This window comes from Apium graveolens, chromosome 4 (genome assembly GCF_009905375.1).
Source record: "Apium graveolens cultivar Ventura chromosome 4, ASM990537v1, whole genome shotgun sequence".
In the NCBI taxonomy this organism is placed as follows: Eukaryota; Viridiplantae; Streptophyta; class Magnoliopsida; order Apiales; family Apiaceae; genus Apium; species Apium graveolens.
The window spans coordinates 222,511,026-222,583,114 of record NC_133650.1 but is presented as its reverse complement, the minus strand read 5'-3'; the positions used below and the strand labels follow the sequence as shown (position 1 = coordinate 222,583,114).

The window sequence follows — 72,089 nt, the reverse complement described above, 5'->3', positions numbered from 1 at the left end:
CCAGTCACAGCAGCCATCGCAGCAGGAGCAGATGTTGGAGTTTGTATGAGCATGGCGTAGTATAGGCGTTTAGCGAGGAGGATGGATGCGATGCATGATATCCATAGTCGGTTTGCACGTGATCTCGCCAAGGCATTAGGGACTGCATTCAGAGTCATAGGTATTGATATCCAGTGGCCAGTATTTGATGAGGACTCTGTGTATCCACCTCCAGACATGCCTGACACTCTACCTGCTGTGGGTGAGGATACTGATTCGGATTAGGTATGCCTGATTCCTTACTATTACCTTCACTAAGGACATTGAAAATTTTAATTTTGGGGGTAGTAGTTGAAGGAATATGTTTTGTGTGAGTCACATATAGTTTGCATATTCATGATAGTTTAGTGCATTTAGTTACATGTTTTCCATGTAGTAGTTTTTTTTGTAGTCTTTATGATAGTTTGTTCATATAGTTTCATGAATTTGCATAATAACATGATTCCGTAGATGATTTTTCCAACTGATTTATGATATTGATGCTAGTGTAGTGATGTCGTATTTAGTGATGTTAAGTCTTATCGAGTTGATTTGCATGCTAGAGATAATTGTATTTCATTAAGTCTTATAGGTTGCTTGGGTGCTAGATCATGGTCATGGTTTATTTATTTTTCGAGGTTTAATCATTTTTTTATATTTAAAATTTAGGATATTCTCTTAATAATAAAATAACATGAATTTTTTTTAAAAATGGAGAAAATTGGATTTCATTGCTAGTTGTTGTGGCTAGGTGTCAATTGGCTAGTAGTCGACTCATATTTGTATGAATAGTCTAGGGTTGAGCGAGATGGAGTGAAACGCACTCGTTCAGAAATTTGTGAAAAAAGAAAAAAAAAGAAAAAGAAAAAGAAAAAAATAATAAGTATTATGTATAATTGATCACGGGTGGGCTCTTTAGTACTCGAGTTATTAAGTTCTTAGGGGACTTTGTGCCTAGTGACCTAAAGCTTTTATAGTCTGGGATCCGCTAACCTAACGCTCGCTACATGGGTACTATTTTATAAGTCTTTTGTGGACCTCACTCATTGCACGGTCAAATAAGCATATCTGTGTTATTTTGTTGAGAATAAAAGTATGAATCCATATAAAACTCCAATATAAGAATTGAAGTATTATAAGTTATTTTGAGTCTAGCTTTTATTTTATCTATAACCTTGCAATTGCTTTGATGAGTAGTGAGTAATTATTATTGATCTAGTTGTGATGGTATATCTGTAAGCATTTGCACACACGCACGTCTCTGGTTTGTAGGTTGATTTGTAGGGTTTGATTGATCTTTATGCGAATAACTGCATTTGTTGAGATGTTGCTTGTTGATTGGTTTAGTTATTCTATGGGGATCGTTGCATTCATAAAGTTACATTCATGCATTTTTGTTTCTTGTTCTTTGAGTCTGTTTATGCTTGAGGACAAGCATCGATTCAAGTTTGGGGGTATGTTGAGTGGCATTTATGACACTTTATAACGCTCCATTAAGCTTTGAATTGGTGTGTTTGTACTCAAGTTATTGGTGTTTTAATGTGTTTTCTAGTGTTTTTGCATTTCAGGCATTAATCTGGAATTCGGGTGAATTAGCGTTGATTTGATGCTAATATGGTGTTAGGATGGTGTCCAAGGAATAAAGGCTCGTGAAGACCAACTCATTGTAGCAAGAAAAGATAACAAAAGAAGTTTCTCTGGAAGACCGGCGTGGCCGCGCTGTCATAGCGCGCGGCCGCGCCCGAGGAACAGAAACACAGCACGCCCACGCTGATCAAGGGCACGCCCGCACCATGACAGGAATTAAAATCCTGATTCTTGTGGACTTTTGATTGAATGGACTTCTACTTTACATGGGCTGCTATATATACATAAATAAAGGTCGTTTTTTATAAGGAGACGTACCAGAACTAAGGAGAAGGCGTAAGAAGACCGTATAGCACGATTCAACGAAGACGAAGAAGATCTAGTTTATACTCGTTATTCTTTGTTCTAAGTTGTAACTTTAGATGCTAGTTTTCTTATTCTTGAACCTTTACTTTTGTTTCGTACTTGGTTTTATTAAGTATAAAGACTACATTTAATATACCATGCTTTCATCGGAACCCACGTTGATGCTGAGTCCGATTATGGGCTAATCGTTATCGTGGGGTTCTAACGGAATTATTTATGGATTTCTTTAGTTAATTTGTTTCGATGCCTTAGTGTGTGGTGATTGTAAAATAACCTATTATTGGTTGTGCTTATTCGTCTTATGAGCGTCGCAAACTTATAAGATAGAGTGTTAATCTTTAATGAAGCGACGGTGAATTTAAGGATTTAGAACTTGCCATGCTAGCATAGATTCATGTGTTATTGTTATGCATGATTCGTAGGTAATTTTAACCATCTTACTTGCAATATTGTAATCACGATGGATAACTTGTGCATTAAGCCATTATGTTGTCAAATTCTATAGACATATAGGGTCTCAATATAATTGGTGTCTATACAGCTTTTATCTCTTCTGTGGATGTCCGGTAGTATGTTATTCGTGCAACGAAAGTTGGCGTTTAGCAGTATCGTGTTATCTGATTAGTGTCATCACCATTACATGCTAAGGTTAAAAACAATAAGGCTATTGAAAGAAGTATTTAATGAAGTTAGAATCCCATGTTTGTGTCATATATTATTCAACACTCTTTAATCTCTTAGTTAATGTTCTCTGGTATAATTCTCAATAGTTAATCGTAGTATAATTAAAACCCAAATTGTTATTCATCTTAGTATTGAATAATAGCCAGATCATTGTTGCATAAGTGCATAAATCACAAAGTTAATCTAGACCAGTCTCTGTGGGAATGAACTAGAAATAATTCTATATTACTTGTGATCGCGTATACTTGCGTGAATTTCTAGCGCGTGTTTAGCAACCAATAGCAATTGACGCGTTAACCGCAACCGTAAATGCGGTTGCTGATGACAATTTTCTAAAACCGCACTTCACGGTTTGGTTCGAATTTTACTCCAAGATCGATCCGATCCGAACCGCGTACACCCCTACCAAATACCATGCTGACAGAAGCATCCAAAAAATATAAAGCACGCCTTGTAGCAAAGGGGTATTCTCAACAGCATGTCAGTGATTACGAGAAAACATTCCCCCTATTACAAGATTTGATACTGTGAAAATGATAGAATCTAACAATTCTATAAACACATAAATCTCTAGAATAGAGATAAGGATCGTATTCATCATATCTAGTTATCGATATTAAACTGAAGGCGAAAGCGTACCTGAATCCATAAGACGATAATTATGACGATATCGAATCTGTATAATATTCATAATTATTGTCTTCCTCAACCAAGTACTCCTTAGGATTTCTCAGTAGCTCTCTCTCATGGGTAGAAAATAAGCCGTGTACCGTACTTGATATATTGGGGACTCTAACCCTTTTTATATACCACCTAATTAAGTCGCTCATTATAATTTAACTGGGCCCGGTATTTAATATCCACTTATTGGGTCCATACAATAAATTAAAATCTAATTGGGTTTCTTATTTGATCACTTAATTTAACCCAATAAAATAAATAGCTCATATAATTTATATATTTATATGTAGCCATAAATTAATTATTATTATTAAAATAATAATAACAATCTCCCACTTGGGCTTAATATGAATCCAGAATCAATTATACAAATCTTTAGTGCGCAATGTTATTTTATTTATCATGCTTAGATTTTACCAAAAAATAATTCGGTTCGTCTACTATATATGCATGAGATTCTGGCGGCATTCGTCACAAACTTTACGTTACTAAACCTGTCGTGGTCACCACACAAATATATTCAACGACATGGATAAGTGACATGGAATTTACATACAATGTGATATGTATAATGTCTATTTCCAGTTAGTCATTAGTCAATCTCCAATGAGATTGATTTCAATTTTCTCAACTCGATGTTAAACCATAATAAGAAAATTAAACAAAAGTAGAGTGACATTTAATATAATAAAATTTCATCAACTATATTCGGCAGAACATAAACAACTCAATGTTTATTACATAAAAACCAAAAATACAAACTCCCAATAAACCAAAGTATCACATAAAGTAACACCCATATTAGCAGTATTCTCGTGAAAAACCTAAGGTGTTAACGCCTTAGTGAGCGGATCCACAATCATGGAGTTAGTCCCAATGTGTTCTATCAAAAAATTTCCACTCTGATTCTTTTCTTTAACATTAAGGAACTTAATATCTATATGTTTTATTTCAGTAGTGCTCCCATTGTTATTACAATACTCCACTGCTGATTTATTATCACAAAATATCTTTAATGGTCTTTCAACGCCATAAATAATACGCAAACCAGTGACAAAGTTTTGCAGCCATAAAGCTTGATTGGATGCCACAAAATATGCTATATATTCCGCAGTCATAGTGGATAAAGCTATGAGCGTTTGTTTTGCAGACCTCTATGAAATCGCTCCACCAGCCAGTAGATAATCATTGCCCGAAGTAGTTTTTCTTTCATCTTAGCATCCTCCAAAGTCAGAATATAGAAATCCAATGATTTTTAGATGATTTGATTTCATGTATGTGAGTCTATGGTCTTTTGTTTTCTTCAAATACCGTAAGACTCGTTTCACTGCTTTTCATTGCTCAATTCCTGAATTACTCAAATATCTTCCCAACATTCCAACAATGAATGCTATGTCAGGATGAGTACAAACTTAAGCATACATTATACTTCCCACTGGTGATGCATATGGTATCCTCTGCATTTCCCTTGTCTCAAATTCATTCTTGGGATACTGTTTGAGATTAAACTTGTCTCCCTTAGACACGGGTGTATCCATTGGTCACAATCTTTCATGCCATACATTTCCAGGATCTTTTTGATATAGCTCTTTTGTGACAATCCAAGAATACCTCGAGAGTGATCTCGATGTATCTAAATTCCTAATATAAAAAAGGCGTTACCAAGGTCCTTCATCTCAAATTTACTGGTGAGAAATTTATTGGTATTGTGCAATAAGCATGTATTATTAGTAGCAAGTAAGATGTCATCAACGTATAAGAGATGAAAGATAAATTTGCTCCCACTGAACTTGTGATATACACAATATTCCACCAAGTTCACTTTGAAACCATATGATGTGATAACATGATGAAATTTATGATACCATTCACGAGAAGCCTGTCTGAGGCCATAGATGGACTTCTTTAATTTGCAAACCATAGTCTTTGGATCTCCAATGACAAAGTTTTCTAGTTGCACCATATAAATTGTCTCGCCAATATTTCCATTGAGAAATTCCGTCTTTACGTCCATTTGATGTAGCTCTAGATCATAATGAAACACAAGTGCCATAAAAATTCTAAATGAGTCTTTCGTGAAAACCAAAGAGAAAGTCTTCTTATAGTCGATACCTTTATTTTGAGTGAATCCTTTAGCGACTAGTTGAGCCTTATATCTTTCGATGTTACCACTTGAATCCCTTTTGGTTTTAAATACCCATTTGTAACCGATAGCTTTTGATCCTTTAGGAAACTCGACAAGATCCCAAATATCATTGTCTTTCATAGATTGCATCTTTTTTTTCATTTCATCAATCCACTTTTGAGAGTTAGGACTCTGCATGGATTATTGAAGATTTACAGGATCATCTTCCCCAATGCCAATTCTATCTTCATGTTCTTGTAGAAAAACAATATAATAATATGGAATTGCGCTCTTTCGCTCTCCAGTGGATCTCCTTAGTAGCATTTCTTGTGATTCATGAGGTTGTTGAGTTTCCTCAATTGGTTCCTCATGGGGAATTTCAGTGTTGTCTTGAACCGGAGGGCCTTGAATAATGATAGGTCTTATAATCTGATCATTGCTCTCGGCAGAGTCATAGATAAGATCATGACTATCTTTTTTAAAGATAATACTTTTACCTTTATCTTCCTCCCAAAATCAACATTCTCAAAAAATCTTGCATTATCAGTATCAAAGAAAAATCTAGTAGCGGGATCATAAAACTAAAATCCGCGAGTACGTTCCGGATACCCAACAAAATAACAACTAACCGTCCTAGAGTCCAGTTTCTTTTCATTTGGCCTATATGGACTTGCCTCGGCTGGACAACCCCAAAATGTAGATGCTTAATACTAAGTGTTTTTTAGTCCAAAGTTTGTAAGGGGTTTCAGCCACTGCTTTAGTTGGAACCCGGTTAAGGATATAAATTACAGTCTTTAGTGCTTCTCCCCAAAGTGATTCAGGCAAGGAAGAATGACTTATCATACTTCTCACCATATCTTTAAGAGTACGGTTTCGCCTCTCAGCAACATCATTCATATTTGGTTTTCTTGATATAGTGTACTAAGGGACAATTCCACACTCCTTTAAGAAGTTAGCAAAGGGTCCTAGACGTTGTTCACCTGATCCATCATATCTACCGTAGTACTCACCACCACAATCAGATCTGACAACTTTAATACTACTATTTAGCTGAAGTTCAACTTCAGCTTTATATTCTTTAAATACGTCCAGAGCTTGTGACTTCTCATGTATCAAGTATAGGTAACCATACCTAGAGTAATCATCTATGAACGTGATAAAATACTGTTGACCGTTCCAAGAGGCCGTAGGGAATGGTCCATATATATCGGTATGAGTCAGTACCAAAACACTTGTAGTTCTATCGGCACCCAACTTTCTCGAGTTTGCTTGTTTTTCCTTAATGCATTCTACACAGACTTGAAAGTTATTTAAATCTAAGGGATCAAGAATTAAATCATTCACAAGCCTTTGAATTCTCTATTTAGAGATATGACCTAATCGTTTGTGCCACAACATGACAGAATTCTCAGTTAACTTACGCTATGTACCTCTTGCACTTGAGTGCAAAATTTCATTATTAAAAGTAACAGAATCAAGCATATAAAGATTATCAATCAAAGAACCGGTGGCCACCACATTTGAATTTAAAGAGAAATACACTTTATTATTTCTAAAGGAACAAGTGTAGCCATATTCGTCCAAACAGGAAATAGAAATAAGATTCCGTTTAGACGGTGCAACGAATGTCTCAAAAAAATCCAAATATGTACCGGTTTTTTAATAATAATCTAAATTTTCCAATATCTTCAACGGAAACTTTATTATCGTCACCCACATAGATGAATCTTTCGGCATCAATTGGTGGTCGGCTCCACAGGCAATCCTGCATAGATAACACTTATGTGAGTAGTAGCACCGGAATCTACCCACCAAGTATCCTTAGGTACATAAGCCAAATTAACTTCATAATAAACAAAGACATAAGTTTTACCCTTCTTCACACACCAAACAACATCTTTAGAACACTATTTCTTCATGTGTCTAGCCTTCTTACAAAAGTAGAAGGTTGTTCCCTTATCATGCTTCTCTTGCAACTGATGCTTGGATTTTCCACTTGCAATATCCTTACCTCTCTTTCTTTTCTTATCATGAGAGACTGATTCCAAGTGAGCACTCTCAGTCTTCTCTCATAAAACCCTCTCTTTCTCTTGCACATAGTGTGAAATAAGCTCATTAAGAGTCCATTTTTCCTTTTGAGTATTGTAACTCACCATAAAATGTCCAAACTGAGGAGGTAGAGAAATAAGAACCAAATGAACAAGTAACTCATCCTAAAGTTCTAACTTGTGTTCCTTGAGTTTGCCATCAAGATTAGACATCCCAATGATGTATACCCTTATGTTCCCTTTTCCTTCATACTTCATGGTCACGAGTTTTGACAGAAGATTACTCGTTTCCGCTTTCTCATTCTTAGCAAAATATTGCTCAATCTTGGATATGAACTTTTTGGCACTTGTGCTCTCAGCAATAGAGCTCCGAAAGTCAGTTGTAATCGTTCGCTTCATAATCGCCAGACACATGCGATTAGAGTGTTCTTATTTCTCAATTTGATCTATTTTGGGATCATCCATAGTGGGAACCAGTTGCTCTTTCCTTAGCGCAAGGTCAAGATCCATACACCCAAGAAAGATTTCAACATTCTCTTTCCACGTGACATAGTTTGTCTCATTCAACATTGGAATCATGCTCAATTGAGCGAAAGCAGAATTAACAGAGGCAGTAACTGAAATAGAAAACAAGTATACAACATAATGCTCAAAAAATAGTATATTTAATCATGTGATAAATTTTAAATATTGGCAACACCATCACAAGATACGTAGCGCAATATTAAATTTTAGTCTTTGGACAGAAAATTTAATTTACAATTGGTACTGTCCACGCAGTAATCAAGTATTAACAATTAATTTCTATCAAACAATAGGCCTTTTTTTGACCGACTTATTATTCACATGTAAACCTTAATATTGCCACACACTTATTATTACAATAATATTTTAATTTTGGCCAAATATTACCTTCATTTGGGCCAATAAAATTTGCATAAAATTAAATATTCTATCGTCATAATAATATTTTTAAATTAATTAATCTACACAAAAGAGGTCACTTTGGCAATATATTACTTCAATCAATTAACCTAAAAAATAATAGTCCACTTATATAAATAAGTTAATATTTATTTGCCCATAATTAAATTTAACTCACAAATATATTATCTTCTTTATATGCAGCTTACTAACCAAATTATGTACCTTCTTAATTTTATATCTAAATCGCTGCAACTAACAAGAGAATAATATAACCTATTATGAATTAAGCTCAACAATAAAATGCACACAAATAGAAAGCATACTATACTATAAAAAAAATATCCAAAAGTCTTGACCCCACAGAAGGCCAGTGTCACACAAACAAGACTAGCACTTACAACAAAAAAAAAGTTAAAAAATATAATGGGCCATTGCACTAGTAAAATTCCATACATTGTTTAATCATCACTAAACTTAAGGAGGCAAAATAAGAACATGTCATACAAAGGACTTAAACTATAACACCAGAATTATAATATGCATATTATTATTTTCTGTATTCATGTCAAAAGAAGCACATCCTTATTGTGCAAATTAACTCACGCACGGTTCATCCTTATCGCAAAATTAATAACCAAATGTATTCAATCATATATAAAATAAATCGAATGAATCAATATCCGATAACTAAATATGAAGAGACTCTGATGCCAATTGATAGCATATAACAATTCTATAAACACATACATCTCTAGAATAGAGACAAGGATCGTAATCATCATATCTAGTTATCAAGATTAAACCGAAGGTGGAAGAGTACCTGAATCCATAAGGCGATAATTGTGACGATATCTGAATCTGTATAATATTCTTGATTCTTGTCTTCCTCAACCAAGTACTCCTTAGGGTTTCTCAATAGCTCTCTCTGATGGGTAGAAAATAAGTCATGTAACGTACATGATATATTGGGGACTATAACCCTTTTTATATATAGCCTAATTAAATCTCTCATTATAATGTAAATGGGCTTGGTATTGGGTATCCACTTTTTAGCTGCATACAATAAATTAAAATCTAATTGGGTTTCTTATTTGCTCACTTAATTTAACCCAATAAAATAAATAGCTAATATAATTGATATATTTATTGGTAGCCCATAAATTAATTATTATTATTAAAATAATAATAACAGAGAAGTCTTCTTGCTTTAGTTGCGCATAAGTCTCGGAATGTCTATCAATTTGATGTAAAATCAGCGGTGCCGAATGTGGATTTAAAGGAGGAAGTTTACGTTTGTCAGCCAGAAGGTTTTATAGTTAAAGGTGAAGAACATAAGGTGGATAGGCTCAGCAAATCTCTCTATGAATTAAAACAAGCCAACATAACCTGGTATGACGAGATCAATTCACATCTCCTTGCTACCGGATTCAACAGAAGCATGCATGAGCCAAACATTTACATTAAAAGGTGTGGCGACGATATTCTCCTGGTTTGTGTCTATGACAACTCGTGTCAAATCCTGAACCTTTTTCGAAAACCGAGTCAAGTCCCGATTAAGAGTCCGAAATAAGTCGAAACATACTGTCCCGAGTGCAGCCACCTTGGGTTACGACAAGCCCACCAAAGGCCCGAAAAGATCATGATTTGTTGGTGCACATTGTAATAGTACTTTGCCTTATAAACTAATCCTAAATCTCCTCAATGTAGGACTGGAGTGTTACAAACTCTCCCACTTAAACTCCTGACGTCCTCGTCAGGCCCTAATAGACAGCCCGTAAGACCAAGATCGTACCTCTCTAGCCATTGTGGGATAATACCGACTAGTTTCGCGTCCCCACCTCCGGACCTCTTACCATTATGGGATAATACCACGAGCCTTCATGTCCCCACCTCCGGCAATTTGACGCATCAATATTTCGAGAGTCGACTATGATACCATATATGACAACCCGAGTTAAATCCCGAGCCTTTTTCAAAAACCGAGTCAAGTCCCGATTACGAGTTCAAAATAAGCCGAAACATACTGTCCCGAGTGCAACCAACTTGGGTTACGACAAGCCCACCACAGGCCCCCAAAAGATCATGATTTGTTGGTGCACATAGTAGTAATACTTTGCCATATAAACTGAACAGAAGTCCCAAATCTCCTCGATGTGGGACTGGGGTGTTACAATGTATACGTATATGACATAGTTTACATGAGATCATCACCTTTACTCATCCGTGAATTCAAGGAAAACATGGAAAAGGAGTTTGAAATGTCTGATCTTGGTCTGCTGCATTCCTTTCTTGGTCTTTCCGCCAATCCTTCGAGGGACGACGGCCTGAAACAAACGAGGAATGAAATTTTTGTATGACAAAAGAAATATGCTATTGATCTGCTCAAGGTTCAACATGTTAAATTGCAAGATTGCAGCAACATCAATGAATACGGGTGAAAATTTACGAATTGAAGATACCATAGAGCCCACTAATGCTAACTATTTCCGAAGCTTAGTTGGTGGATTAATTTATTTAACACACACAAGGCCAGATATTTCCTTCTCCGTGGGAGTGTTAGGTCCCGAATTATCGTAGAAGGGAGGGTTGAATACGATAATCACTAAATTAAAAATTCTTTCGAATCTTTAGCGGATAAAATATTTAGTGCTCAGTTAGTGGTTTCGTGTTCTTGAGAGGAATAGTATTTGGAACGATAAAAACAAGGAACACAAGATATTCGGGGAAATATATATTCGTATATAAATTATCGAGGGTGTTGCTACACTCCGGTAATTAAATTACCCGGCTACAATCTAAAAACAACAAAGTTCCTAGCTACTACAAAGATTTACAAATCAAATCCTATACAATAATCTAGCTTTTATTTGTACTAGGATTTAATTACCGGGTAAAGATTATAATGCCCCTAAGAATATACAAGAGTTAAATCGGGCATTATAACGTTACTCCGGTGAGAAGTTAAACGGATAAACAAATAGCTTGAGCTTCTCTGTAAATCAATGCTGCCATTTTCACTTCTCTTTTGGGAGAGAAGATGAAAAGAAAATTGAATCCCCAAAAACAAACTGAATGGCTCACAGTCTACTGCTGCAAAGTGTAGACTTTTATCCAATAAAACTTGTGGCTGAGGTTGAGACAACTTCTTTGGCGACAAGAGTGTGTGGCGACAAGGGGCTCTGTGGCGACAGGGTTATTGATCTGTGGCGACTTAGTTTCTCTGGCGATTACATCTTACATTAGTATAAGTACTATAACATGTACTTGATTTACACACACCATCTAGTACACGTTTGTTTGTTTATTTTTTTTCTTTTTGTGTTTTGCTTTTTCATTTTCTTTTTGTTTTCTTTTCCTTTTCCTTTTTGTTTTCTTTTTCTTTTCTTTTTCCTTTTTTTTTCTTTTTCCTTTTTCTATTTTCTTCTTCTTTTTTTCTTTTTCTTTTTAAGTTTAAATTGTAATTAAATGAATTTATAAAATAAACTTAAATATAACTTATATAAATAAACTAATTAAGATTTGTAAAAAAACTTATTTAAAGTTTATAAGATAAATCATTTTAAGTTTATTAAATAAATTACATTAAATTCCATTAAATAATTTATTTAATTTAACAACTAAACTTTGAGCTTCGCCAATCCCCTGAGTTGTTTAGTTGTATACCCTGCGCACCTCTTCTCGTACTTTAACAGATAAACGTTTAATCCAAGTACGTTCCTCAACTTAACAATTCTTTTATAAATAATACCCAGATTCCTTTCACGAGCTGTTGACGCCTAGTGCAACTGGTCTGGTTCACAGACGACTAACCCTGATTCAGGTCTTCGTATTATAGCCTTGATTACATTGTTAAGCTTGCCTCAACTTTATTGCTTCAGGCACTAACTGACAATAAACAACTGTACTTTCACTGGAATCCTTTATGGTACTTCAGACAACGTCTTTATTAACCTCTGTCTATACCCTATCTTTAATTCTTCAGATTCCTATGCTTCGAACACTGTTTATCTTCAATCAATGCCAATATATTGAAATCTTCCAGTAGCACTTGTATACTGAATCTTCAACATTTTTGAAACCCTGAAAGTCTTTAACCTTTATTATTCACTGATGCATGATCATGTTAATGATCTTCTTTCAGTGACCTATAGACAGACTTCAGGCTTTCTTCTAATCTTCTGATTCTTCGTATTTGCCTTGTCTTCATTCTTCCTGATGTCTTGTGTAGACGTAGTATTATTAATATGTCATGTTCTAGTGTTGTTATCGTGTTGAGTTATCACATAACTGTTCATGCAGCTACGTAGTCTCACCAACAATTTCCCCCTATTTTATTGTTAAACCTAACAAACAAATTAAATAGAGAGGATAACTCAACTAACAACTAGAAAAAGTAAAGTACCGGGACTTGTAAATAATGCTACTGGTTTTCTGGATCAAATACTGCATTTCCAGATTTCTTGAGTAACTGAAATGAAAGATGCTTGTTCCTCTAGTACTGAACTGATCTTCAAGTAGTTTCATCTTCATTTCCTTGGTTCTTCAAATCTCTGTCAGATAATACTTCTCAGTCTTGAAGTAATCATCAGCAGCTTCTTTTGTACAACCACATTTCCTGTTGAGAAGTGCATATCTCTCTTGCTTCTCCCCCTATGAGAATCAACTGCTTAAAGGAGATCACCTTCATTTATCACCTCTCTCGTACAATAGGATGATAAAAACTAATGGTACTCCCCTTTTGGAAAACAGCTTCTCCCCTTATGAAGAATAGTGATGAACCAAACAACTTCTTTTGATCACTAGGAAATCACCTTGTGTTTACCACCTCTCCCGTACAATAGGATCCGTAGTTACAAACAACAATGGTGTGGTGTAGTTTACATGTGCTTTACCTTTTTCCTCCTCCCTGCTATTTCTTCCCCTTAGTTGTGGAATCCTCCAAACTATTATATAAGCTTTTATCTCCCCCTTAGAGAAGGAATGTATGTTGTTGTCTGAAGGAGTTCTCATATTTTACTTGGTTGGTAAAGAAATAACAAGTCAGAGTTTGATCAATCATGTCCCTTTAAATGCTGCAAGCATGACTTCACTATTGATCATCATATTCACCAATCTTTCCAACTCCTTATACCTCCCAAATGTGAGATCACCAATTGTTACCAATTGTTAGCTCCCAAGGGTCCCGAAGTATTCTAATCCAATCTGTAAATGTTAGGTCCCTAAGAGTTAGGTTTCAATCATAAACAGATTCGAGACCATAAGTATCAAGAACCATGTTTAGGGATACACTACTAGAAAATCAGCATTAGACATCGCACATTAGACATCAGTCAGAAAAGTCACTGATGTTAAAAGCCTTTTTTACATCACATAAAAAAAAGTGATATCTTTTTGGTATGTTTACATCAGCTTTTGAGTAAAGTGATGTCTAAGTTGTTCTTTTAAAAACTACGTCACATCAGTTAACATATAAACCGATGTCCAATTTCTTTTTAACATCGGTTGACATAATAACCGATGTCTAAGCTCAATTTTAAAAAATTAGAGCCCGCTGCTTCTCCCTTTTGCTCCCCGCCCTTAGCCAAATGTTTCCCCCCCCCTTAGTATATTTCCCCATCCCGCCTATTCACTCATTCACTTTAATAACATTATAACATAAATTAAAAATAAATCAAAATCAAAACAAAAACAAAAAATTACAAACTCCACAAAAACAAAAACAAAAACTCATTCACTCATTCCCCCTTTCTCTCTCGACTGCTAAACCTAGAACTCTCAAATGTATGCTTACTGTCTTTCCCCCTTTTCGATTAGACCTTGAATATCCAATTAAACCTCTCAATTTCTTCAACTCATCTCTTAATTTCTTACTGTCTTTCTTTCAAATGTTTTTTTTTCTCATTTGTTTCAATTTTTGTGACAGATTCAAAGATTAAGGAGTTAAGTGTGTTCATTGAAGTTTAAGGTGAGGAGTAGAGTTTCTTGGAGCTAAATCTTATAGATAAGGGTTTATTAAAGCTTAAATCTTGGAGCTAATTAAGTTGGATTTTGGTCTTGGAGTTTGTTGCTGTGTTTTTTGGGAATTTGGAGCTTGCTTTATTAGGTATATTCTTCTTTACATATCTATTTATATATGTTTGGGCTGCATGTATATATTTGTGTAGTTGTATGTATGCATGTGAAATTGAAATGTGTAGTTGTATGTGTAGTTAAAATACGGATTTACATGTAATAACAAGTGCTTGTATATATTTGTGTTTGTGTTGTTTGTAAATATATTTGTGTTTAGTCTGTTTACTAATTCATATTATAATCTTAAAATCATGTATTCAGATATTCTTAGTTTTCCTAGGCAGAATAATTCAGTTTATGTCAGTGTCGAAAAGATGCTACATGGCCATTAAGAGTTCAAATGTAGTATATTTCATTTTGGGCAGTAGGTTTCTTTTGGTTACAAATTTGCTTAGAGTAATCTCCAGTTTCTGGTTGTGATATATCATATATGAAATTATATTTAAATATGCAGCATTGGCTTTGATTTTTAACATAACTCTGATTACAACTTTGCAAATTACAGATGTTGAAAATTTGATAGTAGCACAAATATCAAAAGCATCAGCTAGGCAAAGAGCTGGAAGGGCAGGAAGATTATGTCCTCGAAAATGTTATAGGTGCTGAACTGAGAAGTTCTCATTTTATTGACAACAGTTTCTTTTTAGAAGTTGTGCCTATTATTATTATCTATTCTAATTATCAAGAAGATTTTAATGGTTTAGGTGTGCACAGTTTGAAGTGAATTAGATCTTGAAAAACAGGGCGTGATATGAGTTCAAATTTTCATAGATTGATGGGTGAATATCTTCCATAGCATCTCTTCTGGTTTGAATTAGGGGTTACCTGTGTAGGCCGAGTCTTGAATAATTTCTCCCTTTATATCATCCAACTAGACTTAATGAATAAAATACTAGTCGTTAGGTGTTTATTATATGTAATTTCAGCTTTGATTGATCATTCTAGGTTTTAACAGCTCGATAACTCATGATTTTGATATTACGCTTTCATATGTATATGCACGTCTTTATCTTTCTACTTTTTGAGCTTATCTCTGGCATTGGATATCTCTGTTGTTTTTTATTGCAATTATGTCCAAGTTCCACCTCTTTGGTGTTTTTGTTATTGAAAATGGATGGTAGAATTTAATTATAATTCATCTTCGGCATTCTTCTCAAATATCACTGCATGAGTTCTTGTTCGTAAATTTATTAAGTTTTTGTTTTGATTTTGCTGGAGAGCAAGACTTTGTTGAATAATATTAATTTGAGCTATACGATATTAGGCTCTACACAGAGGAGTATTACGTCAATGAATTATCTACAGAGGTCAGAGGGGATTCCAGAGATTCAGAGAACAAGTCTTGTTTCCTCTGTGATTCAAGTGTGTACTCTATTACGTTCTTGAATGTGGAAGCTGTAAGAATTTGCTTGCATAAGAATTTGCTTGCATAATAGTTATAATTTGTATGCAATATGCCTGTAAGCATATTATGTTTAAATTATGTGTTCTATCATTCTTTGAACAATATCCACTCACATGTTTGACTTTTGAGTATCATTTGCTTATGGAAAGTAAAAGGCATATATCATAACCTATTTGTATATTCGAGGATTTAACTTAACTCAAATAAGAATGTAATAAGTAAATAGTAGATCTACCGTCAAAGAGATCTCGCAAAGTAATATTTGTCAATGGATTCAGAAACAAGGTTCATCTACAGACTTGAGGAATTAATTCACTGGAAGAAGTTCAAGAAATTGTTCAAGCCTCAGTGATATAAATCAAGATTGTGGATTTAATCAAGTGACAGAGATCTCGTCAGGGTATCAATTAATTACAGGGATTTAATCTGAAATCAAAGTCAAGACATGAAGAAACATCACGGAAGTTAGTCACTCATGAACCAGACAGTACATCGAGTGTCAACATTGAAGTGGTGGAATTGATTCATAATTCTCAGTGATTTTCAGAAGATATTCGGAAGAATGGTTGCTGTTTAGGATTAGTATTAATTCTCTATTAATTAATTAAGTCATATAATTTAATTAAGAAAATAAATTATATCTGTAAAGATTAATTTATTTATTAATTGAATTAATTGATTAATTAATTCAGAATTAATATTAAGGATTTTCAGATTTTAAATTGAATTAAAATTCATTTAAATTCAGAAAGACAATCTTTTGTACTAATATGACAATCGGTATGACAATCAATAGTCATACCGAAAGTCATGCTAGTTCATTTGATAGTCTTGCCGAAAGTCTCTCCAGTTCAAAGGATAGTCTTGCTAGCTATTGGGATTGTCTTGCTAGTTCAAAAGGATAGTCTCACTGAATGTCCTACCAGCTAAAAGGATTGTCATGCCAGCTCTATTCAAGTCTGTTGATTTGTTAAAAAGGAAAGCAGCAGAACAGAAGTCAGACAATCCACACAGAACACAAGTAAACAAACAAGAACACAGCAGCTGTAACAAATATATCATCTCTTCTCTGCTAAATTCAAGATCACATTTCTAGTTTGTAAAGTTAAATCCAATCAACTGGAAATCATTCTCTTGTTCTTGTGTAACTATCTAGCGGATCAAAATCCCTAGAACTTAATCTCAAATTGCGTTTAGCATTTGAATCTTTTTATTACAAAAATAGAAAAAGTTCATGTCGAATTTATTCTAGATTTGTGATAATTAATTTGAGATTAATTCCTTGTAATCGATACAGTTGTTGTAACACCTTTCAAGTTTAATAATATTCTTATTTAACTTGAATTTTGTTTCATATTTTTATTCCGCATTTAATTCAATTATTTGGTATTGTTTGTATTCAACCCCCCTTCTACAAACATATTGGGACCTAACAATTGGTATCAGAGCCTTCTGATTAACGAACAAATCAAGATCCTAGACTTTGGTGATTTTTTAACTCCTTGAATTTTTATTTATTCAAAAATTCATAATGACTTCACAAAAAGTTGGAACCGTTAAAATTCCACTATTTGATAAAGAAAATTATATCATGTGGAAGAAGAAGATGCTCTTGTTTTTACAAGTTGCAAATCCCAAATATCTGAACTTGTTAAAGAAGGGTCCAACAACTCCAATGGTTATTGAACCAGAGGTGATAGTAGATGATGTTGTGATTACCAAAGCTAGAACCTATCCAAAAGAGCCTGAGGATTTTTCTCCTGCTGAAAAAGAAGAAGCCTCATTGGATGCCAGCCTTCAGTTAATTTTAGTTGATTCCCTCGATCCCTTGATAAACAGACATGTGATGAACTGTAAAAATTCCAAACACATCTGGGAAACTATTGAGGTGATTAATGAAGGTACAAAGGAAGTTAGGGAGAACAAGTTGGAGATCCTAACCTCTGAGTATGAACATTTTAAATCAAATCCAGGAGAAGGAATTACTGAAGTGTTTGAGTGGTACAATGCGTTGATCAACAACCTGAACATAAATGGAAAATATTATTCAATCAGGGAGGTCAACAAAAAGTTCCTTTTAACACTGCCAACTCATCTTGAACATAGAATCACTGCCATTAGAGAAGCTAGAGATCTGAGTGAAATTTCTTTGGATAGACTCTATGGTGTGTTGAAAACCTATGAGTTGGAGCAGATTCAGCAAATGGAAGTCTACGGGAAAGATAGAATGGTCAGCACATCTACTGCTCTTGTAGCTAAAGGTCAACAACAACAACAATCTCAACAGTCGGAGAGAATGGTACAGTTTTCCAAGGCTGAGGAAAATGTGATAGTAACAGAATATGATCCTCCTACTACAAATCAATCCAGTGATGATTTTTATTCCTTGGAAGAGCTGGAGCAATTGAAAGATGAGTCAATGGCCCAAATTTTCAAGAGATTCTCCAATGTCAGATTCAAGAGAAATCCCAAGTTCAAGTACAAGTCCAACTACAACAGATTCTAGACAGGTGGATCTTCATCCTCTAACACCAGTAGTGGTGGATACAAAATAGGGATGGTTGATCGGAGCACCATTAGATGCTATAACTGCAATGAGTTGGGACACTTTGCCACAGAATGCAGGAAGCCAAAGCAAGTAAGGAAGAACTCTTATGATTCAAATCAGAAGAGTAACTCTGAAAGGGCTTACCTGGCAAAGGGAAGAAGCTGGGATGATACTGATAGTGAAGATGAAGAAGATGAGAATCTTGCTATTATGGCTATTGATGGAAAAGCTTCATCATCAAGAAAAGAGGTAAAATTTACTTATGCTGAATTAGTTTATCATCTAGGAGGTTCCTTAGATTGTGCTCGTCGTGATAATGAACTGTTAAGTCAGCAAATCAAAGACCTTGAGAAAGAGGTCAATAAATTATGACTTGTGCACATTAATCAAGACAAGTTAAAAGAACAAGTATCTTTTCTAGAGAATAGAGTTGACTGTTATAGAAAACTCGAAACTATTCTCAAAGACAAGATCACCGGTCTTGAGACTAAGGTTAGAGCCTACTTCAATTCTTGTTCGAAGGCTAAAGAGTTCTACAGTAAGCAAGCTGTTAATCAAACATCTGGAATAGGTTATGATTACAATGTTGCTATTGAAGAATTAGGCATAAACTCCCCTCCTCATGTATGTGCTAAAGGGAGGGAAGTACCACATGTGCTTAAGGGTGTTGATGAATCCCTCTATAAAGCATCAATTGTTGAACCATTTGATGCGACCTCTTCTGTTATTCAAGAAGAAATACGTGCTGAAGATCTTGCTAATGAGAAGGTTGTTTCCAAGTCGAGTGTGTCGAAAGTTCCAGTCAAAGTTGTGAAAGCAACTGAGACACACATGAGTTGGATAACAAAAATGTCATGTCTACCATGCATAAATTGCCTGCTATTAATATCTCTCATAAAGCATGTGGTGTTTCTAATTGTATGTCTTGTGCTTTTAATATGATGTCTGCTTATTTTAATGGTAAGCATGTTTCTAATGTTAAGACTACTCCTCGTCAGCATGTGAATAATAAGAAGAATGATAGGTCTAAGACTGCTAGTCCTTCTAAGGCTAGAAAGGAGACATTTGTGCCTAAGCTGAAACAGAAATTTGTTAAGGTTGTTTACAAGGTCAAATGTTCGGTCATTGAGAAAGTTGAGACCATTAAAATTAAAAATGTTGTTTTGCCTGACAAAGGACAATTCTACAAGTATGCCGGGCCCAACCAAGTTTGGGTTCCGAAGAAGGTCTAATCCATTTGTAGTGCAGGGCATTAAACAGGTGGAACCGGCAGTGTGGATTCTTGATAGTGGATCATCAAGACATATGACCGGAGATAGAGCCACGCTATCAAATGTGGATTGAGAAAGCTGGCCCCCTGGTTACCTTTGGAGATAACAGCAAAGGTTTATCTGAGGGATATGGCTGTTTGCAAGCTGGATATGTTATCAGTGAAATTTTGTATAGTGTGCTAGGTTATTATCAGGAAGCAGTATCTAACATATAGCACCAGTGACGAGACTTGAGAATATTACGACATATCAGGCACCTGATGCACATTACACTTGGAATTGGACTCTAGTAAGATGTGTACAAGTGTACTCCTAGTTGGTGAGTCAAAAGAGGAAGTCAATGCACCTCAGTTCATGGACTTTGCAGTTGCAGATCTATTGGACTATGCAATCTCTTCTTCACAATCTCACTTCAGGTTGGTATGAACTAGTGCACTGCTCAAGTAATCGTCATATTTATAACTCTCTAATCACTAGGCACAATCATATTGTTTTATATGTGCAGTGAGTTTTAGGAGTAAATCAAACTTCTTTCTACATTAGTGATTTCTTATTTCATGTAAAATCTTTTGAAATCACTATTGTACATCATTACTCTCAAAAGATTAAATGTATAATTTTCATTCATTATAGATCTTAAGTACATTTTATCTCTATATTGCCCTATGTTATGTGATACAGGTTCAGTCTCCAATGGCTTTCTTTCATTGACAGTCATGAGGTTGAAAACCCACAACATCTATCCCAGACTGTAAAGACAAACACAGAAACAGAACCAACCAACACTCTCTTACCACTAAATGTAGTATGAATGAGCGTGAGGGAGATAGTGCCTTAGTGCACCACATAAGGAAGGTTCTGTAGTCAACCCAGTAGCTCTGTCTCCTACATAGATGAGTAGTATTTAAACCGAGACAACTGCTAGCCCCCATACATCTTCTCAAAAAGATGTAATGGCTGAAAAGGCACAAAAACAGTTACTAGATTCATTCTCTCAACAGGGTGCATCTATTGAAATTTGCATGTCGGCCAGGGTATCCGATGTAGTGTCACCACCTCAAATATAAACAATTCTTGATGCACAAGGAAAGGTTACACACACAAAGGATGAGTTGACGGAAACAAGAGTTTTGACCATTTTAAGGTCAGATTCGATTGTTCGTGGTTCGTTAATGGACCAATTGCCTTTACAGGTGTTAGGAGAGGATACTGATCCAAAAGCCATATGTCAGTGGTCAGTGTCTACCTCCCCAGGCTTAAATCCCCTGGATGCATCTGCAGATAGTGGATTTGACATAGGTGCAGATCGGCAACTTGTTGACAATGATTCAGATATTACCTGATGAGTCACAAGGAAATGTCTTCACAGACATTAGAAGGGAACTTTGATCTTTATGCTAAATTCTTTGGATCATTGTTTACCTTCCCAGAATTCAAATCTGGAACCCTAAAAGGGAAACTAGCAACTTGTAGATTATGACTCAGATTCATCTGACGAGTTTAACAAGGATGGGGATTTGCGAACTCCCATTGCACCACCTGTGACCTCCTTAAGGATGGCTAAGGTGATTTTCCTTGCAGGTACAGCTGAATGTTGGAGCTATGAGTGGAGTGATACACTTGTGAGAATGAGTGTAAACACGAGTGGAGAGAAGAGTGAAACACATGTGAGGTACACTAAACAGAATCACACACTGTAATAACCCCAATTTTTGGAATTTTTGAAACCTTGATGAATAGTAACTTTTGCTGACTATGCTGATTAAGAAAAATTATCAGACCACGCTATATAGGAGTACTGTTATGGAAATTCTAAGATCATATTAGTATTCCATAAAGTAAATGAATGTATGTAAAGGTCGTCAGAATTCGAATTCAAACACTTTGATTTTTCCCGAAAATCCACCAGATACCGACAGAATTGAGTATAAGGTAACATGATTGAAAGGATTTTAATTCAAGGATTATAAATGAGGATCATTAAAGGATTATAAAATATTAGGAAAGATTTAGGGAAGCTCAAATAATGAGATCCCGGATATGATCCCTCAAACGGGTATCGAGAACGAAAGTTAAGCGAACCGTAAAACAAATACGCAACCAAGAGATAAGCTTGTACAAGAATCCAAGGTATTATGACATCATCAAACCACAAGACAAAGACATGTGGCAAATAGATGACACAAGCAAGATGACATAAGCATGACAAGGGGTTTTGTTTTGTTGGTTGATTTTGAGCCATGTAAAATTTACCATGGTATAAAGCTAAAACATTTTCCAAGGCAAAAAGGAGAAGCAACCAAGCAAATATCATAAAACACAAAAATTAGAAGTTGACTTTTGCTTCCAAGAGCAAAAGCTCTCGGCCAAAATAAACCCTCAACTTTAAACTGCCATATCTCCTTCCATACTCACTCAAATGTTGTGTTCTATAGCTTGTTGGAAAGGTATTGAGATGGCCTACAACTCTTATTCACAAGTCTCGTCCAAATTATCATGGTAAGACCCTAATTTTGACAGTTCTTTCAATCAGACTTTTAGAAACTTCAAATCCTAACTTTGTGTTCTTGATTTCTTTGGAAAGATCAAGCTTGTAGGAGGCTCCCTAAGGTTTCCTAGCAACTTAACACCTCCCAAGGAAGGTATAAACTTCAAACCCTAGCCTTTACTTTGATTATTAGTGAGTTTGAAGGTTGAGTATCTAAATGAGAAGCATGACCTTTGATTATTAGTAGTTTGATTTGAATTTGGAGTGATTTGATGAATGAATCTTGTTATAGTTAATAGAACTTGATTGTGGTTGGTTGAGGTGAAGAATATGAAGAATAAGGACCGGCATAGTATTATTTAGTTTATGTTTTGATGTGTTAATGATTGTGGGTTGTTTGGTGAGGTTTTGGTGTAGTGAGAAACTTGGAAAACTCGTAAACATAGCCGTCGTAATGCTCGTTTTCCTTAGACTGTTGTACATGAACTTCGGACCAGATAACTCACTGATCAATCTGTAACTTTTCCATGATTAGATAGTTCATGTTACGAGCTTCGTTTTGATATGTAGTTCATTTGATTCCGATGTACGGTTTAGGAGAAACGACCGTTTTACGGCGTTTCGCGACCAAACCATTACCCCTCGCCTTACTTTGAAACCTTGGTTAAGGATCTTAAAGGACTAATTGGAGTACGAATAATTTATTTAAAGTGTATTATGCAGTTGGTAAGACACTCGTGAAAGAATCGCCTTAAAACCCTTAATGGTTAATTTATTAAAAATGATGGAGCCGAGGGTACTCGAGTGACTTAAATAAATCGTTAAGCGCGAAAGCGAACGTTAGGACTCTAAATGGTTAAAGTCTAGTTTCTTAAACGACCGGGGTTTAATTCCGACTTATGTTGTTGTTCATAGGTTATCGGACCCACTCTAAGCTTAAGTCTAACCCGGAGCACTCAGGCAAGTTTTCTACCCGTTATACTGTTGTTGTGATGTAAATATATGTATATGCATTATCTTGTGATAAGTGCATGATTGTTATTAGCAAATTTTGGGATATATTGGAGCATGCTGATATGGTATATATGCATGTCTGTTTTATAATCTTGATATCTAATTGTTGATTCAATTGCTTATAAGTTGCATAATACCTATGCTAGAGATAAGCAGTAGTTGCGTATACCGTTAGTATAGGGGACCCAAAGGTGAACATATTTTCTAAACCGGGAGACGATGTTCCCGAGTATATTATATATATATATATATATATATATATATTTATATATATATAAATAGTTTTCAAAACTATTATTCGAATAAGGTTTATTCGGTAACTTTATTTCACTTAATGAATATTATTTTGAATATTCATTCGAGGACTTATGACTCCGCTTATTTTATTTAATGAATATTGTTTTGAATATTCATTCAAGGACTTATGACTCCGCTTATTTTATTAAATAATATTCTTTATTTTATTAAAGATTAATGTTTCGATAATCAAACTTATTTTCGATTATTCAAATAAAGATCGTACTTTCGTATAAGTATATCTTTGGTTATTTATTATTCATTTCAAGTATGAGTTTTCAAACTTCTACTTCAATTATTTGTATAAAGATTATTCTTTATGGGAATATTATTTAAATAATAATATTCAGATATTTTCTAATATATTGGGACTGATTTATTTTATTAAATCAACATTACTCCAAACATTCTTAATAATATTTTCGAGTCTTCAAAATGATTTTTAAAGGTTAGGGCGGATCCCAAAACTCAGTTTTATATTTAAGATCCTCCTTTCGAAGGGGATTTAAATACTCGCTCAAAACCTGAGGGATCCGGCTCTGTGGTGTGTTTTATATTTGCAACAAGGTTGCTATTTTGATAAAAGAGTTTTTGATTACTTACCCAATACTCGGGAAGTAAAATTCTTGGAACAAGTTAATCCACTAACAGGCATCGCCTGGGAAATATCGGTGAGTTTTCCTTTCCAACTAGATACGACTTCTTGGTGGAGCCGTATCAACAAGTTTTTACTTGGGGAAAGTGGGGACGAGCTTTACGTTTCAGAGTCATGGATTTCATCTGAACTAGGAGTGGCGTAAGTGGTCGAGTGGCACCGGCCCAGCCTTATTATATTGGCCCAAATGGCCTGGAAGTTCCGTAAGACGGTACATTCCTTAGGAGTCGAGTGTTCGGTTGACAAGTAAATCCGACAGGTTCTCCTCTACATGTAGAAAATGGTGGGGTTGCACTACTACGACTGATCATCGTAAGTGGTCTTCCTGGCACGGCAAACTCCCGTAATGAGTTCGTCATCCAATTGGATATTTTTGCAACACTACCCAGAGCACTTCGATAGAAAGGCTACGGTTGGGCGATTGTTGAGTGTTGGCAGGGTCAAGTTTTCAAAATGATGTTTGCATCAAATGAAGTATCTCATAACTTCATTTTATTTTGATGATATTTTAAAGATTGATTCTATACAAGTTTTGTCTTGTAGCTTAATCTATGGGATAAACTATTTATACATTGAACGGTGGTAGTTCAAGTAGTATTCGGAAAAGATATAAGTATATTGGAGTATCTTGTAACTTCATCTTTTAAACTTATATCTAGTTAATGATTGTCTTATGAATGACAAAGGTTTCAGAAAAACATTGAGACAAGGTTAGATATATGAGATCACCTTGCAACGATATTTTTATACAGTTATACACTGGAACTCTGTGTGTATTATGCATGGAAGAGGACTTCCAAGATTTTAAAAAGTATATATGTATATATACTGAATATTTTACGACCTCATCGCATTAAGATATCAAACTTGGTTCATTTCTTTTGACCAAGACTTTCATGAGTACTATGAGAATGCTCATATATTGTTAATTATTATACATATTATTTCGGTGGGCTTGTTGCTCACCCTTGCTTTCTTCTTTCATCACACAACATCAGATAGACAAGATGAACAGGACCAAGCTCCCAATTCACGAGTGGATAGGAAACGTTCCGCCGTTTCCTATAGGCGTTGATGTCGCTATAGCTGAGGTAGGAACTACCAATAGGCTAGGCTTTCAACATTTGATGTACCAGATTTATGTATATTTATGAATTGTAATAATGGCAAAGAAATGTAAATTTATTCAGATACCCTTTTAAGGTGTATTGGCATTTAATTGTGGAATAAAACGACTTGTGATTATTTTTAGATATTCATCTCTGAGACTATAACCTATGGTGTGTGTGTTTATGGTGGGGTCACAGTACAGAGTAGTTGATTATTTATTAAGATTGGGTGTTATTAAGGGAAATGGAACTCGTGACAACCCGGATCCCCGACCCCGGATTTGGGGGTGTTACAGAAATAGTATCAGAGCTTAGCGTTATAAACCTCAGAGATGATGTGACGCTAAGATAATAAGTTCACTAAGATAATAAGAACTCTTGCCAAGTTCATAGTCGGGCTACCTAACGTAGTACTGACAGTTAAAACCCTTATGGGAACCCTTATAAATATCGTGATAGAAGCGTAGTTCGTTATCGTATATAGTAGCGGGACTCCGAACCCTGAGGTTGAGGAGTAACAGCGCGATGATGTTTTATTACTGATTGGGGATCGGATTGTGGATCCAATGGAACACCCTAATGAGGGACCGGATGATATTCATATTGAGGATGTAGAGGTTGAGGATGTTGTCCCATAAGGGATTGTTGTTGAGAAGGATCTCGTGGAGGATCCTAACAAGACTGAAGAGATGATCGCTGAGGAATTGATAACCATGGTTAGGGCGACTACCAAAGGTAGGATTGGCCGGTCACTGCCGGAGGTTCGTTCAAGTTTGTAAAGATAGTAGCCCCTTTAACACGGCTTACTCGTAAGACTGAGAAGTTCGAATGGACAGAAAAATGTGAGAACAACTTTTAAGAACTAAAGCAAAGGTTGGTGACGTCCCCTATGTTGGCGTTGCCGGATAGAAAATGAGATATTGTGAAGTGTAGTGACGCTTCGCATAAGGAATTAGGGTGCTTCTTATACAGCACAGCAAGGTAATTGCGTACGCGTCAAGACAATTAAGGGAATATAAAATTCGATATCCCCACCCATGAGCTTGGGCTCGTGGCAATAGTTTTGCCCTAAAGATTGGAGGCACTACTTGTATGGAGAGAAGTGCGAGATTTACACAAGCCATAAGTGCTCTAGTATATTTTCACGCAGAAAGAGCTCAACATGCGCCAAATGAGGTCGTTAGAGCTAATCAAGGATTACAATTACGAGATTCTTTATCATTCGGGGAAAGCCAATGTGGTGGCTGGTGCCCTTAGTAAAAAGGGAGAAACTCAAGATGATAATGTCTTTGGGAGAGTTTATGAGAGATTTTGAGAAAATGAAAATAGAAGTGAAGGTAACCGGAGCCGGTACCGAAAAGCTGTTTACGATTGCAATATAGCCCAAATTATTGGAAAAGAACATATTATGCCAGAAAAAGTGATGAATGAAGGCAGAGAGCCAACAAATAGATAAGAGATTAATACCGAGAAAGATGATAAGGGAATAATGAGGTATTTCTACAGAATTTAGGTTCCAAATGTTCAAGAGCTTAAAGATGAGATCTTAGATGAAAGCTAGTTTGAGGAATAAGATTTAGAGCAAACCCTGAACGTGATAGTCAGGGAGGTCGCCATCAAGATAGAAGGAACCCATAACATAATGAAGTGGAAAATGAGGATTTAAAATATGTAGGATGACCCCGATTATGGGGATGAGGAGGGAATGTTCAGACTAAGGAAACAGAAGTCGAGTAAGGAAAGAAGACCCAAGACGGTACTCCTATACGATAATTAATGGACCTTTCTAGACAGAACTTAGACTATTATCCCCAACCACCACCCTGAGGAAACAATGCGGTGAGAAATTCTTTCAGGACCTTTAAGTCGCTAAGCTCTCAGAGTTCCAAGGAACAAGCTGACCCAGTCGAGGCAAGAGCCTGGCTAAAGGAAATATAGGAATCATTTGAGATTCTAAATGATTGACGAATCACAAAAGACTGTTTTTGTCACTTACCCTCCTAAGAGAGAGGCCACCTGCTGGTGAAAGCCCAAGGAAGGTACGGAGCAAGAGATTATAATAAACTGATTTAAGTTCAGTCAATTGTTTTCAGGAAAGTACTTCCCAAGGTTATGGAGATAGTATAAAAGCTTTAGAGCCAGAGCAAAGGCAGAAGAGTATGATGAATTATAAATCTAAGTGGTAAAAGTTGTCAAGATTCGTTCTGAAGACACGAATCCAGAATGACAGGATGTTTGAAATCAATGCTTATGTTGGGTTGGTTCATGAAATAATGATAAGAGAAAGGAAAATAAAAAGAAACTAAAGTGGAAAGGAATATAAAGGCAATAGAGTTTGAGGGATGGTAAGGAAGTTGGGTATGAGGAAACCCTAAAGACTCGTAGCAATAGAAATAGAAAAGTATGTAATCGTCAGGATGAGGGTGATTCACCATGAGTTAAATTGATGGTTGAAGGCATAAGAGATACATATATTTTATCCCCTGTAAGTTGGGAGGATTCGAGGAAACCTTGAGATAGTTCGAAGGATAAATAATGAGACGCGGATAGACTGATGAGACAAGGAAGTAAGAAATTAGGAAAATTGGATGAAGGAAGTGACCTTCAAGAATGTGAAGTGTAAGACCGGTGGCTTGATACCCAGGAAGGGAGATGCCAGGTATGAGAGATATCCCAACATTGAGATGACTGTTGAGATAAACAACAAAAGTAAATACGGAATTATTAAGAAGAAGTTCACGTTGAACACGACCAATATCTTCCAGAACATCCTTGTTATCGTTACCAAATCAAGCAAGAAAAGTAGATAACCGTAGTTATCTTTTGGAGGCCATATTGATTGACCTCATTTTGAATACAGATGTTATTGTGAAATTAGGCATATACTATCGAGGTGGGAATGATTGAATAAGACACCCTTATCAGGGATATATGACTTGATTTATCCATGGAAGGATGCATGTACCTTTTTAAAGGTGGAATTAAAGATAGAACATCGGTAACTTAAAATGAATCCTAGGGGAATGCATAAAGGTTGGCATTTCACCCTTAATAGGGATAATATGAGTTTTGACAGTACAAATTGGAAGGACTAAGGTAACAACAACCTTTAAGGATCAGTGAAGAAATTTTTCAGAAGTATATAGACAATGGTTCTAGTATTAGTAAATGGTATTTTGATATGCCCTGTATCTAGGGAATACAGGAGGAACGATTCAAGGATAACCTTAGAGGTCTTACAAGAAGAAAGGTAATATTCAAAGTTCTGAAGAATAGAAATCTTGATAAAGGAAATATGACGTAATTATAATAATGCCAAGTGGGGCACTTGTTAAACCATGAGAAGTATAGATTGAACCAATGGGGGTCAGAATTGTTAAAGCAAGAAGGACCCAAGATAAGAGACGTCCTAAGTATGATCGAGAGTCAGTCGTGACAATGTTAACCTCTAAAGACTGAGGCAATAACTTATGGAAAAATGGTGATATTTTTTTTACTCATCAGATTTTAAGGAAAACATCTTCACACAAGTAGTGATTGAAGTGAGGTAGAAATTGAGTTGGAGGTGGTTAAAAGGACATTGATTGTAAGGAAATTTTACTATCAGGAAAGGCCAAAGAGGTGGCCAACACTTTAAGTGTAAGAGGACAATTATCGGCGCTCATGCCAGAAGAATACAGTAATAATGGTTAAAGCCGTGAAGGTTGTATTATGGTTTTAAAGATCGACATTCCTTCTGATGACTGTGCAATACCCAACCGTAATAGTAGTTTGGCAAAGGTTTAATTCGTATAATCGCCATGAGCGGGCTATCTATCTTAGAAGGAACTGCCCTGAGGATAATCCAGGACCATGTTTCAAAAAGGACTAAACGAACCTTCGAGTTAAGTCTTCTATTGAAGGTATATGATTAAGAATGGTATTAACCTGCTATCGTTGCTTTGATTGAAACTCTTCTGCAATTTTTTCTGCTTCATGTCATGAAAGTACGTTAGAATTTGGAGTCTTCTTCATGAATTATGAATGGTGATTATGTTAACTCCTTAGAAGAATTTGATACGACATGTATGGACTCCGTATGGTTAGCTATTAAGATTTCATAGAAAATGAATAACTACAGTAGGTCAACGATGGACCACAGTAATGCAGCAATGATTCTGCGAGTAATGAGTCGATTTCAACCGTGAGAGTTGTATTGGAATGGATGTTGAGATTGAGTACCACTAATCGGGTCATTGTGGTGTATAAGTTATCATTGATAGACTAATTAAGTAGATTATCTACCTATTGAATACTTATTCCTTCTTATCAATAGAGAGTTGTATTACTATATGAGGAAGGTTGCAGTGCAAGCATAGAATTCTAGTAACGATGATGTCTAGAATGAGATCCCAGATTTGATTTTCGATATCGAGGGAGTTTCAAAGGTGATTGCGTATAAGCTCGAGGAAGAGCATGGGTCCATAGAATGATGGACGGAATAGCGAAAATATTTAGGCATGTGAAATACGATGCTATAATACTTGATGTTGATATAAATACCTATATGTTTTGTTCTCCTATGACAAACCTCTATAATTCAGAGGTAGATTCCAAGCCAGATATTTGATGGCAATAAATTTTTTTTTACGTATATACAATTCTCTTCAGTTCATTATTTTCTCTTCTTTTCATTTTGTATAAGCTGAGAAAAATAACCCTTCCAGAAGGGGAGGTATTGCCGAATGACTATCTATCTGTGTGATAGAAGCCTAGTAGGATACCACATGTTGTTTAATTGCTTGTCAAGTACTAAAGGCTGGCCACCTTCTGTACTAACTATGCAATAGAACAAGTGTTCATGATCATAGTGATCTCTCAACAAATTCCCTTACTTCTATATGATGGATCAAGCTTTCAAAGATGGAGGCGGCTAGAGATGAAGTATTACCAAGTAAGGTGGTATTCCGATTCTAACACATTCGTGATACTAAGGTTGACGTGGTTATTAAAAGGTTATAGAACGCTAACAAGCAAAAGTATAACCAGTATAATATTAGGAACGGAATGTAGTAGCGATTATGAACTGGAAAAGAATGGGTATTGAGAAGCAAAAGCTCTAATGCTAAAAGCTATAATGAGAGTCTGTGCGATAGACTTGAAAGAATTTGGAATGATCACTTAATGCGGATTGAGTTTTCTCACGACAATAGATCATATGTCATTATCGAGATGTCGCCTTATGAGATCCTTGAGGGAAGACAATGTCGATCTCCCTTATGTTAGGATGAAGTTGTAGAGCGCAAGATGCTCGAACCAGCAGTAGTCCAAAGGACCAGGGATATAATAGATCTAATCAGAGGACGGGTGGTAGTAGCCCAAGATGGACATAAGAGGTATGTTGATTTGACTCGAAAGGACAAAGAGTATTATGAAATAGGGGACCTAGTAATGTTAAAGGTATCCCTTGGAAAGGATTGATGAGGTTCGGAAAGAAAGGAAAGCTAAGTCTACAATTTGTTGGACCCTTGGAGATATTAAGACATATTTGAAAGTTAGCACATGAGCTAGCCCTACCCCCGAACCTGTAGCAAGTTCATAACGTGTTCCACGTATCAATGTTAAGGAAGTGTAATCCGGATGCCAGATAATAGGGGCATATGAGCGCATAGACATGTAACCAGACATAACCTATATGGAGCAACCAGGAAGGGTTATAGATCGAAAAGGAACGAGTGCTTAGAAGAAGGGTTATCATGCTAGTCAGAGTTTGCGGCACAACCACAATGTGGGAAAATTGACTTGAGAGTTAAAAAGTGCAATGCTAAGAAAGTATCCCCATTCATTTTCTATCTGATTCCGGGACGGAATCCTTTTAAGGAGGGGAGACTGTAATAAACCCAATTTTTGGAATTTTTGAAACCTTGATGAATAGTAACTTTTGCTGACTATGCTGATTAAGAAAAATTATCAGACCACGCTATATAGGAGTACTGTTATAGGAATTCTAAGATCGTATTAGTATTCCATAAAGTAAATGAATGTATGTAAAGGTCGTCAGAATTCGAATTCGAACACTTTGATTTTTCCCAAAAATTCACCAGATACCGACAGAATTGAGTATAAGGTAACATGATTGAAAGGATTTTAATTCAAGGATTATAAATGAGGATCATTAAAGGATTATAAAATATTAGGAAAGATTTAGGGAAGCTCAAATAATGAGATCCCGGATATGATCCCTCAAACGGGTATCGAGAACGAAAGTTAAGCGAACCGTAAAACAAATACGCAACCAAGAGATAAGCTTGTACAAGAATCCAAGGTATTATGACATCATCAAACCACAAGACAAAGACATGTGGCAAATAGATGACACAAGCAAGATGACATAAGTATGACAAGGGGTTCTGTTTTGTTGGTTGATTTTGAGCCATGTAAAATTTACCATGGTATAAAGCTAAAACATTTTCCAAGGCAAAAAGGAGAAGCAACCAAGCAAATATCATAAAACACAAAAATTAGAAGTTGACTTTTGCTTCCAAGAGCAAAAGCTCTCGGCCAAAACAAACCCTCAACTTTAAACTGCCATATCTCCTTCCATACTCACTCAAATGTTGTGTTCTATAGCTTGTTGGAAAGGTATTGAGATGGCCTACAACTCTTATTCATAAGTCTCGTCCAAATTATCATGGTAAGACCCTAATTTTACAGTTCTTTCAATCAGACTTTTAGAAACTTCAAATCCTAACTTTGTGTTCTTGATTTCTTTGGAAAGATCAAGCTTGTAGGAGGCTCCCTAAGGTTTCCTAGCAACCTAACACCTCCCAAGGAAGGTATAAACTTTAAACCCTAGCCTTTACTTTGATTATTAGTGAGTTTGAAGGTTGAGTATCTAAATGAGAAGCATGACCTTTGATTATTAGTAGTTTGATTTGAATTTGGAGTGATTTGATGAATGAATCTTGTTATAGTTAATAGAACTTGATTGTGGTTGGTTGAGGTGAAGAATATGAAGAATAAGGACCGGCATAGTATTATTTAGTTTATGTTTTCATGTGTTAATGATTGTGGGTTGTTTGGTGAGGTTTTGGTGTAGTGAGAAACTTGGAAAACTCGTAAACATAGCCGTCGTAATGCCCATTTTCCTTAGACTGTTGTACATGAACCTCGGACCAGATAACTCACTGACCAATCTGCAACTTTGCCATGATTAGATAGTTCATGTTACGAGCTTCGTTTTGATATGTAGTTCGTTTGATTCCGATGTACGGTTTAGGAGAAACGACCGTTTTAAGTAACGGCGTTTCGCGACCAAACCATTACCCCTCGCCTTACTTTGAAACCTTGGTTAAGGATCTTAAAGGACTAATTGGAGTACGAATAATTTATGTAAAGTGTATTATGCAGTTGTTAAGACACTCGTGAAAGAATCGCCTTAAAACCCTTAATGGTTAATTTATTAAAAATGGTGGAGCCGAGGGTACTCGAGCGACTTAAGTAAATCGTTAAGCGCGAAAGCGAACGTTAGGACTCTAAATGGTTAAAGTCTAGTTTCTTAAGCGACCGGGGTTTAATTCCGACTTATGTTGTTGTTCATAGGTTATCGGACACACTCTAAGCTTAAGTCTAACCCGGAGCACTCAGGCAAGTTTTCTACCCGTTATACTGTTGTTGTGATGTAAATATATGTATATGCATTATCTTGTGATAAGTGCATGATTATTATTAGCAAATTTTGCGATATATTGGAGCATGCTGATATGGTATATATGCATGTCTGTTTCGTAATCTTGATATCTAATTGTTGATTCAATTGCTTATAAGTTGCATAATACCTATGCTAGAGATAAGCAGTAGTTGCGTATACCCTTAGTATAGGGGACCCAAAGGTGAACATATTTTCTAAACCGGGAGACGATGTTCCCGAGTATATTATATATATATATATATATATATATATATATATATTTATATATATATATAGTTTTCAAAACTATTATTCAAATAAGGTTTATTCGATAACTTTATTTCACTTAATGAATATTATTTTGAATATTCATTCGAGGACTTATGACTCCGCTTATTTTATTTAATGAATATTGTTTTGAATATTCATTCAAGGACTTATGACTCCGCTTATTTTATTAAATAATATTCTTTATTTTATTAAAGAATAATGTTTCGATAATCAAACTTATTTTCGATTATTCAAATAAAGATCGTACTTTCGTATAAGTATATCTTTGGTTATTTATTATTCATTTCAAGTATGAGTTTTTAAACTTCTACTTAAATTTTTTTTATAAAGATTATTCTTTATGGGAATATTATTTAAATAATACTATTCAGATATTTTCTAATATATTGGGACTGATATATTTTATTAAATCAGCATTACTCCAAACATTCTTAAAAATATTTTCGAGTCTTCAAAATGATTTTTAAAGGTTAGGGCGGATCCCAAAACTCAGTTTTATATTTAAGATCCTCCTTTCGAAGGGGATTTAAATACTCACTCAAAACCTGAGGGATCCGGCTCTGTGGTATGTTTTATATTCGCAACAAGGTTGCTATTTTGATAAAAGAGTTTTTGATTACTTACCCAATACTCGGGAAGTAAAATTCTTGGAACAAGTTAATCCACTAACAGGCATCGCCTGGGAAATATCGGTGAGTTTTCCTTTCCAACTAGATACGACTTCTTGGTGGAGCCGTATCAACAAGTTTCTACTTGGGGAAAGTAGGGACGAGCTTTACGTTTCATAGTCATGGATTTCATCTGAACTAGGAGTGGCGTAAGTGGTCGAGTGGCGTCAGCCCAGCCTTATTATATTGGCCCAAATGGCCTGGAAGTTCCGCAAGACGGTACATTCCTTAGGAGTCCAGTGTTCAGTTGACAAGTAAATCCGACAGGTTCTCCTCTACATGTAGAAAATGGTGGGGTTGCACTACTACGACTGATCATCGTAAGTGGTCTTCCTGGCGCGGCAAACTCCCGTAATGAGTTCATCATCCAATTGGATATTTTTGCAACACTACCCAGAGCACTTCGATAGAAAGGCTACGGTTGGGCGATTGTTGAGTGTTGGCAGGGTCAAGTTTTCAAAATGATGTTTACATCAAATGAAGTATCTCATAACTTCATTTTATTTTGATGATATTTTAAAGATTGATTCTATACAAGTTTTGTATTGTAGCTTAATCTATGGGATAAACTATTTATACATTGAACGGTGGTAGTTCAAGTAGTATTTGGAAAAGATATAAGTATATTGGAGTATCTTGTAACTTCATCTTTTAAACTTATATCTAGTTAATGATTGTTTTATGAATGACAAAGGTTTCAGAAAAACATTGAGATAAGGTTAGATATATGAGATCACCTTGCAACGATATTTTTATACAGTTATACACTGGAACTCTGTGTGTATTATGCATGGAAGAGGACTTCCAAGATTTTGAAAATTATATATGTATATATACTGAATATTTTGCGACCTCATCGCATTAAGATATCAAACTTGGTTCATTTCTTTTGACCAAGACTTTCATGAGTACTATGAGAATGCTCATATATTGTTAATTATTATACATATTATTTCGGTGGGCTTGTTGCTCACCCTTGCTTTCTTCTTTCATCACACAACATCAGATAGACAAGATGAACAGGACCAAGCTCCCAATTCGCGAGCGGATAGGAAATGTTCCGTAGTTTCCTATAGGCGTTGATGTCGCTGTAGCTGAGGTAGGAACTACCAATAGGCTAGGCTTTCAACTTTTGATGTACCAGATTTATGTATATTTATGAATTGCAATAATGGCAAAGAAATGTAAATTTATTCAGATACCCTTTTAAGGTGTATTGGCATTTAATTGTGGAATAAAATGACTTGTGATTATTTTTGGATATTCATCTCTGAGACTATAACCTGTGGTGTGTGTGTTTATGGTGGGGTCACAGTACGGAGTAGTTGATTATTTATTAAGATTGGGTGTTATTAAGGGAAATGGAACTCGTGACAACCCGGATCCCCGACCCCGGATTTGGGGGTGTTACACACACTCACAGTGAGGAAGAAAGAGAAACTACTTGTTATTTCTTTTCCAACCAAGTGAAATATGAGAACTCCTTCAGACGACGGCATACATTCCTTCTTTAAGGGGGAGATAAAAGCTTAAGTAATAGTTTGGAGGATTCCTCAACTAAGGGGGAGAAATAGCAGGGAGGAAGAAAAAGGTCCTACACATGTACACTACACCACACCATTGTTGTTTGTAACTACAGATCCTATTGTACGGGAGAGGTGGTAAACACAAGGTGATTTTCTAGTAAGGGAAGAAGCTATTCTCAAAAGGGGAGTACCATTGGTTTTTATCTGCGGATCCTATTGTACGGGAGAGGTGGTAAACGAAGGTGATCTTCTTTAATCAGGTGATTCTCATAGGGGGAGAAGCAAGACAGATATGCGCTTCTCAACAGGAAATGTGGTTGTACAAAAGAAGATGAAACTACTTGAAGATACGTTTAGTCTAGAGGAACATCTATTTGGAATCTGGAAAATGTTAAATGTTATCCAGAAATTTTCTGCTATTTACTTTGCATTTCTGTCTATATCTTTTTCTTATTTTTTAGTTGAGTCATCCTCTAGGTATTTGTTGTTATTGTCTAACAAACAAATAGGGGGAGATTGAAAGGCATATGTCATAGCCTATTTGTATATTAGAGGATTTAACTCAACTTAAATAAGAATGTAATAAGTAAATAGTGGATCTACCGTCAAAGAGATCTCGCAAAGTAATATTTGTCAAAGGATTCAGAAACAAGGTTCATCTACAGACTTGAGGAATTAATTCACTGGAAGAAGTTCAAGAAATTGTTCAAGCCTCAATGATATAAATCAAGATTGTGGATTTAATCAAGTGACAGAGATCTCGTCAGGGTATCAATTAATTACAGGGATTTAATCTGAAATCAAAGTCAAGACATAAAGAAACATCATGGAAGTTAGTCACTCATGAACCAGACAGTACATCGAGTGTCAACATTGAAGTGGTGGAATTGATTCATAATTCTCAGTGATTTTCAGAAGATATTCATAAGAAGGGTTGCTGTTTAGGATTAGTATTAATTCTCTATTAATTAATTAAGTCATATAATTTAATTAAGAAAATAAATTATATATGCAAAGATTAATTTATTTATTAATTGAATTAATTTATTAATTAATTCAGAATTAATATTAAGGATTTTCAGATTTTAAATTGAATTAAAATTCATTTAAATTCAGAAAGACAATCTTTTGTACTAATATGACAATCGGTATGACAATCAATAGTCATACCGAAAGTCATGCTAGTTCATTTGATAGTCTTGCCGAAAGTCTCTCCAGTTCAAAGGATAGTCTTGCTAGCTATTGGGATTGTCTTGCTAGTTCAAAAGGATAGTCTCACCGAATGTCCTACCAGCTAAAAGGATTGTCATACCAGCTCTATTCAAGTCTGTTGATTTGTTAAAAAGGAAAGCAACAGAATAGAAGTCAGACAATCCACACAGAACACAAGTAAACAAACAAGAACACAGCAGCCGCAACAAATATATCATCTCTTCTCTGCTAAATTCAAGATCACATTTCTAGTTTGTAAAGTTAAATCCAATCAACTGGAAATCATTCTCTTGTTCTTGTGTAACTATCTAGCGGATCAAAATCCCTAGAACTTAATCTCAAATTGCGTTTAGCATTTGAATCTTTTTATTACAAAAATAGAAAAAGTTCATGTCAAATTTATTCTAGATTTGTGATAATTAATTTGAGATTAATTCCTTGTAATCGATACAGTTGTTGTAACACCTTTCAAGTTTAATAATATTCTTATTTAACTTGAATTTTGTTTCACATTTTTATTCCGCATTTAATTCGATTATTTGGTATTGTTTGTATTCAACCCCTCTTCTACAAACACATTGGGACCTAACAGAAAGGGTTGTGGAAGGGAGTGTCTTCTCTTTCAATAGTGTATCTAGATACTTACAAGTTACAAATATCAATAATGTTACCTTATAAACAATAGGGTGATGTCTTGAAATTTCTTTCGAAATTACGCTTGAAATTGGAGTAATCATGTACTGTTTTACATTAATGCATGGAAGCTACTGATATATTGTAAAACCACTATTTTGTTTTGGTCAAATAAGATAGAAATTAAGGTTCCAACCCATGCTCAAAGTTGTCGGAACTGTATCTTATGACGTAGTCCTTGCATGTGTCACCTCATGTTGCATAATAATTAATTCTTCTATGCCTGTGTAACAAATCACCTCATGTTAAGTGCAATATAGTGTTTTTTTTCATAATTTTAATATTCCTTTCCTGTATAAACATCTAAGATTCTTGCATGGAATGTTAAACTTAATTCGTCAATGATCTCTCTTTGTAAATACTTCTTGGAACGGGGGATCCTTAGAATTCACTATATTGTATTCATCGCCTGAAGCTATGATCAGAGCACTTGAAGTGATGTATTCTCTTGGTGTAATTGATGATGATGCCAAACTTACTTCACCAGCTGGTTTCCAAATAGCTGAAATTCCATTAGTATGTTGCAGTATATCTTTCTTTTAAAAAATTGAATAATTTTATCTTTCTTCCTGAGCATACACACATGAGATGCCTGGTATAATTTCTGCACTTCTCTCTGTTATCCAAGTGCAAAACCACCTACCTAGCCATATAGTAAACAGAATTTATACTGATTTCATGATTTCTAGTACTCAGAATATTTAACTTTATGTGGGAACCAATGATCTCAAAAATGATCTTAGCTTCAGATGAGCTTGGATGTTCCGAGGAGATCTTAACAATTGCTGTTGTCCTTTCCATACAGGTAGACTCTCCCCTATATCATAATCTTTTCGGAATTCTTCATATTTGATATAGCTGTTTGCATAACATAGAAATATGAACATCTTGAGTTGAATGATACAATAATTGTATGATAAGTTACATTCTAAGAGTTCTCTAATCAATTGTATACATATAGTCCACACTAGATCTTCAGAATTCTGCAAATATTTGAGATGCTTAAGATATTGTGAATAGTCTAGTAAAGCTCATGTTTTTTTAAAAAAAACTTTTGTTGCAGCCTATCTGGGTATCGTCCAGGGGATCACCGAAAGAGCTAGATGAAGCAAAGATGAGATTTGCTGCTGCCGAGGTTTCATCTCAACTCATGTTTAATTTATATAGTGATTCAGCTGGTTTAGCAGCTGTTAAATTTTAGAAGAGCTTCAGCTGGTTTAGCAGATGTATTTCTATTTGGGATGAACTATGTAAATGATCGATGGTGGATGTCTAGTACTTGCTTTTACAGTTATGTAGTTTGTTTGGATTATGAAGTTTGGTTGGTGGTGGATATATGTACGTAATTGGTATAATCTATGGTAAATCAATGAATGTATGTTTGTTTTTGCGTTTGTTTTGGTTTGGTTTGGTTAGTTTTGGAATGGTAAAATGGCAGTTGGTATGTTTTTGAATGACTCTAGTTTGGGTTTTGGGCATTTGATTGAAACAGGGGATTCATGAATAAAAAAAATAAACAAACATCACTTCATGAACAAAATAACTGATGTAAAATGTAGTCAAATAAGACATTTCATACAATAAACTGATATCATAAGCAGGCACATATATCAGCTCACAAGAAATGACTGATGTAAAACAATATAATAGATATCACATTTTGAAAGAACTGATGTTAAACACACACAAAGACATCGGTTTCATTAAAAAAAGAAAGGTACGACATCGCTTCTGATAAAAGACTGATGTAATATGTTAAGTTACACATCAGTTTAACAAGTTTTTCGATGTTAATGTATCATATTGCTTTATATGTGATAAGTTTAAAATGATATACATGACATATAAATGAATAACTGAAACCATAGTGAAGGTATACATTGAAGAAAAATACATCACATTGTTAAGAAAAACGATGTCTAAACTGTGTATAGACATCGGCTAATAAGCGATGTGTAATGCACCTACCTTTCTCATCGCATGCAAAGACATCGCTTGGATTTTAAATAGACATCGGCTAATAAGCGATGTCTATTGACAAATTTCTAGTAGTGATAGGGAATGGGACATGGTGTTTCTGTCTTTCTTCCTCACTGTGAGTGTGTGATTCTATTTCGTGTACCTCACAAATGTTTCACTCTTCTCTCCACTCGTGTTTACACTCATTCTCACAAGTGTATCACTCCTCTCATAGCTCCGAAATCCAGTTGTACCTGCAAGGAAAATCACCTTAGCCATCCTTAAGGAGGTCACAGGTGGTGCAATGAGAGTTCGCAAATCCCCATCCTTGTTAGACTCATCAGATGAATCTGAGTCATAACTTTCAAGTTACTAGTTTCCCTTTTGGGGTTCCAGATTTGAACTCTGGGAAGGTAAACAATGATCCAAAGAATTTAGAATAATAATCAAAGTTTCCTTCTAATGTCTGTGAAGACATTTTCTTGTGACTCATCAGGTAATATCTGAATCATTGTCAATAAGTTGCCGATCTGCACCTATGTCAGATCCACTATCCGCAGATGCATCCTTTGTGTGTGTAACCTTTCCTTGTGCATCAATAATTGTTTATGTTTGAGGTGGTGACACTACATCAGATGCCTTGGCCGGCAGTCGAATTTTAATAGACGCACCCTGTTGAGAGGATGAATCTAGTAACTGTTTTGTGCCTTTTCAGCCATTACATCTTTTTGAGAAGATGTATGGGGGCTAGCAGTTATCTCAGTTTTGATTTATTTCAACTTTGTAGGAGACAGAGCTGCTGGGTTGACTTCAGAACCTTTCTTATGTGGTGCACTAAGGCACTTTCTCCCTCACGCTCATTCATACTTCATTTTAGTGGTAAGAGAGTGTTGGTTGGTTCTGTTTTTATGTTTATCTTTACAGTATGGGATAGAAGTTGTGATTTTTCAACCTCATGACTATCAAATGAAATAAGGCCATTGGAGGCTAAATCTGTGTCACAGAACATATGGCAATATAGAGATAAAATGCACTTAAGATCTATATTGAATGAAAATTATGCAGTTAATCTTTTGAGAGAAATGATGTATAATAGTGATTTCAAAAGATTTTAATGAAAGAAGCAATCACCAATGTAGAAAGAAGTTTGATTTTCTCCTAAAACTGTTCGAGCGCACAAGTCTGTTTTTATGCCTAAAAAGATAAATGATTTGATAAGACACATACTAATGACCTAGCAGTAATAAGAAGAGAAAGAAAGATTTTGTCTATCAACATGAGTGAGTTTTTGTAAAAGCATTGATCACTTAGGGTAAAGTCTAAGCAATTCTCATTCATATCAAAAGCTCCATAATCTATCTTTATAAAACTATTACCAATAACGTTGTTTATTGATGAATAATCTTAAGAAGACTGACTATGCTGCTAATTTCAAATTGTAGTGGATCTGTCAGATATAGCAACTCATGTAAATCCACTAGAACTTAAAATCTCATAATTATCTGCAACAAAATATTAACAATATATCATTGTCTGATACTTGTCAAGTATTTTAGATACTAATAACTATGTTGTATCCTATTTTAAATAATAAAATAAGAATTGAATATCAATTATCTATCAAAAACACATCAGCATTCAATTTCATATATCGTACAGTTGTTAACTCCTAACAACTGTAATATCTCAAACAATATTGGTTCGATAAATTAAGCAACATTAACCAACATTGTCTTGTTTGCAATCTTAGAAAAATATTCTAATTTCCATATACTTTGATCCATTGAGTATTGCATCTATTATCAAAGTGTTTAGGATTTTGCAGATAAGTATAAAAATTATTCTAACTTGACAATATATGGTTACTTATAATAAAGCAATCAAACATTTTAACCATAGTTGTACTTAAGAGAAATTTCCACACTTTATATATTAGTATAAGTGACTGAAGATAAGCAATGATTACTTAAAGGAGTTCTAAGTAATGTCACAAATACTAATACTTCACAATTAGTTCATAGTTAAACTCTTAACTAAATATCATTGACTGATATAAGTCAAGAATTAGTCTACAACTAATCATGATACAATCATATTCTGATTTCAGTGAATTCTTGAGATATAAGCAGTGTTAAATTCACTAAAACCAAAATCTCATAATTAACTTGTAACACATAAGTTGCAATCAATATACTAGATATCAATCGTTAACAGTTTTAGTTATAATCAATCATGCTGCTTATTTATTTTAAGTTAGTTTGAATTATGGAGCAAATAAAATCATTGAATTGCTTTAATTTCCAAATTGCCCAAAATAAATACTAAATAAATAAATATTAAATATCTATGAGTTAGATAATAGCACTTAAATATTTTCATAATTATCCTTGAATAATCACAAATAGGATATATGACTTATATACATGGAAATCATTCTCTGGATAATTAGAAATTTTAGAAATGCTTTCTAAGCATATAAAATATTGAGAGTTTTATACACATAACTTAGAAAATACTTCAACTTTCAATATTAGTGATTTTAGAAATAAACATTGATTACTTAGAACAAAAATTCTAAATAATATCACTAATACTAAAAGTATCATAATTATTCATACAAGATACAAATAACTATGCTGCATATTATTTTAATACAATTCAAATTATGAGACTGATATGAAATGGAATTGTCTACATCATAATTTAAATCAATTAAAATAATACTCAAACTTAATGTTATAATACTTAACTACCACAAATATATATGACATTGTAATCATGATAATCAAGATATTAGCACTAAGTACGAGGTACTGGATTACTCATAAATTCACAAGTCCTTTAAATATTGAAGATTAAATACTTGTGAGCTTAATTAAGAATTCCTTACAGATGGGATTTCCAACTAATATGCAATGAATGATATCCCACACTTATAAACCAGTCTTGAAAAATTAGCTTTAACAAGTAATTTGGTAAATGTTTCTGCAAGTAACTCTTAGACTTAAAGACATGCTCTCGAATTAAATGATGTCTGGTGTGAAGGTGCCTTGTCATAGAGTGTTCACAGAGTTGTTGGATTTGAGGTTGTTTCTCATCATAACAAGAAATCAATCAGCTTCCTGAGATGCTTGTCTTGTCACTTAAGTTGACAGCTTCAGAGATGCTTCTCCTGTCTTTCTTACAAACTGCATAATATGTATGTATGTAGCCAAACATGTTAAGCACAATATCTTTAGGGTACTTTACTCCAAGAGTTGGTAGTCCCTTAAGATATCTAATAATCTTGTTAATAACTATAAGATTGGATTCTCTAGGATCCACTTGGAACCTTGCACATTGGCATCTTGAGAACATTACATGTTGTCTATTAGCATTTGAGTAAAGGAGTGAGCTTATCATACCTCTATAGCTTATCATTATACCTGAGTTGCACTGATCAAGCTTTAGTGGTTTCTGTTGGTAAGTAGTCTTGGCATGTTCAGAATCTTCCAAATTTTACATCTTCAAAAGATCCTTAACTTACTTGTATTACCATCATTCTTTTGGTTTACTTGTGCTCCTAAAAGAATTGTTCTTTTGGCTTGCTTGAGCTCCTAAAAGAATTATTCTAATGGCCTGCTTAAAGTAATCCCCAAAAGAATTGCAACTTTCCAACATGCTCCTCCATACCTACTCTGTAATTACTTAGCAAATAATCTTGCACAAGTCTTTGTTAGTAGACCAACATATAATATTATCATTATATCACTACACATATAAAACAATATGTTTGTGCCTAGTAATACGAGAGTTATTAATATGACGACTCTACTATTTCATATTTAACTACCACTTCAGTTAGAGTGCCATACCATGTCCTTGACGATTGCTTGAGTAGTATACTAGTTCATACCAACCTGAAGTGAGCTTATGAAGAAGAGTTATACATTGACTTCCTCTTTTGACTCACTAACCAGGAGTGCACTTGTACACATCTACTAGAGTCCAATTCCAAGTGTAATGTGCATCAGGTGCCTGATATGTCATAATATCCTCAAGTCCCGTCACCGGTGCTATCTGTTAGATACTGCTTCCTGATAATAACCTAACATCCAGTTTGGCCTTGTCCCTCGTAACAATGCCATTGTCATCCAGTTTGACTTCTGGTTATCCTTGTACCAATTACAATATTGTCATTTGGTTTGGATACCAGCTTCCCTACAATATGCTTGCTGACTGATTGAGCTCATCTTGCTTTGTAATCACCCAATCAATCCGGATCTATCAGAGCTTCTATAACTTTCTTAGTTTCTTCTTCAGATAGAAACTGGAGAAATAATCATTCGCACTCAGCATCCCTGCTAATCATTACTCCACCATCTGGATCACTTAAGAACTAGACTCTGGGAATAGACTTGATGTCAAACCCTTTGTCTCAACAGATATGTTCTTGTTGTGTCTTCTGAATTTTCAATGTGATGTCGTTTCTGACTTGTTGAACCTTCTAATGCTCCCCCTAAGCTGTTGCTGGGATTTCCTGAAAATCCTTACCTTTGCTGATTGGCTTCATTGAAATAATGAGTTGTGTTATACACTACTGTAACACCCCCAAATCTGGGGTCGGGGATCCGGGTTATCACGAGTTCTATTTCCCTTAATAATACTTAATCTTAATAATCAACCAACTACTACGTACTGTGACCCCACAATATACACACACACACCACAAGTTATAGTCTCAGAGATGAATACCAAAAATAACACAAGTCATTTTATTCCACAATTATAAGTCATTACACCTCAAAAGGGTTTCTGAATAAATTTACATATTCTTTGCCATTATTACAATTCATAAATATACATAAGTCTGGTACATCAAAAGTTGAAAGCCTAGCCTATTGGTAATTCCTACCTCAGCTACGACGGCATCAATGCTTCCAGAAAACTGCAGAAAGTTTCCTAACCGCTTGCAAATTGGAAGCTTGGTCTTGTTCATCTTTTCTATCTGTTGTTGTGTGATGAAAGAAGAAAGCAAGGGTGAGCAACAAGCCCACCAAAATAATACGTATAATAATTTACAATATATGAGCATTCTCATAATACTCATGAAAGTCTTGGTCAAGAAGAAATGAACCAAGTTTGACATCTTAACGCGACCAAGTCGCAAAATATTCAGTATATATGTACATATACTTTTCAAAATCTTGGAAGTCCTCTTCCATGCATAATAAACACAGAGTTCCAGTTTATAACTGTATAAAAATATCGTTTCAAGGTGATCTCATATATCTAACCTTGTCTCAACGTTTTTGTGAAAATCTTTGTCATGCATAAGATAATCATTAACCAGATATAAGTTGGAAAGATGAAGTTACAAGATACTCCAATATACTTATATCTTTCCGAATACTACTTGAACTATCACCGTTCAAGGTATAATCAGTTCCAAAGTTCATCACATAGATGAGACTACAAGAAAAGACTTGGATAGATTCAATCTTTGAAATATCATTATAAATAATGAAGTTACGAGATACTTCATTAAGTCCCGATATATATACACCTATATATATATATTTCATACACTCCTTGAAAACCTCTGTTATGAAATTTATAAACAGAGTTGCAATATCCAATGAATTTGGAAAGGAGAAAACCTTGGCATAAACCTGATATCTTGCTGATCAGGCAAAAATACCAATAAGTAACATTTTCTACTAGTAGATGGATGAATTCCCCACCAGTCATCACCCTGGCCACATTAGGACCTATGCTGGACTGCCAGTCAGCCACTTAAGCATTGATGGACTCCCACTGAGCCACTTACACTTTCATGGACACCCACTGAGCCCATGTTGCTTATGCCGACTCAAATAGATGGACTTACTTCCTGAACGTTGGGCAAGTAATCAAAATGTTTTCTCAAAACAGCAACCTCGTTGCGAATATAAAATACACCACAGAGCCGGATCCCTCAGATTTTTAAGCGAGTATTTAAATCCCCTTAGAAAGGAAGATCTTAAATTTGAAAACGAGTTTTGGGATCCGCTCTAACTTTTAAAATCATTTTGAAAACTTGAAAACATTTTTAAGAATGTTTGGAGTAATGCTGATTTAATAAAAAAATCAGTCCCGATATGTTGGAGAATATCTGAATATTATTATTTAAATAATATTCCCATAAGGATAATCTTTATAAAAATAATTGAAGTAGAAGTTTTACAACTCATACTTGAAATGAATAATAAATAACAAAAGATATACGTATACGAAAGCACGATCTTTATTTGAATAATTGAAAATAAGTTTGATGATCGAAACATATTCTTTAATAAAATAAAGAATATTATTTAATTAAATAAGCGGAGTCTTAAGTCCTCGAATGAATATTCAAATTAATATTCATTAAATAAAGTAAGTGGAGTCATAAGTCCTCGAATGAATATTCAAAATAATAATCATTAAATAAAGTAAGCAGAGTCATAAGTCCTCGAATGAATATTTAAAATAATATTCATTAAATAAAATAAAGTTATAGAATAAACCTTATTCGATTAATAGTTTTGAAAACTATATCAATATATATATATATTATACTCGGGAACATCGACTCCCGGTTTAGAAAATGTTCACCTTCGGGTCCCCTATACTAAAGGTATACGCAACTACTGCTTATCTCTAGCATAGGTATTATGCAACTTATAAGCATTTGAATCAACAATTAGATATCAAGATTACGAAACAAATATGCATATATACCATATCAGCATGCTCCAATATATCACAAAATTTGCTAATAACAATCATGCACTTATCACAAGATAATGCATATACAGATATTTACATCACAACAACAGTATAACGGGTAGAAATCTTGCCTAAGTGTTCCCGGAGAGACTTAAGCTTAGAGTGGGTCCGATAATCTATGAACAACAACATAAGTCGGAATTAAACCCCGGTCGCTTAAGAAACTAGACTTTAACCCATTGAACCTTAATGTTCGCTTATGGTCACTTCTACGCTTAATGAATCACATAAGTCGTTCGAGTACCCTCGGCTCCACCATTTTTAATAAATTAACCATTAAGAATTTTAAGGAGATTCTTTCGCGAGTACCCTACCAACTGCCTAATCCACTTTACATAATTGTTTCATACTCCAATTAGTCATTTAAGGACCTTAACCAAGGTTTTAAAGTAAGGCGAGGGGTAATGGTTCGTTCGCGAAACGCCGTTACTTAAAACGGTCGTTTCTCCTAAACCGTACATCGGATTCAAGTGAACCATATATCAAAACGAAGCTCGTAACATGAAATATCTAAACATGGCAATGGTCAGAATCTAACAGTGAGTTCACGGGTCCTGAAGTTAAGAGCAAAAATAGTCTAAGGTAAATCGGGCATTACGACGGCTATGTTTACGCGATTACCAAATTTGTACCACTCCAAATCAATCCACAATCAACCCACAATCATTAATAAAACCAAACTCCATCCATACTCTACTACAACAGCCCCAACATCTCAAGATTTCCAATTTATACTACTCTCAATCATGAACTAAAAGCTTATACTTAAGTTCATTAATCAATAATCAAGATTTACAACTCAAAACTCATTATAAATCCAACCCAACTCTAAATATACATGGATCATACTTCCCAAGAACTAAACCAAGCATTAAAAGCTCTAAATAATCAAAAGTAGGGCTAGGGTATGAGATTATACCTTCCTTGGTGAGTAGGAGTAACTAAGGAGCTTGAAACAACCCTTGGAAATCCTTACTAAAGCTTTATCTAAACAAAAACACAAGATCAAAATTTCAAGATCTTGAAAACACAATTCACCCTCTTCTTCCATGAATTATTGGAAGAGATTGTGAAGGAAATGGAAGCTTAGATTCATAGGATAGCTATATCTATGCATAAGAAACCTTGGATAATTACCTCATGATTTAACAATGCTTGGATCTTGGATTTTGATTTTTTTTTCTCCTTGAAAATGAAGGAAGGCCGAGAGCTTTCTTCTTAAAATGGGAAAGTCAACTTCTCATTTTGTGTTATGAATTATTTTTGGCTTAGTTGCTTCCTTTTATTTGTTTAAATAAATTGTTACCATGGTAAAAATTGTGTGGCTTATAATCAACCAACAAATCCTTCCCATTTGGTCATGCTTATGTCATCCACTTATGTCATCTCCCCACACTTGTATTCTTCTTGTTGGTGTGATGACATCATAATCATTAACCTCTTTGATTAACTCCTAATTACTTGGCTAATGATCGCTGATTTGTTATACGGTTCGCTTAATTTTCGTTCTCGTTTATCGTTTGAGGGATCATACCCGGGATCTTATTACTTGGGTTCCCTTAACCTTTCTCAATACATTATATTCCTTTTATGATCCCCTCTTATAATCCTTGAATTTAAATCTTTTTTATCCTGTTACCTTATACTCAATTCTTTCGGTATCTGGTGGATTTTCGAGAAAAATCAAAGTGTTCGAATTTGGATTCTGACGATCTTTACATAAACTTATATACCATATAGAGTACTAATAAGATCTCAGAATAACAATAAAAGAACCTCTACAAAGTGAGGCATGAAAAGTTTTCTTATTCAGCATAATCAGCAAAATCACTATTCATAAGGGTTACAAAAAGTTCAAAATTTTTGGGGTTATTACAACTGCCATTCCACTGCTTGGATATGAATCATCAATACCAAAAAATTCTCCTTTAACAGCTTGGAGCATGGAGTTGTTGAATTGTGTACTGACTTTCAATCATCTTATGTTGATCAACCACAAATACCCTGTAGGTTGTAGACTCCACTAAGTAGCCATGAAAATTATCCTAACTGTAGAACATTCTCTCCAAACACTTTCAGGTTATCCAGTGTTTGTTTATGTTGGCCATTAACTCATTAGTGGTCTTCATGTATACATCCAGATCAAGGCTTGATCTTACTTGTTGCAAACTGTTTTGACTACTCCAGCCCTTTGATATTTAGAAAGTCTTGATTAGCTTGATATTTCCCTTATAGCTTTAATCAAGTTCCGGCTCTTTCTTTGTACCACTCCATTCGGATACGGAGTTCCTAGTGCTGAATATGTCTCAAAATATTCTTGGTGTTACAGATATTAAACAGAACTGCTTCTTGAATTCAGTCCCATTATCTGATCACAAGATCATTTCTTTTACAGTTGCTTCCAGCTTGATCTTTTGATATGATCAATCACCATCTGTGATGTCTTGTCTTGAGAACGCACAAACAACAACTTTATGTTAAGAGTAGTCATCCACCATCACTAAGTTATGTCTTTACCTTGACGTGATGTTGTCTTTAACTCCTCTTTCTGACATGCCTCACATTTATCATCTTCTGTATTCTAGATGAGGTAGTCCTCTCACTAAACCCTTTTACAAAAGAGTTCCTTGTGTTGATGTTCAAGGGTGAGAGCTTCCAATGCCATTGATAAACTTTTGCCAGATGAAGCTTTACAGTAGAAACCATTGACTTCACCTTTTCAGAGTTTCCAGTCTAGCCACAAGCATTTCCTTTCCTTACTCTAAGAAGAGCAAGCTTCTAAATCTTCCTACTTCAGATGAAACATTAATCCTTCTTTGAATTGACAATTTTTCCTTTGATACAAAATTGTCTGGTAAGAGGATTTGTGCCTTGATTCTCCAGCAAGGAAGTTGCTTCAACTGTTATCAGTGGCTCCAATGATTAGTTGTTATCAATGATAGCAATTGTTGAATCCATGATGACATCCCTTTTCTGCATAGCTTGTCCCATATTAAAACCTTTGCTGTCACCTCCAAAGATTATTGACGGAATAGCTTTTGTTAATCACATTTGATTATGAGGCTCTTTCTTTGATCATATGCCTTGAGTATGAATTACCAAGAATACATATGAATCAATTAACCTATTATGTCTTGCACTCACAAATGGATTAGCAGTTCTTGGTACCCAACTTATCAGTTTGGGTCCAGATGGATTAGAGATATTATTATAAACAGAGATAACAACAGTTGCAACCTTATCATGCTAATTCTTATCTTTGACTGACCATTTTCTCCATTTTAATACCCTTGACAGATTTGTCTTAGGCTAGGGGATAAATGGTTTCAACCTTACATAAGGAGGACTAACAGTCTTTTCCTTATTGTGATCCTAAACATGCTTTCTACAATTAATGCAAGTACTAAGAGATGCATTCATGGAATTGAAATAAGCAAGCATTGTGTTAAGAATACATGACATTCATTCAGAAATATTACACATAAGAATTAAGCAAGACAGGCATGATATGGAACAAACAGAATTAACAAATAAATCACTAATTCTATCTAGTCCAATCATGTTGATGAATCTCATCTAGCTATCTCAATCGAATTATAAACTAATACATCTTAACAAACAATTCAGATCAAATCAATAAATCATATTGTAATAGGATGCAGAAGATAAGCATAGACAAAGATCTTATATGCTGGAAAAACATATACCTCACTGAAGCAATTAATCATGTTCAAAAAATATTCAAACATATAGTTAAGATCATCTAAAGTAACATGCACAAGTTAAACATCAATCCTAGTTATCAGAAAAATAATCTAGTGAACTAGTTCAGCATTAGCTATGTGTGATGCTATCATGCTTGTGCGAGTGTTAAATATTTAAACACTATGATCTTATCATGCATTGAATATTGAGAGCAAAGTATTGCAGTAGTTCAAGAATTTGAAACCTGAGATATGTGAGTTGGACCATCTTCAGAGATTGCTGTGAAAGCAAGATATTTATGATTCTCGTCATCTGATCCATCCCAACTCTTTCCCGTGCACTATAAGTTTTGACTGGCTGCTTCCCTAAGAAAACATTCCATCTTTGTCTCAATTCTTCAACCGAAACCCCTGATAGTTACTTGACACATATTGCTTGTCAAACCTGTAGCTATCAAATCTTGTTTATGTCCCATTCTCAGTCTTGTAATCACCCCTTGAAATGAATCTGTAAAAATCTCTACTTCAGAATAGATAGGCTTGATCCTTGGATATATCTTATGTATTCCTTGTGAATCTGATGCGACTAAACTTCCCTGACATGTGAACACTACCCTGACGTCCAGTCCCTCAAGTACTTCTACCTGAGCTTCTTCTGATTCAGCTATCAGTAACTCTTACATTCTGTCCTGAGGTTCCAACTTTAATGCATGTAACTGAGATATTTGTATGTCCCCACTATTCTCTCTGACCTCCACAATTCCTTCCTGTATGGTCTCATTGATTCCCGGATAAATATAGCATTGGTACAAACCATTGTGTGACTGTATAATCTGGAATCATAGAGTTGTCTTAAAATCTTTGAGAAAAATTGTACCCGTAGAAATTTCATTCATTTCCTGCGTCTGAAAACCCAGTGGTATCCTATGGAGTAAGCCTTTGAGGAAGATCCATAATTTTCGTCTGTAGGTCTTGAAATCAGTTCCATTGGAGTAAGAAAACCATTTCGTATAATTTTCGTGTTCGGGAATTTTCCGTCTGAATAGCACATGGTCTTCGTTTTCTTCAAAAAATTAAAATCCACTTTAAAAGCCCGGAGGAATCCTGAGTCTACCAATACCTTGAGTATCCTTAATTTAATATTTAAGATAAATTTAAATTTGTAATATTTTTAATTTTTTTAGAAAATAAATTAATCAAAAATAAATATTTACGTAAAATTTAATTTTCAAGAATTTCGAATTTTCTTAAAAATTAAATAAAACGTAAATTATTATTTAAGAAAAAATTAAATTTAAGAATTTTAAATATTTATGAAAAAATAAATGAATCAAGACTAATAATTAAATGGGTTAAAGAAATATTTAGGTCGACCCCCCAATCTTCTATTCTACCGCTAATTACAAATCGCCACAGAGTTTTTGACTTAAAAATTATGCGGCGATGAGTGTGTGGCGATCAGAAAGGATATGCTTCTTTTTCCTATGGCGATTAAGACTGCACACAATCGGCTGTGGCGATCAGGTAATAACAGAGACCTGTTAATTATTTTTCCGCGCAACTGTCTTCAATTAGCTGTCCATTTCGTGCGTGAATGGCTAACCATTTTGTTTACTCGCGCATGATACAGTTAGCTAGGTTAGCTGCCAAACAAACAAAACAGGAGGCTGTGCTTGGATATCACCCTCGCGTGTCCTTCAAAACTGTAGGCTGCAATTTTTTCTCTGCGCGTGACAAGCAACAGCTAGCCTGCGCGAAACACCTGCGCGTGTTTTCCTGAATGGATGTACACTGGGGTTGCCACTTGCCATCCATTTAATCCTGAAGCTGCCAAATAAACAAGTACATCTACTTGTTGCCTAATATATACATGAAATGGCAGGTTTAAACTTTTTTGCTTCATTATCGCAGCCTAATATTCGGAAATAGTATCCGAAAAATAATTTAAATTATTAATTTTTTTTACTAAAATTTAAATAATAAATTTATTTAAGTCAAATTTATTAAATAAATTTATTTAAATTGAATTCATAAAATAAACTTATTCAAGTTTAAATAATAAACTCATTTAAATTATATTTATAAAATAAATTTACTAAATCAAATTTATAGAATAAATTTATGTAAAATCAAATTAATAAAATAAATTTGTTTAAGAATCCTGATTTGTGTATCAATCAGTCAGCTCTAATACCAATTGTTAGGTCCCGAATTATCGTAGAAGGAGGGTTGAATATGATAATCACTAAATTAAAAATTCTTTCGAATCTTTAGCGGATAAAATATTTAGTGCTCGGTTAGTGGTTTCGTGTTCTTAAGAGAAATAGTGTTTGGAACGATATAAACAAGAAACACAAGATATTCGGGGAAATATATATTCGTATATAAATCCTCGAGCGTGTTGCGACACTCCGGTAATTAAATTAACCGGCTACAATCTAAAAACAACAAAGTTTCTAACTACTACAAAGATTTACAAATCAAATCTTATACAATAATCTAGTTTTTGTTTGTACTGGGATTTAATTACCAGATAAAGATTATAATGTCCTTAAGAATATACAAGAGTTAAATCGGGTATTATAACGTTACTCTGGTGAGAAGTTAAACGGATAAACAAATAGTTTGAATTTCTCTGTAAATCAATGCTGCCATTTTCACTTCTCTTTTGGGAGAGAAGATGAACAGAAAATTGAATCCCCAAAATAAAATAAATGGCTCACAGTCTTTTGCTGCAAAGTGTAGACTTTTATCCAATAAAACTTGTGGCTGAGGTTGAGACAACTTCTTTGACGATAAGAGTGTGTGACGACAAGAGGCTCTCTTGCGACCGGATTATTGATCTGTGGCGACTTAGTTTCTCCGGCGATTAACATTGGTATAAGTACTATAACATGTACTTGATTTACACACACCATCTAGTACACGTTTGTTTATTTTGTTTTTTTTTTTTTTTTGCTTTTTCTTTTTCATTTTCTTTTTGTTTTATTTTTCTTTTCCTTTTTGTTTTTGTTTTCTTTTTCTTTTTGTTTTCTTTTTCCTTTTTGTTTTTATTTTTCCTTTTTCTATTTTCTTTTTCTTTTTTTATAAGTTTAAATTGTAATTAAATTAATTTATAAAATAAATTTAAATATAACTTGTATAAATAAACTAATTTAGATTTATAAAATAAACTTATTTAAAGTTTATAAGATAAATTATTTTAAATTTATTAAATAAATTATATTAAAGTCCATTAAATAATTTATTTAATTTAACAATTAAACTTTGAGTTTCGCTAATCCTCTAAGCTGTTTAGCTGTATACTATGCGCACCTCTTCTCGTACTTTAACAGATAAACGTTCAATTCAAGTACGTTCCTCAACTTAACAATTCTTCTATAAATAATACCCAGATTCCTTTCACGAGCTGTTGACGCCTAGTGCAACTAGTCTGGTTCACAGACGACTAACCCTGATTCAGGTATTCGTATTATAGCCTTGATTACATTGTTAAGCTTGCCTCAACTTTATTGATTTAGACACTGACTGTCAACAAACAACTGTACTTTCACTGAAATCCTTTCTGGTACTTTAGACAACGTCTTTATTAACCTCTGTCTATACCCTGTCTTCAATTCTTCAGATTCCTATGATTCGAACATTGTCTATCTTCAATCAATGCCAATATACTGAAATCTTCTGGTAACACTTATATACTGAATCTTCAACATTTCTGAAATTCTGAAAGTTTTTAACCTTTATTCTTCACTGATGCATGATCATATTAATGATCTTCTTTCAATGACCTATAGATAGACTTCAGGCTTTCTTCTAATCTTCTGATTCTTCGTATTTGCCTTGTCTTCATTCTTCCTGATTTCTTGTGTAGACGTAGTATTATTAACATGTAATGTTCTAGTGTTGTTATCGTGTTGAGTTATCATGTAACTGTTCATACAGCTACGCAGTCTCACCAACAGGGAGTTATTTCAAGGTTTATGCACTCTCCCTCTAAACATCATTTAGGAGTTGCAAAACGAGTATTGAGATATGTCGGAGGGACTAAAAAATTTGGGTTATGGTTTGGTCGGACTGTAGACTTTAGACTTGAAGGATTCACGAACAGTGACTGAGCTGGTTGCTTGGACGATAGGAAGAGTACATCTGGATCCGTGTTTGATTTTGGAATTGTTGTTGTGTACTGGAGTTCAAAGAAACAACCAATTACTGCATTGTCATCTGCAGAATTTGTAGCAGCTAGTTCTGGGTCATGTCACTCAATGTGGATGAGGTACATCCTAGCAGAAATTTACCAAGCACAAGATGAAGTAATTGTTATCTACTGCGATAACAAGGCTACAATACAGATGACCAGGAATCCAGTGTATCATGGAAGGACTAAACATGTGGATATAAAGGTGAACTCAGAAGAGCAAGTGATCCTGGATTATCTCAACACAAATGAACAAGCAACGGATATTTTTATCAAAACTCTGTTCACGCATAAGCATGATTACTTTAGAAGATGTCTGGGGTGGGGGTGTTCGAGAGTGATTCAAAAAGCAGCTAATCTAGAGTGAGCAAGTCAGAAGAAGCAGTACATGTGTTCCAATATTTTTTCTTTTGCAGTTTCACTTTAGATAACTGGTAGCAGATTTTTAGCATATTAGGCGAAGTTGGTTGCTAATTTTTCACGACTTTCTGGTAATTGTATTGTGGGATGCAAAGTCTGTATATAAAGGCTTGTTGCACGTCTCTTTATTTTTTGCTGAATTAAAAAGTCTCATTCTAGAGACTTGCTAGCATTCTATTCTGCTTATCATCTGTTCTGTAGTAAAAAGAATCCAACACGCAATGGGCGATAGCCTCACCGCGTAACATCATTCTTTCTTTTATACATTTCCGGCCTTAAATCCGTTTCCGCAATTTTACGATCACTTTTTACCCCGTCCTACTACAAGTATATACATGGAAATTGATTTTTACATGAAATATCTTAGAGATTAAAGAGAGTTTGAGGTGGTGGGAATAAGCTACAGAAAAGAAAGAAAGAGTTCTTAACAACAGAGCATATCTCACATAACTAACGAGACCTTTTGCAAGTATCGTACAACTCAAAAACGGTTCTCCAAGTTGCAAAGAACCATCAAGTAAAAGCAAAAAACCTATGTAACTGACAGCCAAACCTTCACTGATCCTAGTCCCCTATACTGAGATGGTGCTGGCTTGCCAGTTAACCAGGACGTGAGAAGGCATTGGCTTGCTGGTTAATCGACGCTTGTACCGTTTAAGGACAGATGCCAGATTTTCCTTGCCTTTGGGAAAAGCCACATCACCAGCTGCAGTACCAGTTCGTCCCTTACGACATGATATTGCAATTTCAACATCCTTAACCATTTCCAATAGCATTGCTGGTGTCGTGCTTTTTCCTTTGGCTTGTTTTGCAGGTGGGGGCAGACTACCATAGGAAACAGGTGGAGGAGATCGCTGGTGGGTAGCAGGTATTTCAAGGCACAAGCATGGGGTCATAGGCGTACGAGGTTTTGAAAATGCTATATCGATGATCCCCTGCAATGAACAGAATGGTGAGATACGAAAATAAGATCCAACTTAGTATTCCCCTAATCAATGCTTTCCTTGCTTTCTTATTTACAATTAACATAGCAAATAATCTCTGAAACCATTTTTAGCAAATACAAGTTCAACAGCAATGTACTTTACCCATCTATCAACAGTCAGGATAAAATAAACGGAACCAAAGATAAGATTTACGAACTTACTTGAAGACGATTTAAGACATAAGTGTATTTCCCCCATAACTCTGGTCTGCTTTCCATCAGTGAAAGCTCCAGAACCCGATGTACGCACCAGACACCAAAACTGATAATAAGATCTACTCTCCAGATACAACCTTCCCCGCACAAAGGAACTGAGGCCATTTCCTCATTTTTTGGTGCAAAGCCAGGCTTCCTGTCAACAGGAAAATGGGATTCACCTATCTGACCCATCTGATTTTCAGCTTCATACAAAAACCTCTCCCTTGCACCCACTCGGTCTATGAGGTCTTCATCTGCTCCATCATTTTGTCTAAACAACCAATCAGATCCTTCGAGCTTCAAGAGCTTCTGAATACAAATTCTGAAAGACTGAAGAAGCTTTGCTTCAAAAACTACCACAGATGGAGTTTCCTGAGTTACTGAATCTTGAACAGTTTTAGTTCCCTCACCCTCAATTGGAGGAGCTTTACCAGACACGCCAAATTGTTCAAAAGGCTGTCGAGACCATAGGGACCCAGTTTGTAGACTAGAATTAAACTGCAATGAGTACGCATCTCTCCCTACTTTTGAAGAAGGGAAATTGTCAAAAGATATAGGAGCTCCCACTACATTAGATGAAGGGCTATTGTTAACCTTGGATAAAGGGTTTAGATACAGGGATGCTTCCTGCATTGAGCGACCCGTAGATGGTCGGTATATTGCTGGGTTATCAAATGGGACACCCATCTCTGAAATTAATGACTTACGATAAGGAAGTGACCGACCAGAAATGTCTGGTAAGCTATGATATTTTTTCTCATCCACGGCACTCTTGACATCAGCAGATACACCAGGGTAAATGCCTTGGAATTGTCTTCCAGGTTGCAGGGTACTGGTCCTTGATACAGGAATGCTTGGAAAACCAGGTGGAGTTTTGCCACTCGGTCCAATTCGAGGTTTTTGCCCGGCACCAACACCAAATGGATCTCTGTAAGCCAAGGATGGGGATTTTGGGGCTGGCAACTCTATTTGACCTGACATAGAACCAGCATTTCTTTCTCTAGCAATTCGACTAAGATAAGCCATCTGGTAACCATGTACAGTGGCTGGTTGATCACTATATACTTCAGTAGATGTTGGAAGCCGCATACTAGAATAACGCCTCTCACCGGAGTCCACAGCATTGTAACTGGAATTCTGCATATATGTATCCAATATCTGTGTATTGCTGGACCATAATGATAATGATTCCCTTTGAACCCCATAAGAAACATTGCTTTGCCCACTCTGCTGCACTGGAGACTCGAATAAACTTGAATTGGTAAAAGAATTGGAGATTCTTGAAGGGATATTTCCAGTGAACTCGTTTCTATTGTTCTCTACTTTTGGCAATGCAAAATTTTGCTTTAGCTCCACCTTTGAATCTACACCAAGTAGAGTGTCCAGTTTTTTAGCCTTCGCTTCCACGGTTGCTTTACCATGGAAATCGAACAATTGTCCCCAAAATTCGTCAAGAACTACAGCTAATTGACGCCTTGAAGCACGACCTAATCCTGCAAGTCTTGAAAAACTTCCAGCACCACTCCCTCCATCGTCTGCTTTTCCACCAAGACTTCTGTATGAGCCTGGGCCTTCAGATGTCACAGATGGGCTGCTCCCAGAGACGGGCTTAGATGATTCTTTAGGCTCCAAAGTATTACCACCAGTGCTGTTACGGGTCTGTGATTCCACCTCCACGCTAGAGGTCTTCACAAGCAAGTCAGATGATTCAGGGGTAAATGTAATGGCATCTGCTGGTTCACTGCTAGGAATATTTTCGCAAGCAATTGACTCGGGGGCAATGTCATCCGTGGCTGCTGAATCTTTCACAATACAAACAGAAGGGGTTGCATATGTAATATCTGAACTATTCTCTGTAATGGTAGTCAATTGAGGCCTGTTATTAGAGTACATATTTAATATTGACTTTGAAGTCAGAGAAGAATTTGAAGCTGGGATAAGTAGATCAGTCCCGTCAGATTCTAGCATGAGTTCTTGTTCTTGTTCTTGTTCTTGATTTAATTCATTTGCCTGGTATCCCGTATCATCAAAAATATTACTATGAGATCTTTCCTTAGAAAATCCAGGTACAGGGGATTGTACGTCCAAATTGTTAGTCTGAGCATTAACTCTAGAACTTGCAGAGGATAAAGGATTTACTGCTAACCAGAGAACAAGACATAAGGAAAAACATGCAGTAATGACAAGAAGTACGTAAAGGACTGATGTGTCACTCCACATGTTCCACTGCAAATTAATAACCCATTCACTGTTACCAAAGATCAGCTCTGCAACAAATACAATTTCTATGCCCAGCATCCCAACAAAAGTGCTAAATACTAAGAACTCCACAGGCTGTGAAACTTTGTGAACTCCCATGACTGAGCTGGAAGTGGCAACTCGAAAAAGAGGGATCACAGATGATGGAAGCAAAAGAGCTATCACAATCTGTGAAAAAAGCAGCAGTTGATATATACCTTCAACTCCTGAATTCTGTACACAGTAAAGGGCAGGGACTATAGCTAGAACTCTTATAACTGAATGCTGAATCCAACCAGGGAAGGACCCTTTAAAAAAACTACGGAGGACAGCTTGTCTACCAAGCTTCCAGCTTAATGCTGTGATATGATTGCAGAAAATTAGACTCAATACTAAGGCAAAGGCCAACCCTAGGTCCTTAAATCCCTGCGATATATTTACACAAAAATGGAATTCAGTATACATCATAAAATTGAATTAAATTGCTTGACTTAATGCATGTACCGGAAGAAAAATTGTGACATTTAAACCTGATCTGATAGTGGGAGCACATCGTTAAAGGTGAGTGAAAGGTTTGTGCCGTAAAATGCATTTGCTGCCGAGTTAACCAGCACATTATTTACCAAGAAAATGCCACTAAATATACATATTATGGAAAATAGATGGTCCTGAAACTGGACCGTCTTTGGAATACACCTTTCTCCTTGTTCTTGCTGCAACAATATCAAAAAGGAACAAAATCTGATTACTTTCACAGGCAAGATCTATGCTATGCAAATTGGGAAAAAAAACAAATAGTCCATTTTTTACACAAAAATGGTGAAATACGTTCATAAGAAAGACGTTCGCTTCATACTAATTGAGACTATTAATTTATAAATGTTTTTATGCCATAACCTACCTCATTCATCCTTGTTTTGTCAGGGTTTAGTCCTAATTGATTACTATTATTAGTAGTAGTTACTTAAGTTGGTTAAATGATCAGTCACTAACTTTTTATGTTTATAAGAAAATTTGAAGGGAACAAGGTGCAAGGGAGAAGAAACTATATTCAACCAGCAGTCGAGGTCTCCCTGGCAAGTAGATTAGAACCTTTATACTAGTTAGAACTTCATACAAATATCATTAGTTAATTTTTTTCCAATCAACTACTAATATCTATTGATTATGCTCCAGTAGGATATATTTGTTTTTTTGCTCAACATCTTAGTCCATTTAATATATTATATTGGATCTTAGTAGTTTAGGATATGATTCTAATCTCCAACAACATTTTTTCACTTCTTATGTCCATTCTTCATATAATATTGTTAAAACTTTTCACCTCTAAAAATACATACAAATAAGGAAGATAAATGATTCCTTTTTATACATAATTATAAAATATAAGTTAAAAGAAATGAGAAGTTACTTCTAAATAAATATCAAGGATTAGATCTTAGTGACTTGGGGAATATGCAAGACTTTAAGCACCTTTTTTCCTCGTATTCCTTTTCTCAATTTGGAGTACCAACAACCAAGTTACTTTTATGCTCACAATAATTATTTTTCTAATTACATAATTTTTTACAGTCTAAATTATATTTCAAATGACATAGCTTGTATTTCACTCTTATGGTATATTTGAAAAAATTGATTAATAACAAAAAATAAAATAAAAAAATACTATGAAAAACTATTTATTTTAGGCGCCAAATATATTAAAAAAATAAGGTTTCAATTTCAAAGTGGGTCAAGTAAATCCTTACCCTAGTATTTCCTATATTGTTTTAAGTTTCTTTAAAATAAATTTTGAAAACCCCCTCAAAGTATATATAATATAGTATATCATTTTATTTATATAAAATTAGGTATAGAGAAAAACAGTGAAGGGACATTGATTGGTGATAGTGGAACTTTAATTATAAACTCTTGTAAATATAACTTTATTAACTAATAAATGTTTGATATATTAAAAATGTTTTGAGCAACAAATCCATGAGAAAATCCCCCGCCCACCACCACCATTTAATAATTTTTTTAATTAAAAATTATATATTATTCAAGTAATCTAAAATATTTTTAACATTATTAATGTATATACAAAATAATTAAACAATTATAAATATAAAACTTTTGATCATATAATATAGTACAAAATAAAATATATATGAATAAATACAGGCATATAGCATAGTATTACAAGAATATTATAATATTATTTATGTACTAATACCTCATAATCTCATGCCCATGCAAATCACACATGTAGAGCCCCAGAGGTACCCAGTAAAAATTAATCCCCTGCCCCATTCCCCCATTATATGTGAACTATCCTCACTAACCCGCCCTCACCTCTAACACTCTACTGGATTTTGATAAAAAAAATTGAAAATTGGTATTTTTGGGCAAATAAACATCGAAAATGATGTATTTTGGTAATTTTTTAATTTTATTATGAACAATATTTATAATTCTTGATAAAATTTAATGTTATTAACAGATTCAATATATAGATTTTTGGTACGGTTGTTTAAAGTTTAAAATCCATACTAGGATTTCATCCAAGAGTTATCTCCAATTTCATTTTCCACAAAAAAAACCTAGTCGCCTCCCTAGGTTTGTCCATTTTCAAGTATGTCCATTTTCAAGTAAATCATGGGGCTTTCACTGATTTTCTCCGGTGGAAAACCCAACCCCTTGATTCTCTTTTGTTCTCGTTAATCTTCCTTCAATAAAACCCAATTTTTTGGGTGTTTGTGTGTCTCTCCTCTTGGAGTGTGTGTTTTGTCTCTCCTTTTGGAGTGTTTTGTTATGTTTTTTTTAGTTTTGGTTGGGTTTATTTAGTATTGAATCTGTTGAGAACGAGTTTATTGATATTTTCAGTGATCTGCAAAACCTGCATCGAATCTGGGGCGGTGGTGATTATTGCAAGAGCTCACATTTCACAACCAAAAATTGTTCATCATTTACACTTTCAGCATGTTTATAACATGTTTATAACTGGTATGCAACATGTAGATAACTGGGTGCCTTCGGCATGTCTATGACTAGTGTCCGACAGGTAGATAGCTATGGTACTGCTTTTTCAAAATCTCAGTTTATGCGATTGGTGTTTCTGAACATTGGGCTAACAACGGTTTTTATGTGATATGGTCAATTGCGATATTGCTATTTTAAGAGATGTTGGTGCAATTTAGACTACTTGTTATGTCTTTGATTTCGTTTTTAACTTCAAAAATTTTTAAATTCTATGTGTTAAACGATTAGGAAACAAATCATCTAATTATTTTTAGTATGTTATTTGTTTTACCACCTAGTTGTATCGACAGTTTGGGGTTTGTCCTGGTTGTAATATATTCAACTTCATGAAATTTTTTTGCATTTGTCAAAAAAAAGAGTTATCTCCATCTACACTAAAGATCAAATCGTTATTATTCTTTTTATGGTTGACCTAATTTACAACAAAATATTAACTAGTTTGCTTGTCATAGCATAATATAAATTAGTTTGTTTATTATGTATATATAAATATATCTTAATTATCTACTTCACTAATCTATCAAGAAGCATTTAACAATTGTAAGACTCAACTTTTTAAGCGAATCTTTGGGAGTTATATGGAATTGCCTATAAATGATACTATAAAGACCTACTTAGGTTATTGAATGAGAAGAGTAATATTAAAGTTATGAGACTTAAAATACTCAGGTCCTATACAGGTTTAATGTACGGTTTCCTTTTTGAACATCTCAATTCTATACTTTCCAAAAATAGTAAAATTTATAATATTAAAATTAATTGCTATCCAATGACATCCACTGCTTTTTCCGTCCCAAAACTTTACACACTTTTCTTCTTGGATTATAACATTATAAATTTAAAAAAATACTCATCAGACATTAAGAATGTAGGCAGAAAACACAGACCTTTAGGCTAGTTTTCATAATTAATGGTAACAATCATAATAATTTTAGCTAAGTATAGCTAGACCAAGACCCTGTAAAAACTATTCAATCTAGAGAAGATATATCTACACACAAAAAAAAATACCTCGTTTACTTAAATAGTCATTGAAGTTTTTTCATAGTCTTTCATCTCTTTGGCGAAATATAAGTGGAATTTACTCATTGAGCACAAGAGCAATAATGGGAATCAAAGCCAGGAAGTTTAAAACACCAGTAGCAGGAAATGACAAATGACTTACTATAAAATCATATCAGTTATAATTTGGAAGGCGCTTTGATTTAGTGAACCAAACACAATTTGGAATAGCGGTTTCATACAAGGTTTATATCCCATATTAGTTGTACATGACAACTTTTTTGAATTTGAACAAAAAAACAAAAATTGATAGAAGAAGCTTAAAAAATTTAATAGAAGAAACAGGGGAGAAAGCCAGACCTTTATGAGGGAAGAATGTAGGTAAAAGTTGTGAGGCATCACACTTGCTCCGAGAAGACTCATAAATGCAGGTGAACTTTCCCCACTTAAGTTAACTAGTGTCCCACCCATGGAAAGTGGTATTCCGGATTGACTAATCAGGGTGCCAAAAATATAAAAAAACAACATGAAAGCCCCTGTGTAAATGCATAGAACTTTTGCCTTCTGCTCCTGGAAAACAAAATAAAGGATGTGTACAATATGTGATCAGATATGTCCATTCATATATATTGTGGGGGGGATGAAGCAAAAAACCCTACCGAGAAGGAGGAGAGAACAGGATAAAGTATAGCATCTGTGGCAGTCAGGAAGACACAAGTAAACAAATCCACCCCAGAGATAAGATTAAGCCCATGTGCTGTGCCAATAATCTACCAAAGTTATTACAATTATATATCAGAACTTCATAAGAATTGTTTAATGGAAATATAAGCAAATCATAACAGACATATGCTAGGGAAATAGAAAGAAAACTACCATCGAAAGGTCCAAAACAATCATAGAAAGCTCAGACTGAAGTCCCAAGACTATGCATGTGACCTTGCCATACTCCTCGCTGCAAATCTTAGGAATTGCATTGAAATATAAGGGAATAATTTCAAACAGGTGTACAAAAAAATGAGAAATAATTAAAGATACAAGGAGCTAGTAAACAAAAGACACAATTATTGTCGACAGTAATCACGCCAGCAGTATTAATTTAGAGGTGAAGAATAAGGAAGTTGATTCTGCTAGAAAAAATAAAAATCATTTAGGTTCAAAGTTGCAACCTAGCATGTTATACTATGTTCTCTGACTGAAGCAAAACCATACTTAGTTGCTAAAGATTTTAATCAAATTAATCCTTCTCCGTGGCATTAATGGAAATAGTTAATCCAGCTGACCACTCACTTACATAGACCTTACACACTCCAACTGCTTCCTTTTGAGCTAGTTAAGCAAGCAATGAATTAAACTAGGTACACTTGTCAGTTCATCAATAAGAGATACCCTCAACTATTCCTTCGAACATCACTGATATTTTTTTCATTGTGGTCTGACCAATATAGAGTTCATAGTGTGATGGCATATATCAGCTATGTAAACAGTTCGATGTTACAAGGATAGTGTTCATGTTCTTTAATGTTAAGCAATATATCTCTTGAATATTGTTAGCGGGAAAAATATGTCTCTTAAATAAATATCAATGCTATTGTAGCTAAGACTCCGAAAAAAAATATTTGGATAATAAATAACGACTAATATTTAACGAGGCTTCATGGTTCAAAGACTAAAGTGTGTATGTTACCTGGGCAAGATCTTTTTCAGTAACCACAGCAATACGAGCAGACAGGTACTGACACAAGATTGCAGCAAGATTGAAAACAAGCATCAGTAAAACAATATTTAACTCATAACGGGCTCCACCCTCTACAGCTGCAGCCCACTTTCCAGGGTCAATATATGACATTGCAACCAGTAGCATGGGTACAACGGCAGAGAGCAGCCTTCGAAAAATGCTTGGCTGTTGATTGACAGTCATAGTCTCATCCATCTTGAAGATCGATTCTTCAGAATTGACTGTATGACCCGATGGTTAGCGTTAACTTCCAGGTAAATTCCGAAATCCACACGCTAGGAAAAATAATGGTTTACAATCATAACATACAGAACATATTTTAATATTTATGAGAATACATTCACAATATTTACTGTTAATTATGATTAACACGACCACGTTACAGCCACAGTAAACTTCCCCATCATCTATACAGAACATTAAAAATACATTAAACAACTAAGAAGTAACATATATGTGAGGGGGCCTAAAAATGCTAGTAATATTCATGCCTAGCTCAAATAAGTAGATTCTCATCAACTCTAGTTGACCTCAGTGTTGATGGATCACTACCAAACCTTACCAGTTCCTGATAAACAAGTGAATTTCTGCTCAAAATGTTTCGTTCTTGGTTGTAGAGTGAGACTGTAATATGTGATCCACGAGACAAGCTCAAGAAGAGTGAGCATTACAGAAGTGCTTGCCAAAAGACTTGGTGTTGGCCATCATCTATTATATAAATCAGAAATTCTTACAAGATTTCATGACTCTATTAGAAGGCAAAATATCATGTATGTATAAAATCCAAAACCATACTCTTGAATCAATTGAAACCACGAAACCCCACTAAATGCAAAAAAGAACCAAGATTTAACAACCCCATATCCTCGCAGTTTCTATATAACATAGTATTGACAAACACAAAATATTACTACAGTATACCAAAACCCTAAAAAGGGGATAATAAACTGATAGCAAATATAAGAAAAAGCACAAAACAGCCGCCAGAATTGACCACACGATCCATAAAATCAGCCATGGATCTGAAACTAAAGCAGCGTAGTCTAAACAAACAAGAATAACACCTGTAATCAATATCAATACACTCTACAAACAAAAACCCATGTCTTAACAAGAAAAATAAACAGAAATATATGCAGATAAACAAAGAGCAAGAATTGGGGGTAGTTCATATACATCAGTTATAAGTTAAGATAGTTTACCTTATCAGGAACTTATCTTGTTCATTGTATGCCAAACATTGAGCTCAAAACACAAGTGGGTAGATCAAGATCAAAGACTTTTAACAACTTGCAAGTATCACACGTATGCAAGTACAACAAAAGTAAGGCAAGAAAAAAGAGAAGGGTGAGATGATGTCCTGACTCTCAAGTCATGAGAGAGAAACTTAAGAAGTGGATATAAATAAATTAATAAATATAGTACAGTTTAAATATAGAAGAGAGATGAATAAATGGATACTATAAAAATATAGATACAGAAAGACACCTATGCAAAGTGCTGGCAGGGGCTTAGCATGGCTTTTGGTAGCAGAAAGACGAAAATTAAAAGAGCAGGAAGGATCATAACGGAGAAGACAAAAGGCAGTAATAATTATAGATTAATTCGTATGTGTATATATATCTAGCTAGTGCATGATTTTTCATTATCAACATATATCTATTTACCTACACAAGTACAACACTTTCTAGATTTTGTATAAACACTCCAAACTTGTTCACAAGTCAATTATTCCAACTATGTTTCTTTTTATTGCAAGTTGATGTTGTAAGAAAACGATTTTAGTGTCCTATCCTTGTTCGCTTATGTAATGGAGTAATAATTATTAGCGTGTTTGCTTTATAAATTTTTTACCCTCGTTCTGATCGGTTTAGTTACTGTGCTTCCTGGAAACAAGTAAAGTAGTTTATTTACCAAATGTTTGGTGGATGATTTCATTCAATTGAAGTGTAATTATGAAATAGAAAATGTTTTACTAGAGCTCCTTTTTTATTTATTTAGCAAACAAAAGTGAAAATCTTAAATTAACCTTACATTCATTTTTAGGATTTTTATTGTGAACATAGGGAAAATTTTGTCAACAAAATAGTAAACTAGTTTTTTAGCCCGTGCTGCAAGGGCTCGATCTAACATCTTGTGTGTGATATTATTTTTGTCCGTATATATTATAATTTGTTATAAGGAGAAGTTTTTTCAGTCTATATATTTTATAGGGGTGCGAGACACAAATATTTTTTAAACTTACATGTTAATGAACTATGTGCATTTTATATAGTTCAATTATTGTTGTGGTGTGAGATGCAATTATTTTCAATTTTGTATAGAAAAATTAATATATAATTTTCGTAAAAGATGTACTTGAAATATATTTTAGAATTTTGAATTCTTCAATGCGGCCATATAACATGAAAATTCATTATTTGACAAGATCATGTTGATCTAATAGGAAAAAACTAGCTATATAGCCCGTACAATGGATGGACATGCTCTATATTGCATAAATTGAATTTTATTTTCCAAGTATAATTGTTAACGGTATATTTATATTAATGTCTGATAGATAAATGATTTATTTGATTTATTTATTTGTTTATATGAGCATGAGTATTTATGGTGTGTTTCCAATGTTGTTACGAGTATTTAATTTGATTGCAATTATTGACAATATAGGCATGTCGTTACCCGGTGGATTGAGTACGTATTTGTTTGTGTATGTGACTTGTTTTGGGGTGTGGTAATATTTGAGTTGAACGTGTTTTTGGAAATTTGACATTAAGCTGAAATAATAGAGGTTGTAAGTGGTATTTCTTGTTATCCATTGCTAATGACAATTCATGGGGGTTGTTGTAGAAATGTTTGTGGTATCTATTGTTGTCCACTGCTAAGGGTAATTCATGGGGTTGCTGTAAAAGTGTTTGTGGTTGTTCGGGATACCTCATAATATAGTAGTTTGTACGCTTATAATATTATTTTTTATTATTATTTAAATGTTTATTCTTAACCTTAGTAACTTTTCACATCCCTCATTCAATATTAACAAACACATAGTTTTGAACATGCTAGACTCCTTCTGATTTCATTTGAATTTGATACAAAAATATTGCTAAGATTTTTTGCTTCAGTCGATACCATTCTTTTAAGTTGTGACGTGCAGTCAAACACCAATATAAACCAACATGATCATATATTTAATTAAGGCTATAATCCAAAAATTATATGTGTTCTGTGTTCATTTTCTACCACACATTTCAAAGAAAACAATACTTGAAAAATAGAATGGTACATAACTCATTGTGGATGATAGAGAAAATAATAACAAGATATCTTGGAGGTAGATTACTTATACATAACACAATATTTAGCCAGTGCGATGCACACATATTCTCTAAATATGTATAAAATATTGATTTATTTATAATCATTTTATTTGTTTGTATATTAGAAATGTAATCAAAAATATTTTGTGTATTTGTTGTGTTAAAATTGTGATTGATTAGTCATACAAAACTTAGTGTCAAATGTCTGTACAAGTTTGTATCGTACTTATATACGTAGAGGTTACTTAATCTTTGTCTCAATTTGAATTTATTTGTATCATAAAAATATAATAGTTAAAGTATGACAATAATATATATAACTTATCTGACTAAAGGCATAAATAGTTCAATGCACATTTGTATGCTCGATACATAGTTATTTCGAGTTGACATTTAACTCAGACATTATTATTTATCAAAAGAAAAATATAAATAAGTGAATTATAAATGTTAATATTCAGAATTTTAAATTTCACTGAAATATCAAAAAGTACTTAAGTTAAATTAGATGTATGTTTGATATTGTTTCTCACGTATAGTTATTGGATGATAGATTATTATTATTATTATTATTATTATTATTATTATTATTTATTATTATTATTATTATTATTGACAAAATATATGTATATATGGACATACTGCTCAAACATAAATCTAAATTAAAATAACTAATTTTGATATTTCGGTGAGATTTAAAAAATATAAATACTAATGATGCGTTAATTGAGAGAATAAGTGTGAAATAAATATTATTAAATAATGCACTAACATGAAAATATGTATAATTCGCTATTTTTAGAGATTATTTTATGTGTGTGTATTAGAAATGCGGTTACAATTATTTTGTGTGTCAAAAAATGTGATTGATGAGTCAAAATTAGTAGCTCGGCCGTGAATTTAATTCGAGTATTCGTTTTTGACCCCTTTAGTTTAGTTCAAATAAGTACATGTGACGTTTGTGTATATGTATGTATAAATATTTATCTAGGTGAACTAATCATGCAAAATTAATAGATTTTAACAAAAAAATGATTTAGTTAAATAAATTTTATATTTACATTAATTTATATATAAAATACATAATGATAATGATGAAGCATATTAATGATGCGTCAATTAATATATATTAATCGTGAGCAATAAGTATTATATAAGTATTAGTAGTCAACTAACAAATATTAATTGTGGGAATAAATGTAAAATAAATATTATATAGATATTAAATGGGGTATAATCGTCATATGAATTATATTGCTCAACACCCCCCCCCCCCCCCGTTGTTGGATTATATATATAATAGATTAGTTCATTTGTGTTAGTTGCCTTAAATTTTTATGTTGGATTTGTATTATTCACGGTAGCGCGGACAATTATTAATAGTCTTTTAGTTGCTCATATAACAAATTGTATGATATAGTAGATGGGTTGTATGCTGTTTCAGTTTTTTTTGGACCAGTATGTGGTAAATTCAAAAAAAATTAGTTTGGAGCGTGATCTCCAAGGGAAAGCTTGAGTTTAGGGCATCAAAACGAATGTAATATGAGAAATTGAAGGGACTTACGAAAGTCACTATTGACCTCCAAATCCGGGAGGAAAAGGTTTTAGTTGATCTAATGAGCAAAAAAATTTACGGTATAGGTAGTCCCATATGAAGAAAATCATGGGTCGGGGTATTGTCTCGCTTACTTTTAATTACTTTTATGTATCATTGTTCATATAGTTTATATAGTTTTTCATAGAGCTTAGTTGGGAGCATTATTTCTGAGAGAAATATTATAAAAGAAGCTGTGAAATTACCTCGTAATTTACACATATTATTTCTTCTATAATATACAGCTCATGTTTTAAGTTCTAAAACAAAACACCTGAAATTTTTATATCTTGTGTTTTTCCTTTCGTTTGGTAGTTGTTAAAGTTCAAGTTTGTAAAAATTTCAATTTGTATTGAACCATCTCTTCTACAAATTACACAGATATTGATCGATAGTAAATAACACATTCGACCTATGCAAATCATCAAACAAGATTTGTATAAAAAAAATTACAAATAAAATTAATAAAATAAAACTGCATGCAAAAAGAAATGTAGCAACAACAGGACTAACACTCCAACAAATTTTTAAATTGTGAAGCATTCTAAACTAGTATCCATTTTAATACCATCCAAAACTAGCAATGACAAAGATATTTAATTAAAGAAAACAAACATATGATAAATGAAAGACAACTCTTAATCTACACGCGTTCCAAAAATGATCTTAAAAAATAGAGCAACCATCAAACATGTAAGGAGGACAAGCATGCAAAATTGTAAACAATTACATAAAATTACCGATTAACAAAAAATAAACACCACATAATATACAAAAAATTACTTACTAATTAGATAATCTAAAAATAACACATATGACATATGCTATTTCTAACTAATTCGATAAAATGGGACCATGAAAAGAAGTGCAAGACATGTATGTTTAATAACAAGGCTAAGTCACATTGACATCCATAAGATTTAGTTGTTTGATATTCAATTTTGTATTTTGTATTGTATTTCTTGAGTCTGTAAAAAGGATAGAAGATTAGACTGTAGGATTTTTCTGTGTACAAATTCAAGCTAAGGAATAAACTCTGGAAGAAGATAAAGTCATGATCATGCCTCAGAGAAAAGTGTAGAAGCTCGGAGTTGAATAAATTTGTTCTATGAAAAATATTCTAAGTCAAGATATCGACTAGTCACATATCAAGTTATATCGAGAAGTCATTCAAGAAGTCCGAAATAGCTTATCGAGAAGTCTAAAATGGCTTGTAGAGAAGTCTCAGAGATATCGACAAGTCAAATGAAGATGTAGAGAACTTGAGATATCGACAAGTCATTTCTACATGTAGAGAATTCAGAGATATCGAAAAGTCAAATGAAGATGCAAAGAATTGGAGATATCGACAAGTCAATCTCTCATATAGAGATCTTAGAGATATCGACAAGTCAAAATGTATATAGAGATCTCAGAGATATCAATAAGTCATTTCTACATGTAAAGATCTCAGACATATCGAAAAGTCATTTCACATGAAAGGATCTAGAGACCTCGACAAGTCAAGTATACCTATAGAGAACTCAGAGATCTCGATAAGTCATAATACTTATCAAGATGTCACTTCTCTATAGAACAAACTGGAGATCTCGACATGCCTCTCAAGTACAGAATGCAGATAAGTTAAAGAATTCAAGATTATCAGTCAACAAATAATCTATTCAACTAGATTAAAAAGTCTACAAAGTAGCTGGAAGAATACAAGATCAAGGGCCAAGATTAACTGGACAAAGGTTGGTCATAGACCTGCAAGATTATGCACATATTTGCTAAGCTAGAAATGGAAATATAAAAAGGTTAATTTAGAAAGTAGTTTAGTACATTTTAGTGCAAGTCTTGTAAACCCGTGTTGCTAGTCTATAAAGCATGCACTGGTCCTTAGTTCACAAGTAACAAAATATATCAAATTTTCTTGTATTCCTTCAAGAAAGAAGTCGTGTTCTTATTGTAACCCAGAATTTGTAGCAAGACAAACTTAATTGATACAAATTAAGTGAGTTTTCAAATACTATGCTTGTTGATTTATTTCTCTAACACAATATCTCTACAAATATAAACTACTTTGTTCACACAATATCCAAATAAGATTAAAAAGGCTAAAAACCAAGGAACACATTCACCCATCCCCTCTATATTACATTCAATATCTAAAAGTGGTATCAGAGCAAAATCTGAAAGTATACAGATAAAGATCTTAGAATTATTACTGCACAAAAGATAAGCAGTATCAAGATACCGGGCTTTGATAAAATCAACTATACACTTTGGAAGAAAGAGATGATGTTGTCCATAAGGATGGCTAACCCAATGTACATCCAGACTCTCAAGAATGTCCCTTTTATTCCCATGGAAAGGGTTGCCTAATCTACTGATGGAGACATGGTCATTCCAGCTCATTATGACCCTAAAGACCCCTCAAAATACACTAAACCTGAAAAAAATCTATGTGGATATTGTCCTGCAATTAATTCTGATAGAGTCACTTGACAATGTTATGTACAACAATATTTTCAACTGTAACATAGCCAAACAGATTTGGGAGAAGATTGAAATCTTGTGTGAGGGTATAGAGGAAGTAAGATCTAATTAAAGGAGAATACTGATGTCTCAGTATGAGGGTTTCATGGCCAAGCCTAAAGAAGGAATTACTGAAGTTTTTGAAAGGTTCAATAAACTGATAAATGACTTGCAACTTCATGATAAATATTATGAAGCTGGGGAGGTTAACCTAAAGTTTTTTTTAGCTCTTCCTGACCACCTTGAACAGAAAATATCAGCTATTAGAGAAGGAAGAGACTTGAGCAGAATGACACTGGAAGTCTTGTATGGGATTTTGAAGACATATAAACTTGAGATGTTGCAAAAAAAGTCATTAAAGGCAAATCATGGACATGTGGTTGATGGTTCCAGTGTCGTAGTTGTCAATGACAGTGAAGCAAACGAAGATGAAAAAGATGCTCAAGCTCCAGTCATTCATGCAGTTGAGCAAAAGAACAAGAGACCTCAGAAACAAGTTATTTTGGAGCTAGAGGACGATGAATACTACACCCTTGATGAGCTAGATGAGATGGATCAATCTATGGCTTACCTGGCTAGAAAATATTCTAACATTAGGGTTAAAAAGCTAAGATTTTTCAAGAACAAGGGATAATCCTCAAATAACAACAACTGGAAACCAAAAATTCAGTATAACTCAGCTAGCAAAGGTGGCTACAAAACTGGATTGTTGACAGATCAAATATAAGGTGCTTTAACTATGATGAGTTGGGGAACTTTGCTACTGAGTGCAGGAAGCCAAATAAAGTGAAGAAGGATAAAGCCTATTTGGAATTGGAAGCAAATTATGAAGCTCTTTTGGGAAAAAAAATAGGTGAAGGCTTACGTAGCTGAAGGCAAGAGTTGGGATGATACTGATGAAGAAGATGAGAATGAAGAATTTGAGAATTATGCACTTATGAATCTTGAGCAAGGAGAATCATCCTCATCAAAATCAGAGGTACCAATTCTAACTGCCATTGATTTAAATACAAGACAAAATAAAGAAACTGTTGAAAATATGAGTGTGGAGATGTTTC

At 34.4% G+C, this 72,089-nt stretch overlaps 1 protein-coding gene across 5 annotated transcripts; it reads right to left on the bottom strand.

Annotated features, from left to right (window-relative positions):
- Positions 1-54,767: 54,767 nt before the first annotated feature.
- Positions 54,768-65,329, bottom strand: LOC141720645 (ethylene-insensitive protein 2.2-like). 5 transcript variants are annotated; one of them, XM_074523167.1, is made up of 9 exons: positions 64,806-65,329; positions 64,166-64,311; positions 63,553-63,824; positions 62,742-62,828; positions 62,525-62,635; positions 62,226-62,435; positions 58,373-58,555; positions 55,569-58,268; positions 54,768-55,356 (listed from the first exon to the last, which is right to left on the bottom strand). In XM_074523167.1, exons 2-9 carry the CDS (start codon positions 64,269-64,271, stop codon positions 54,994-54,996), a joined length of 4,032 nt encoding a protein of 1,343 aa, XP_074379268.1. In that variant the 5' UTR covers positions 64,272-64,311; positions 64,806-65,329; the 3' UTR covers positions 54,768-54,993. The 5 variants fall into 5 exon arrangements, with proteins under 5 accessions (XP_074379268.1, XP_074379272.1, XP_074379271.1 ...); XM_074523171.1 differs by lacking the exon at positions 64,166-64,311 and having other exon boundaries at positions 63,553-63,878; positions 64,806-65,328; XM_074523170.1 differs by lacking the exon at positions 64,166-64,311 and having other exon boundaries at positions 64,806-65,328.
- Between the last annotated feature and the right edge of the window lie 6,760 nt (positions 65,330-72,089).

Bases quoted from the DNA above. Each gene is read 5' to 3' on its own strand.
- LOC141720645 (XM_074523167.1), bottom strand. From the start codon at position 64,271: ATGCTCACTCTTCTTGAGCTTGTCTCGTGGATCACATATTACAGTCTC. The intron at 58,556-62,225 runs GTCTGGCTTTCT...ATATTGTTGCAG, and splicing joins TACATTCTTCCCTCATAAAG to CAAGAACAAGGAGAAAGGTG. The intron at 55,357-55,568 runs GTAAGTTCGTAA...TGTTCATTGCAG, and splicing joins ATGTCTTAAATCGTCTTCAA to GGGATCATCGATATAGCATT.